Consider the following 72,089-nt stretch of genomic DNA (forward strand, 5'->3'; position numbering starts at 1 on the left):
TGAAGTCCATGCTGTTCTGGAACTGTAGGGATGTTTGCACACAGGGGGGCAGAACACGTGCACCCCTGCATGCACCTACCTGCATGGGGGAAAGAGGGCCCTGTATGGCGCCTTTGTTTCACCACTGCCTGCTTTTACATGGTGGTGCTGTCAGTGATTGCTTTTAACTAAAGCAATCTTTTTTAATAAATGCAGCCCTTTTTCCTTAAAGGAGAACAGGATGTGTTTAAAGAAATGACAAATTACACTAGCCTTTTTTCAGAAGCAGGCAGTGGTCTTATGGACCACTTTTGTGTAAACATTCACAAAGGGAAAAAGTGTTCCATAGGATCCTTTTGAATTTGTGAATGATTTACCACCTCCTTTGAAGAAGCAGTGAAATATTAATTTAATGTGGCTGGATTTTGGTCGCAAAATATAGGTTCAGATTTACTAAATGCTGGTCACAAAATACTTGTCTCAATTTGCCACCAGTATTTTGTGCCCACAGTGCTAATTTGTGAAGTAACCTATGTATTACTTTGTGATTTGCAAATTGCAGATTCCTAGTGGGTTGCAATTTGACCTACCTCATAAATATTAATGAGGTATGTCGCAAATCGCGACCCACTAGTAATCGCAGTCATCACAGGGATAGTGCCCTTTTGAGCTCAGCAGACCCCCCTTGTCTGCCTGCTTTAAAAAATATGTATATTATCTCTTTAAATGCAGCCCTTTTCCTTAAAGTAAAACATGAGTGTGTTTAATCAAAAAATATGAAAAGTTTAACTTTCTTTTTTTAGGAGTAGGCAGTGGTCCATTTGAGGATGTGGAAAAAGATGACTGTTTTACAAATTATATTAGGTCCTAAAATATTTATACATAGCATTTCATTTCAGTATTTGGAAGGAATGAGCTAAACACTCTTGCACATGTTACCAAATCACAGTTTGAGTTTGATACATCTGAAAGAGTCTTTGCAACATAAAGACGCTGCTTACATCTATTCTGTTAATACATCAATAATCGTTTATATCTGGAAGGGATGCCCTTAACACGCCCGTTCCAAATACTGATTTGGTATCTATTCCCAAACACAAACAGCAATTCAGTAAGATTCTTTAACATTTTACCGAATCGCTGTTTGAGTTTTGAGAATAGAAAAATGCCAATTTTGAGGTCAGGAAAGATCTGATTTATTGAATAGGAGCCTTACCTACAACGAAAAAGCTTAGTACATGAAGGAAATGGTTGCCAAAAAATTATTTGTGATTTCGAGCTGTCCTTGCTGAACACTTTGCAAATGATATTACTCTATCACAAAACTGTTGGTTGAGTTAGTATTCCTTACAAAAAACAGAAGACAAGAGGCATGTGGCAAAACAGGAACAGTTAGTTTAATTAAACAGTTGATTTGGGATAAAAGTTACAGGTACTCAGTCTAAGGACTGTCTCCATTTATATTTGGTTGGTGTCCTTCTTATATACAAAATATAACAAGTCATAACAGTTTATGGCAAACCGTAAATAGTGAGCAATGTTGATTGTTGCCTTGGGAGTCAAAAATTAGTGGTAAAAGGGTTACTACAGGTGGGTCTTGACATCGCTTGGCACAGTGTGGCCAATGGTGAATGTGTTCAGATGTCTGGCAGGGGAGTGCATTATCACTGAGTGTGCTTGGTCCTGATTGGCTATGTATTCCCTACTCATGTGGCATCTGACTGTATGGTGTTTTTAGGAGCACGGGTCCCCCCTCTGGCCATGTGTGCTTTATTGGGGCAATCTCCCCTGACCACAGTAATTTCACTGCACTTCTCTGTGGGATTGATCAAGAGTTTTCTTCCTGAGTATTTGCCTGCCAGCTTTGCACCCTCCCACCTGTGACTTATCAATCTGCAATTACCCGGGCCTAGGTCTCAGGGCCTGCCTAACTACATATTTGCAGGTTAAGGTTGATGTAGAGTTCACAACAGGTGATTTCATTTCCATTGATGTATGCCTCGTTTTCCATATTAACACCCCCTAGTTGGTTTTGCTCCCCACCTTTCATGAGCCCTTGAGGGCCCTGGGGACTGCCAACTCCCAAGGCCGGTTCCTGCAGTGTCCTGGGGTGCCTACCCCCGGGATACTGCTGTGTGCTATGGGAGGGCAGGAGTCTTGCGGCTCCTGCCCTCCCATAGCACACTTGGTATGGATTTTGAAAGAGAGAGCAGGGAAATCTGTTCTCTCTTTCAAAATCCAAACCAGATTGCTTTTCCACATGGGGAGTTGCATGTTAACAGCTCCCCATGTGGAAAAGCAATTCTGGCTCCCAAAGGACATGGGGAGCCGGCAGGACCGTGGGGGCATTGGGGCTCCCCCCACAATCCCCTACATTTTTATAAGTCCCGGGGCATGGGGTCCCTGGGGATATTAGAAATTACTGATGGGGCAATTTTTTTATGGTCAAATTAGGAGTCGCGCACCAAGCGCGGTGCTCAGTGCGGCTCCCTGGTGTGCACGCGTTGGATGCATGACTTATAATCTGTAGGGTGCGCGACTCCAGCGCGTTTGGTGCATGACTTCTACGCATTTGGTGCATGACTCTAACACGTTGGGTGCATGACTTCAAGCAAAAAAAATCACAATTTTTCTTTAGATATACATCAAGCTTTTGTGTTAAGTTCTTAGGTGGCTCTAAAAAGAGCCCATGTGTTAATTGAGTGATTTTGGTACCTACAAGTAAGTACCTATGCAGAGTCTAATGTTCAAGTGGAAGACGTTTACCCTCATCTGTAAAATGTACACCATCTCTCCTATAGATGCCATGCATATTGAAATGTAGATTGTTGTGGTAAATGGACCCCATTCTATAATCTCGGAGAAAAGCAGAAACAGATTTATTGACATGTTTCCTAGCTTTCTCAATCTGTGGACAAACTTGATTGGACCAGGTCCATTTCTGCCTTTGGCATATGTTAGCATAGACAAAGGCAGTTTGGGGGAAAAGTGACATCAATTCTGTAAAGATGTCCTTTATAAGCATTTCCAGACCCCAGAGAAAGTGCCTAGGTCATTGCCACTACAGTGCACAATTATGAGGTTAGGGTGTAGGAGATGCACAAAAGGATTTAACCAATGGCATCAATTGGAGCCACTTTAACCCTCTTTATCCAATCCATTTAATGTCTACATTTAATGTCTACATTTGGTAAACCTAGGTCTTTGTCCATGTTTTTGTTTTGTTTTCTGCATACCTTTGGCTCCAGAAAATATAGCTGTGTCCCACAATCCACACTCTAAGCATCTTGAAGGGAGGTCTGGATGCACTGAGATGGTCTCTGTAAATGAAATGGCAGTTGAAAAGGCAGATTCCTCTAAAATGGTGGATAAGATGCAGTTATGAAGAAAGAAAAGAAATGATTGGTTGTTTGATAACATTCAACACTGAAAACTAGGGTGTATGTTTCTGTTTTTTAAAAGCATGATCCTTATTGATTAACAAAAGCTGATTGAAAGGAACTTTACATAGGATAAGCTAATATGTTGAAAAGTCAAGCACACTTGCTGTTTTAATTTTCAACATTGTGTGGTGAACTTGTGACCTGTGTGCTCCGTTAAGTGTTCCATGAACTGTTTCTATCATAACAGGGAGAAGGCAGATTCGGGCAAATTTATGTCACTTGGAAGGGGCTGAAATGTGTAACCAATAGAAATGGGTGTTTGCTTTTGAGTTAATGTGGGAAGCAATGCGCAAGGTGCATTTGTAATGTTAAGTTGTCGAACCTTCATCCATCATGATTGGCTTTTTGGAGCTGCTTTTCTGTTTCCCATGGGTCCTTTGTCATATTCCGTCCACTTCTGCTTCCTCTGTTTGTACCGCTGTCTTTGCTGCTTGTTTTTTCCTGGACTTTTCCTCAGCCCTTTCCTCTCTGTCCCTATCCTCTTCCCAGTGTCTTGGGAGTGAGTGTCACTTGATGTTTGCCTCCCCGTTCGCAGGAGGCGATATTCATCTAAAAAAGTCATATGTCCTTTACCACTGTCTTTGGCTAGTGTTTTCCTTGTTGTGGAACTGGATGGATCTTCGGTATCACTACTTGTTATGGAGTCTGTACCACTTGTGGCAGCTGTCATCTCTTTGTTTCTCCTTGTGCCAATTTCTCATACAAATGGTCGTACTTGTGGCTGTAAGTTAATATTCTGCCCGCCTCATAATCAGTACAGTCTCTATGTAATTTGTACTGTTTTTGCACCTTTATGTCATCTTCATACAACGTCACTTTATGTTTCAAGTCCCCCACATATTTGTTAATCAGTTCTTGTTTTTTTTGTGTTTTCATATCATCCTCCAATGATTTCAACTCTTTCAGAATGTTCTCCCTGTTCTCCCAGACATATTTTATTAGGATCTTTAGCATTGTTTCAGAGCTCCTAGCAGAGTTTCCCAACCACTCTTCAAGCATTTTAGGATTTGGTGATTTATATGAGGGAGTAATATAAATGCTTATTTTCCTTGGGACCATCTGTTTTTCTAAATAGTCCTGGAGGGAGATTGCCTCCCACCATTTTGATGTTTCTGCTTTCTTAACTTTTTCCAATTTTTTTAATTTGTCTTGTACTGTAGTGTCTTTCACCATTGGTTCTCTTTTAGTTTTGTTTTTGTTAGGTGCTCTCGCAAACAGGCTGAGGGCAGCTGCCCCACTTCCCAACTCTTCCTCCAATTTCTAAGAGTTACTTGTGCGCTTCCTAGGTAATATCTAGAACAACGCTGTCGTCTGGTTATGCTTCATGGAACTGAATCCACTTACCTTTGCGTATGGGAAGTTACTGCTGTCTTAGAGGATAATTGTATTCCAGCGTGTCACAACTATGGCACATTCTCAATCACTATACAGGGCTTTAGTGAGCTCTTTGTAGTATTTCTATTTCGCTCTTCTTATTCTTCGCTGATTAAATCAGTGTAACTTGGTCTGACTCGTCAACGTCCTGGAAGTCAGGCTTACGGCATTCCATATGGCGGGAGTAGAACCTGGTCCTGTGATTGTACCATCAATTACCAGTGTTGTTTCTTACATAAAATGCAACACCCATGTGCATATCTGGACCCCGCAGGACAATGGAACAGACCCTGTAATTGTTCATATTATATACACATATTACCTACTGGTGGTCGCCAGTAGGTAGTTATAGTTAGGACCTACTTTCCATTGCAAAGGCATTTTGCCTTGCCTATATTATTGGCGTTGTTTCATAAATCTCAATGAAATTTTCTCAAAAAAGTGTTGAAATAGATTCTATGTGTCATGGAACGTTTGGGGGTTATCTGTGCTGTTGGAACCAAGAAACAGGAGTGCAAAAAAAGGGTGCATTTATAATGTTAAGTTGTCGGACCTACAGCCCAAACGGCTCGACAAAATTACACCAAATTTGGCAGAAAGGTAGATGTTGTTACACAGATTGTGCTTTTTGTTATTTGGTGCAAATCCGTCCAGTAGTTTGTAAAAAACCTAAGCCGAAAATATAGATATGTTTCTGGTCCAGGGATATTTCCAAAATGAATTGCTCCAATGGGAATGCTCTGATTGACTGGATGCAACCTAAACAGAAAGTTCCTGCTGACATTTTATCATTCGGGAATGGTTCACAGGGCTGAAAATATGTGTGAAAGCTAACATAAGGGGTCAGGTCGGGGATATTCTGCCCCCATTTTTTAGAAATGGGTGTGTTAGTGACACAAGTTGTGTCTAAAATATATTTTTGTGATTGCGCGCGATATTTGTGATTACGCTGCGGTCGCGAGTGTTGCCCCATGTGCACCATCACAGGGACATCGCAAATATCACAACAACATTGCCAGTATAGGTGGCAGCATAAAAATATATATGTTTGTACACACTCACTGGTTACTGTCACACACTCATGTACACACTCACAAACTCACTTATACACCCATTCACATACCAACTCACACACTTATACATCCAGTAACATACCCACTCATATACTCATGCACTCACTCACATACCCATTCAGTTATTTATGCACCCACTAACAGACTCACTTGGAGTGTAATTAATCCATGTACAGCTGTCACGATATCCAGGTGCTCCAACGCTTCGCAGAGGCAGTACTGACGAATGTCCCGATCACCCCTCCACCGGTACCCTCGCTTCAAGAGCAAGTCCACCAGCAGCGGGGAAAGGGGAAGTGGACAGAGAAGAGAATACCTGTACTTCGACTGGCACCCTACTTCCAGCGCCTGCTATTCCTCACGCTGCCATTTCTGTAGGTGCCTAATACACAGAAGGGGAAAAGAGAGAGAATATGCCACAACCTTCTTACACTGTGCTGACTATTCGTAAATGATAAAGGAAACTTGTCCTACCAGTTTCTGCCCAGGTATTTGCCTCTCTTCTATATTTAGGAATGTTATCTGACTGAACTTCCTGCAGTGAAGACATATACGAACATTAGTGTTTCTACCCAGATTATTTCTACACTCGCACTCACTCTCTCTATCAACCTGAATTGTACCTGTGAAGTTCTTCGTCAGACTTTGTCCTTGGGGTTCTGTGCAAGATATCCTCGGGTCCAAAGTGCCAACAAGGTTCACTGAATCTCTGAAGCACGCAAAAAGGATAAGGGAAGGTACAAGGGGAAGGAAAGGCAAGGATATGCGCAAGGGGGAATGTCCTGCGGGGAAATGCGAGTGGAAGCAATACAGTTTGTATATTTGCAGACTTGACGAGAAGATGTAACGCCTTACTTGTAGAGTTTAAGTTTCTCTTCAGCGGAATACTCCACTACGTCGCGTCTGATCAAGTCCTCCTCGACACTCGCCTTCTCCTGAAGAACCATAGGATATTGGGATGACAGCTGTCACAGCCCTGAGACAGCGACTGGGAACTTCGTCAGACCAAGGTGCCTCTCTGAGCAGTGAGAGCGCACGACAAGGATTACTCTCATGAAAGGCTCTGAAAACTCTAATTCTATGATACTTAGTACGCCTTTGATAATTGTTGTTATTCTCCCGTCATGAATTATTGACGCGGAGCAACAACCGAAACAAGCTTCTCGAACGGAATCTTAGTTGAAGTGCGCAGTTAGGAGCGCGCGCCTTCCAGACGTCCACTAGAGGGCGCATCTATCGAATACAGTAAATGGAACATTGAGCGGCCATCTTAGGGAGGGGAAATATATACAGACTTAACAGTACTTTCATTCAATGACTCGGATTACCTCTGGAATCTCTCAGTCTGCCAGAGGAACAAGGAAACCACACATTAGATCGTGCCGAACGAGGCCAGGACAGGGAGCTGACCAACCGTCTTGAGGAAGCTACAGTGGCTACTCGGTGAATCCTGACAGTACCCCCTCTCAAGGACCGATTCATCGGTCCTGGTTTGTGTGGAAATCTGGAGTGAAAACGTTTCAACAGTTGTGGAGCGTGAAGGTTGCTAACCGGTTCCCAAGACCTTTCTTCTGGGCCAAACCCTTTCCAATCCACTAAATACTTCAATTTCCCTTTTACATACTTAGAATCTAAAATATCCTTAACCTCATATTCAGGATGCCCTTGAACATTAAGTGGATCTGGAGGATTTGTAAGCCGTATAGGCGATTGAACCTTTTTCAGCAAGGATACATGGAAAACTGGATGTACACCTATCTTGGCCGGGAGTTTCAGTTTTACAGTAACTGGTCCTAACACCTTTTCGATAGTATAAGGACCCACAAATCTGGGTTGGAACTTTCTGTTTCCCTTCAAATGTAAATTTTTAGTGGACAACCACACCTGATCTCCTGCTTGATACTGTGGGGGTTTTTTCCTATGTGAATCTGCAAACTTTTTATAGGACGCCTTAGCTTTCTCTAAATTCTTTTTAGCTGATTGATGCAAAGAACTCAAATCTAAAAGGGCCCTCTTGGCTGCGGGGACATCTAACTCCTCTTGTAACACCATAAAGTTAGGATGTCTACCAAGGTTCAAATAAAACGGAGAGTAACCAGTAGAGGCACTCTTCGCATTATTGCAAGCGAACTCAGCCATCCACAGCTTTTCGGACCATTCCCCACCCTGCTCCAATAGGAATAACCTCAAGTACTGTTCTAATTCTTGATTGGTCCTCTCTGTCTGCCCATCGGATTCTGGGTGGTAACTAGTGGACAGTCTCCCCTCAATCCCCATCCCCTTTAGGAAGGCCTTCCAGAAGTGAGAAATAAATTGGGGACCTCGGTCTGAGACCACTATCTTAGGGATACCATGAATTTTGACAATATTTTCGCTGAATACTCTAGCTAATTGGACTGCCGTGGGAATTCCTGACAAAGGGACGAAATGACTCATCTTTGTGAATGTATCTACCACCACCAGGATGGTATCACATCCCTTGCTCAATGGTAGGTCTACGATGAGATCTAAGGAGATGGTATGCCAAGGAGAAGGGGGAGTGGGCAAAGGCTGTAACAATCCTTGGGGAGCCTGTCTAGTGGGTTTACTCCGAGCACAAGACTCGCAAGACTGAACATACTTTTTGATCTGATCGGACATTCCAGGCCACCAAAAATAACGTTGCACCAATTCTTGAGTCTTGGCTATTCCTTTGTGACCGGCTAAAGGATGGTCATGACAGTTTCGCAAAGCCTTCTCCTGAAGCTCAAGGGTTGGAAGGTATAAGGCTTCTTTGACATATGGTAACTGCTGTCGACACTGACGCTCTTCTCCTAGTAGCACCCACTGTTGAATTTCTTCTGAGGTTAAACTCTTACGGACCTCATCTTTGAAATTGTCCAACGTAAGTGCCCCCACGATCTTTGTCTCTGGAATGATTGGTTTCGCTTCTACGATGTGCTCAGATTCTTCGGTCTGTAATCGAGACAGCGCATCTGCTTTCCCGTTCTTGGGGCCAGGTCGGTATGTAATCACGAAGTCGAAGTCAGCAAAGTAAAGGGACCAGCGCAACTGACGAGGAGTCAAGGTCTTAGCCGTCTTCAAAAACTGCAGGTTCTTGTGATCGGAATAGACGGTGACTGTGTGTCGTGCCCCCAACAGATAGTGCCTCCAGTTCTCAAAAGCATCCTTTACTGCCAATAGCTCTTTCTCTGTGATGGTATAATTTATTTCAGCAGCGTTCAATTTTCTGGAGCGGTACGCCACGGGATGCAACTGTCCAGTCTTTGGATGGCGTTGAGAGAGAACTCCCCCGATGGCCTGATCTGAAGCATCAGCTTCCACGTAAAACGGTTCGGCTGGATCCGCATGCAGTAAGATGGGGGCCGAGGTGAATTGTTTCTTCAGATTCAAGAAAGCGGAGTTTGACTCATCTGTCCACTCAAACTTTACTCCTTTCTTCAGGAGAACTGTGATGGGAGTTATCAATTGCGAAAATCCTTGAATAAATCGCCGATAGAAATTGGCAAACCCCAGAAATCTTTGAATTTCTTTCACATTCTTGGGGGCTGGCCAATCTTCCACTGCTTTTACTTTTCCTGGGTCCATGGTCACTCCTTGAGGTGAAATAACGAATCCCAAAAATTCCACTTGTGACACATGAAAAACACATTTTTCCAATTTAACAAATAGCTGGTTTGCTTGCAATCGTTCTAGAACCAAACGTACATGTTGGGTGTGTTCCTGAGGATTCTGCGAGTAAATCAAAATATCATCCAGGTAGATGATGGCGATCTTATCCATTAAATCGCTCATTATGTCGTTGATAAAGTGTTGAAACACTGCAGGAGCATTACAAAGACCGAATGGCATGACACAATACTCGAAAAGACCAAACTTGGTTCGAAAGGCGGTCTTCCACTCATGCCCTTCTTTCATTCGAACCAAGTGATACGCCCCTCGTAAATCCAGTTTGGTGAAAATTTGTGCTTCTTTGATCTGATCCAAAAGAACAGAAATCAATGGCAATGGGTACCTATTTTTAGTGGTGACTTGATTTAAAGCACGATAGTCTATGCAAGTTCTGAGACTACCTTCTTGCTTCTTCGGTATGAAGAACAGAGGGGAAGAAACTGGGGACTGAGATGGCCGGATAAATCCATTCGCAAGATAACGATCCAGGTATGCTTTTAAATGCACATTTTCAGCTTCCGTCAACGCATAAATTCGACTACAAGGAAGAGCGGCTCCCGGTTCCAAGTCGATGGTGCAATCATAAGCACGGTGGGGAGGCAATACTTCAGCTTCCTGTTCACTGAACACCGTCTTGAGATCTCGGTACTCTGGAGGAATTTCTTCCGTCACTATCGCTCCAATGGACTGTCCGCCAAACGACAACAACATGGAGGGCGTAGGTTCCTTCTCAATATTCTTAGTACCATAACAGTGGGACTGGCAAAACTCTGAATGCAGACTGACTGTCCGGTTTTCCCAATCTATTGTCGGGTTGTGGAGGGTTAACCAAGGCAGTCCCAGGATCAGTTGAAATTGGGGGGCATCGATTAAATTGAACTGCAACACTTCTCGATGTCCCTCTCCCTGAGTAATTTCCAATTCTTCGGTATGACTAGTAATTGGTCCGGAGGTCAAATTGGTCCCATCTACGGCACGTACCGGTTCAGGATGATTTTTTGCGATTGCCTTAATTCCCATCTGTTTAGCATAGCGGATATCACAGAAGTTTCCAGTAGCACCGGAATCGAGCATAATGGCCACTCCACCAATCTGATGTTCACGGAATTGCATGGTTACATGAAGGATTACATGAGGAGTCATGGTCTGCAGCGTATTTAAAATCAAATGGGACTTTGGAGTCGTCTTATCTTCTTTTACCACCAGAGCGACCCCGTCTACTGGCGGTTCACCTCGTTTCCCTTAAACGGAGTCTTGGGACGCTTCAAACAATCTTTTACAAAATGGCCGGCAGTACCACAATACAAACATAACTTCTTTTGTCTCCGTTGTTCTTTTTCTTCGTTGCTTAAAGGGCCTCGAACTGTCCCAATTTGCATGGGTTCCGACTCTGAATTCCCTCCGGGTCCTTTTTCGCTCTTCGCTCTGTCAAAGCGCGGGAAATTTATCTTCCAATCTTTCTTCTTCTCACCTTTGCGCTCTGAGTTCCGAAAATCCAATTCCAAAACCAAATCTACCAACGCAGGCAATTCGGTGGGTCGATTGGGAATCTGAGCCAGGGTGTCCTTAATTTCATCTCTTAAACCACGATAAAACAAGGCCGCTCTCTTTTCTTCTGGCCAGCTAGTCTCCAAAATCAGTTTATTAAACTGTGTGAGGTAAGTAATCAAATCTTTAGATCCTTGACGCAGCTCCAATAATTCGTTATCGGTGGCCTGAGATATCCTTCTCCGATCAAAAATTCTAAGAAACTCAGCCTTGAATTTAGTGAAGTCACTAAGCAAAGGATCATCCTCACTAACTAAAGGCATGGCCCAATTGGCAGCATCTCCACTTAAATATGACAGGATAAATGCTACTCGAAATTGGGCGTCTGGGAACAAGGTGGGTCGGCACATGAAATGAAGGGAACATTGGGTCAAAAAATATTGAGCCTTTTGAGGATCTCCCGAAAACCTTTCAGGAGTTGCCAATGGGATCAACGGGGATACCGAATGAATTACCTGAGCTACCGACTTTGGATCCACAGCGGCCCCACTAGTGACTGGTACCGCTGAACTCTGTACAGGATTCCCCATAACGAACCCATCTACCTTTTGTGCTAACAACCTAGCCTCTTGACGGGAAGCCACTAACTCTGACCTTAAACTTCGGTTTTCATCTCGAACGGCTCCCAAATCTCTCTGAATCCCTACTAAGATTGCGCCTAATTCCTTCAAGTCCATCCCCTCAGCCATACTGCCCGGGCGAAGGTAAAATACGTGGGCACTTCAAACTGTCACGATATCCAGGTGCTCCAACGCTTCGCAGAGGCAGTACTGACGAATGTCCCGATCACCCCTCCACCGGTACCCTCGCTTCAAGAGCAAGTCCACCAGCAGCGGGGAAAGGGGAAGTGGACAGAGAAGAGAATACCTGTACTTCGACTGGCACCCTACTTCCAGCGCCTGCTATTCCTCACGCTGCCATTTCTGTAGGTGCCTAATACACAGAAGGGGAAAAGAGAGAGAATATGCCACAACCTTCTTACACTGTGCTGACTATTCGTAAATGATAAAGGAAACTTGTCCTACCAGTTTCTGCCCAGGTATTTGCCTCTCTTCTATATTTAGGAATGTTATCTGACTGAACTTCCTGCAGTGAAGACATATACGAACATTAGTGTTTCTACCCAGATTATTTCTACACTCGCACTCACTCTCTCTATCAACCTGAATTGTACCTGTGAAGTTCTTCGTCAGACTTTGTCCTTGGGGTTCTGTGCAAGATATCCTCGGGTCCAAAGTGCCAACAAGGTTCACTGAATCTCTGAAGCACGCAAAAAGGATAAGGGAAGGTACAAGGGGAAGGAAAGGCAAGGATATGCGCAAGGGGGAATGTCCTGCGGGGAAATGCGAGTGGAAGCAATACAGTTTGTATATTTGCAGACTTGACGAGAAGATGTAACGCCTTACTTGTAGAGTTTAAGTTTCTCTTCAGCGGAATACTCCACTACGTCGCGTCTGATCAAGTCCTCCTCGACACTCGCCTTCTCCTGAAGAACCATAGGATATTGGGATGACAGCTGTCACAGCCCTGAGACAGCGACTGGGAACTTCGTCAGACCAAGGTGCCTCTCTGAGCAGTGAGAGCGCACGACAAGTATTACTCTCATGAAAGGCTCTGAAAACTCTAATTCTATGATACTTAGTACGCCTTTGATAATTGTTGTTATTCTCCCGTCATGAATTATTGACGCGGAGCAACAACCGAAACAAGCTTCTCGAACGGAATCTTAGTTGAAGTGCGCAGTTAGGAGCGCGCGCCTTCCAGACGTCCACTAGAGGGCGCATCTATCGAATACAGTAAATGGAACATTGAGCGGCCATCTTAGGGAGGGGAAATATATACAGACTTAACAGTACTTTCATTCAATGACTCGGATTACCTCTGGAATCTCTCAGTCTGCCAGAGGAACAAGGAAACCACACATTAGATCGTGCCGAACGAGGCCAGGACAGGGAGCTGACCAACCGTCTTGAGGAAGCTACAGTGGCTACTCGGTGAATCCTGACAACAGCCCCGTCAGAGACTCATACACCTTCTTAAGGACTCAGCCTTAGACTCAAGTGTATAGTTGTATACCTACTTAGAGACTCTAACACCCACTCACAGAACCATCTGGGCACTCATGCACCCACTCACAGACCCTCCCAGATACTCATGTATCTACTTACAGACTCACTCAGAGAGAAACATACCCACTTACAGACCCACTCACACACTCATGTAAGTGCTCACAGGCCCACTGAGATACTCATACACCCACTAATAGATCTTCTCAGATACTCATACACACACTCACATACCTATAAGTTCACTTTCACACTCAGTCACAGACTCTCTCAGAGACTTATGGATTCAGTCACTCACTGATATACTCAGAAAGTCACAAACCCACTCACAAATATACTCAAATATACATGCACCCCCTCACTCACTCAAGGCTCATGCATTCACTCACAGACCCACCCAGGCACTTGTCTTCCCAGTCATAGACCCGCTGAGACACTCATGCATGCACCCATTAACTCCCCCTCTCAGAGACTTATATTCTTAGTCACAGACTCTTTGAGGCACTTGTACTTCCCCTCACAGTCATTCAGACATTCCTAAGCCTACTCTCTGACCCACTCAGACACTGACACACCCTTGCAGTCTCTCACACACCCTCTCACAGACTGACTCAGAGATGTATGCACCCAGTCACTCAAACACTCAGACTACCCATGCACTTGCAATTCCACTCAAAGACCCAACGACACACTCACAGGACCACTCAGACACTCACGCTCCCAGTCATAGACCCACTGAGAGCCTCATGTACTTATGTACTTAGTCACAGACCCACTCAGACACTCATGCACGCACTCACTGACCCACCCAGACATCTACTTAGACACTGAAGTATCCACTCACAGACCCAGGCAGACAGTAACATACTTAATTACAGGTACACAAAGGCACTCATGCCCCTACTCACAGTCTGATTGAGAGTCATGGAATGAAACACCGAGCTATTGAGACACTAATGCACCCACTCATAGATGCACTGAGACAGTCACACTGTTTGTTACAGAAGCATTGATAGACTGATGCACAGTGTTACAGATTCACTGAAATAGTTATACAGCAAATGAGAGACTTACTGATACAGTGATGCATGTAGTTGTAGATTATACTGAAAAAGTTAGAGAGATATGAAGGGGTTGTACATGCTAATATTTAATTATTTAGATGGTAATGTGTTTAGTACGTTGGTTGCAATCCATTTTGCAGCTCTACGTTTTGAATGTGCTGGTGGCTATTAAATGTCTGCTTTTGTTTTACCATTTTGTGACGTATTTTCAGGGATTGCAGCTTCCGATATCATTGCAACGTCTGATGTCACTGCGAAAACGGGAAATTGGTTTAAATGGTTGTTTTCATACAAACTCCAAACAGAAATATGACTTTAAACAGTGCAGTAATAAAACCCTAGTGTCTAAAACACTATAGAATGTGTGCATGAATATATTTTGCACCCCCTGTAAAAGACGCAACTGATGCAGTTACCGGAGTCATCGCTACTATGTGTATTCGAGAAAAGAGGAAGTAGAGTTCAAACACAGTTTTTTAAAAGTTACTATAAAAATGTGTGTACAAACATGTTCTTTAAGTAAGTAATGTGTGTATTGTAATAGTTAGAATGATTTTTTTAATTTAAAATGTTGAAATGTGGTAGTGGTCGTTGAATGCCTTCTTTTGTTTCTTGATTTCTCAGGATGATCGCAGCCATCGCCATGCCATCGCTAATATAAAAAATGTAAAGAAAATTAACTAATAATAATACACTGAGGAAAATACAAGCTTATAAAATGCACCATAAAGAGCCATTGTAAATAGAAAATACAATTTAAAAACCTGAAAAATGTAATAAAAAATCCGAGGTTACTTTGAAATTATAGTCGGGAAATAGAACTTGAAAAACCCTAGAAATTCACTGAAAAAACCAAAGGTTACTGGGAGGTTATAGTTATAAATTAGCATTTAAAAAGCCTTAGAAATTCACTGATAAAAACAAAGGTTACAGGAATGTTATAGTTAGGAAATGGAATAAAGAAACTTTAGAAACTCACAAAAAAAAACAAAGGTTACAGAGACATTATAGTTAGGCTCAAGGTTCACTTATACAAAACCAGAGAATTTCAGCAGTTAAAATTAGCTGAGCTAACTATAACTCTCACCCCCGCAAAGCACTGCTTATGACCTCATATTACATCACTCATGACATGGTCAGTGACATCACTGATGACATCACTGATGACATTTCAAATGACAGCAATAATGACATCACTGATGACATCATCCACAGAATCTCTGACACACCCACTCACACCAGCATATAACCTTTCATACACCCACTCCAACTTTCACACTTTCATTCTCAAAACCATTGACACATCCATACCAGTACTTACATACCCACTCACTGATTTATAGGGCTAAACATACACACATCCACTCAGTCACCCACACAGCCACTCATACACCAACTCTGTAACTAATACAACCACTGATATAACCACTCATACACCCATACAGCCACTCACACACTGTCAGTCACTCATAGAGCTACTCATACACCTACTCACTCACCTCAAGAGTCAATCACACAACCATTTACTCACCTATACCATTCTATACACACTCACTCATTTATTCATGAAGATACTAACACATACTTACTCACATATACAGTCATTGACAAAAGCACCCACTCGCCCATACAGCCACTATCACAATCCCTCACTCACACATACAGTCACTCATATACTCTAATACTCACCTATACTGCCTTTCACCTATCCAGCTACTTACCCACATACCACTGGTATATCCATTTACTCACTAACACAGCCATACATACACTCAGCCACCTATATAGTTCCTCACTTATGCACTCACTAACCCATACAGCAACTGACTCACCCACTCACTCATTCATGCAGGCAGGCAGTCCACACACCTTCTCACCCAGCCACACAGACCATCATACACCCATAAAGGTATTCAGACACCCAAGCAATCACCCATAGGGCCAGTCACATACCCACTCACCAATCCATAAAGCCACTTAGACACTATCTAACAGACTGATACAGACAATCTTAAAACCCAGTCATTAACCCATACATTCAATGAGACTCGTAATCACTCACTTATACAGTCAGTCACACACCCACTGAATCATCAATACAGGGACTCATACAACCAATGATTCATCAATACACCTTGTTATATATATATTCAATATTCATAAACATTTTAAAAACACTCACAACCACTGTGTCTAGTTCATGATATAGAATCAAATTTTGTATATCCAATTTGCAAAACTCACACAACGCTATTCATGTGAATATTTACAGTCTTTATATCCAACCCATACCCATATTTTCAGTGCAAGATCCACTTGGGTTTATCTTATCCTATGGGGCATACTCAACTGTAAATTATATCTCCATAGCCCAATGCTAGGCTCAAAGCTCTGTAATTCTTTTTACTCAGATCACATCTGAATTTGAAAGCAAGTAAGGCTACTCTCTCCAACCTTGAAAAGAAACAGTACCCTGACAAGATCAGTTTTACCTAGACAAGGGCAATGGCAGAGCACATGTGATAAAATATCTTTCAGCAGATACCCAGAGTTCTCTGAAGGCTTTCACAACTGCAATATTGCCTCAATGCAGCCACCAGTGCTAAAGAGTTACAATGGTCACAAGAGAGAGCTTTAACAAGGGAATACGTACTTAATAAATTAAAGCACAATTCCTTGTCACCATTAGTCTGATGATGTGAGTGAGAGCAATGGAGCTGCATTGTGTAGTTAGCTCTGTGTCTCCTTGTCTTTTTTTAATATTTATTTTATTTTTGGCAAATACATGAATCGGTTGGTATGAGTCATTCTAATACAATAAAGATAAAGATTATCACAGAATAGATCATAACATATTAGAATATTACACAAGTTAAAGCAAAGCATTTTAGACCAAACAGAATTTACAAAGTGTATTATGAGCAATCCAGATAAAGAAAGGAGAAAAACAGAAAAAAAGAGCAATAAATAAGACATAACACATTGGTCTATTGAGAAATGAGAATTAAGACATTTAACTTGATTCTACCAGCTGGCACTAAAGGGGAGATATAGCCCTATTTTGTGACTCAAGATACTGTGTGACTAAACCCCATATTTGTTCTCCTGGTTTCTTTTTCCGTGTACCCTTAAGCGCATACAGACTATGTTCCCTATTATGAATTACAAAGAATCTAGACCGCCATTCCACAAATGAAGGTGGTTCCTGTTGTAACCAGTATGATGCAATACACAGTCTGTAGACAGCAGTCGCTACAAATATTAGTTTAGCGTGCTGTTTCGTGGTTCCAATATCCATTGATCCCATTTCTACCCCGAAAAGAATCTGTGTTGCAGATAGTTGAATTAGGTTACCTACAATTTCCGATAAACATCTTTCTATCTGCGATAGGAGGGGAGCCAACGATGGGCACGCAAAAAAGATATGTACATCATTTGCAGAAATGTAACCACAACGAAAACATTTCCCAATCTTATCAGGTGTATAATATAAATTAAATAGTGATTTGAAGTGTTGAGCAGAAAGCTTTGCAGACAGGAATAAATCTTTCGCCATGCCCAACGAGATTTCAATTTGAATATCTTGTCTATCTAATTTAGTCCCCCATTTCAGATTCTGCTGCTTAATATCATTAGCTTTTATGTTTAACATCAAGTTATATAAAATGCCAATCTTTGCCCCTCTTGAGTTAGCCTCGATCAGGGGGTTTGATTGAAAAGAGATGCCGCTGTTCTCTAAAAACTCCCTGATCTGCAGATATTTAGAGAAATTCTCTCTGATACTGTGTCCTTAATTGTTCAAAAGATTTAAAAGAACCATCAGAATACAAATCTCCCACCACTCTTATTCCTCTCCCCCTCCAATTATACACCACTCTATCCCATAGATCAACTGGTAGAAATATTGGCGATGCCAACGGTGTGTAATATGAGATTTTCTCAAAACCAAACATATCTCTAACTGCTCGCCACACCTTATACGCTGCTTCTAAAGTCTTAAACCGCGTTCTCTTGTAATAGCTCCATTCCAGATACAGGAATAGGGATTTTTTTGCTTTTACACCCAGTTGCATTTGATATATCGAAGGGCGCTCTGCCAACGGCTCCAGTGCTAGCCCTATCAGCAAAATGCCCATCCCTTGTAACCTACATGCATAATAATATAATAGAAAATCTGGTACCGAAAATCCTCCTAACTCTTTTGGCAATATCATAAATTGCCTAGCCCGTCGTGCTTTTCGCCCTGACCACATGAAACTCATACAGGTTTCTTGTAGTTGTGCCAAGCTAGCTTTAGGGACCTCCAAGGGTATACAGGGGAACAAATATAAAATTTGTGGAAGTATCATCATTTTTAATAGATTACATCGCCCCCCTAGGGAGAGGTGTAAACATTCAGCACGCTCTAGTTGCTTCTTTGCACTGACCAAGAGCTGATCCCAGTTTGCTTTGACCAAAGTGGTTGTACATGTTCGTAATTTAACTCACAGGTATACCACTTCTTGACAAAGGCTTGGATCAGTATAATTCGGGATATTTGTACTTAGTAGCTGAGTCTTGGCATAATTCAACTTATAACCAGATGACCTACCAAAAGCTGTAGCCAATTGTTCGATTGCTAGCATCGCTGCAACTGGATTCGACGTGACCACAGCCACGTCATCTGCATATGCTAATACCTTAAATTGATAGGACTGTATAAGTAAAGGAGATATATTCGCGCTAGATTCTAGCATCTTTAAAAAAGGTTCGATATATAAAGAAAATAAAAGAGGAGAGCACGGGCAACCTTGCCTAGTACCTCTGTTAATTTCTACCTCAGCCGACTCGAGTCCCATAGTATTAATACGAGCAACAGGTCGGTAATACAATGTCTGCAATGATTTTATGAACTGTGGTCCAAAGCCTCGACTCCTCATCACATCCCATAAAAAACGCCATGTAACGCGGTCGAAAGCCTTCTCGGCATGTAGCAAAATTAAACAAAATTGTTCCCGAGTGACTTTCACATAATCAAGAAAGGTAATCACACGATTAACGTGGTTTGGTGTGCCGCGTTGAGGGATAAACCCATGCTGTGTTATTGATACTAATCTTGAAATAACTACCGAGAGTCTATTGGCTAAAATCTTTGAGTATATTTTCCCATCTGCATTTAAAAGCGAGATAGGCCTATATGATCCAGGAATATTCGCCGGGTTGCCCTTTTTGTGAAACACTACTATAGACGCCTCGTTCCATGTTTTAGGGGCTGCGCCCTTCTGTGCTTCTAACATTGTTAACAAAAGATCAGTCTTTAAAAGAGGGAAGAAGGTTTTATATATTTCCAACGGCAACTTATCCGGCCCTGCCGCCTTCCCTACCGCTATAGTGGAGAAGCGTGGCTCAGTGGTTAGAGGCGGCAGACCCGGAAGCTGAGATCGTCCGTGGACCAGGGTTCGATTCCCCGCCTCGGCGGGTCTCGGGCTAAAAAAAAAAAAATCCACGGACTCGACAATTCTCGCTCCGGTGCCTACTCAACTCACGGGGTCACACTCTGCGACTCTGGGCAATAGCTTGCTTAATCTCCACTACGGCCCCTCGTGGCGGGATGCCTGGCTTTCACCTTGTGGATACCCTGCCGGGGTATCTCACAGGGGAATACCAGGACGGGTTCCCTAAGCAAGCGCTTAGATACCGGGTCGGTGATTTGCGCTATATAAATACATTTACATTTAAACCATTTACTGCCTTTTCAAGTTCTTCTGGTGAGATAGGAGCCTCCATTAATTCCATCTCATCCACCAAGAGATCTCGGGTACAGTATTGAGTGATCAGAGTAGCAGCCGCTACCTCATCATATACATCATTTTGATATAAGATCTCATAAAACTGTCTAAATACCTCCAAAATACCCTGATCATCCTTAACGGAATCACCATTCACATCGAGTACTTCGTCTATACGCTGGGCGGTCTCCCTTGATTTCACTTTTTGGGCGAGGCATCTGCCACTTGCCTCGCCATACTCGTAATGAATTTGCATCTTAATAAAAAACTTTTTTGCTGCCTCTTTAGCCCAAGTCAAATTTAGCTTTGCCTTTAGCTGTGCCACTGCCGTAACCTGATCCGTTAGATCTGTCCCAGCCTGTATACTTTGCATGAGAACTTCCTCAGCTGAAATAAAGCCCTGATATAATTTTTTAGGATTGGCTGCTTGGTTTTTTTGATTATATAAACCGAAGCTCAGTACCTCTCCACGAAAGGCGGCTTTGAAACAGTCCCAAACTCCTCCCACACTGCTACTCCCACGATTAATATTAAAAAAAAATATTATCCATTGTTTCATATGATCAACGAATTGCTGTTCCACTAATAGTTTACGATCAAAAGAGAAGGCTCTTGGCCGAATAATTGATATTATACTTGTAATAGAGAGAACTACTGGCCCATGATACGAGGTGATTCTAGGATATACTTGTATCATTGCCTGATTTAACAATGATTGAGTAGTAAAGAAATAATCTAATCGGACAACCGTCCGATGGGGAAAGGAGAAAACAGTATATCCAGGTGCGCCCCCCCTTAAAAAAGCCCACGCGTCCACAAGCCCATGACAACCCGTTAATGCATGTGATGCTTTAAACACACGTGGCTTCCTGCCAATGTACCTTGACTGTTCTTTGTTTAGAATATTCGGTGCTAAATTTATATTAAAGTCCCCACATAGGATCAATGGTGTAGGCCACGTTGCTAATTCAACATTCAAATACTCCAAAGTCATTGCTTCATCTAAGTTTGCACCATATACTACACAAATCATAAATTTAATATGACCCACAAGACATTCTGCGATTGCCCATCGACCTAACCCATCAGATAATATCCTACCTGTATTGGCTATGTGTTTTTTAGCAAGAATTGCTATTCCTCTTGCAGCACTAGAATATTTAGTACAGGTAATTAAATTAAATCCTAGTTCTTCTAATAATTGTCTCTTTGACCAAACTATATGAGTCTCTTGCAGACATACTATATCACATTGAAGAGCTCATAATTCCTGTGCAACCCGTCGTCTTTTTTCTAATGAGTTCAACCCCCTCACATTCAACGTGCCTATCCTAATCCCCCTGCCTGCCATCTAGCATGATCTGTTTTTTTTCCATTTGTCCCCAATTTAAGCAAAACGAGATTACTGACTGCTCTGTCAAAAAGACTCTTTCCCAACCTTACTTCATGTATTATTTTCTTTTTTCTACCCATTTCCCACCCACTACCCCCCATTCTCGTACCCCCCTACCCTTCACCTTCCCACCACCCAACCACTACCCACAGCGAGGATTAAGGACCATGTCCTCTGCGATGTGGACGTGCCTACACCCATGCCCCTGTGTTTGATCCCCCAGACCCCTACACTCTGACTCTCTCCCTCTCTCCTCCCATACACAAGCCTTCCATCAGGCATTCTATAAATTAGAGACTCTGTTCCACTTTGTATATCTTTGTATAACTTTACATGTCTCGACATCAAATATTCTCCCCAAAACGAAAAGCGTTCCAAAAAGTAAAAGAAAAACATTTTAGAGAAAATAGAGGAATAAATCTATGGGAGAGAGAGAGCCCCTATAGTATATCTATGTCATCACATTACATTCCCGTTGCATATACAACCCAACAATCCAACAATATAATTCCAATATTGCTACAACCAGCTCAGTTTTAACACAAATTCCCATTAACTGTTTTTTGTAGTACTCAAATTTGGACTTTTTGAATGTTCATCCATTTCTTTTAAATAGAGCTGTGTCTCTGAGCTAGAAGTAAAATATCGAGTTTGGCCTTTACAGATCGTCTTCAATTTTGCCAGATTAAGCAGAAAGCATTGAGCGCCCTTTGCTTGAAAGGGTGCAATTAACTTCCGCAACTGCCATCGCTCATGTCGAAGGGCAGAAATCCGGGCGGACAAAAAATTCACATCCAGCACCTTTCCGTTTTCGCTCAGGGCCGGCCAAGTCATATAATTCCTCTGTAAATAGATAGTTATTGAGACAAATTAGGATTGCCCTAGGATATGCTTTTTGATTATTACTACGTTGCCTTATCGCAAATGGGAACCTGTGTGCCCTGATAACTTCAATGTCCCAGTTCCAGGTATTAAGTTCAGGGAAAGCTTCCTTGAATAGCTGGATGATAAATTTACGTGGGTCTGAGCCCTCCTTTCCTTCAGAAATACCTAATACGCGCAGGTTGTTGCGCCTCGCCCGGTTCTCTAAATCTGTAAGCTTCCAGTCCACATCTGACTTAGATTTTTGCAGATTCTCAATATCTGACTGTTGTTTAACTAAGGTATGTTCTGCTGAGGAAATGCGTTCTTCGACTTCTACCACCCGTGTAGTGACCTCCGCACATGTTTTCACCAAGCGTCTAACTGTACTCTGAAGCTTTCTCACTGCTCCTTGTGTGCTCAAGCCCTCAGCTCTGGTTTCGTTCCGGTGCGCCTTTATACTCTTCCAGTTCTTCCCCGTCTTCTTCAGCATTGGTGTCCCCCCAATCACCCGGACTGTCTTCATCATTTTCTTTATCAGATGCCATTGTCAGGTCTGTCATAGAGTAGAACTTACCATCTGAGCCAGCATACTCAGACTCGCTACCAAGATCAGTTGCTGGGCAGTTAGTGGCTTTTGTACTGCCTGGTTCTCCCATTAAAGCTCCATCGTTATCCAGTGAATGTTCACTTAGCGAGTTCTCTCCCGTTACTCCGCCTGCTTGGTCCACTGGAACCGCTTGCATTGGATGTTCAACAGAGGGGCTCACACTTTCAGCTCTCAGCGGCACATGCTGAACGACCGTCGTCACTTCAACGTTTTGAGCATTTTGAGCATTCTGAGGCTCCACATTTACACCGGACTTGGCTCTAGTCCCTTTTTTATTAAATATTGCGGGAACTACTCGTTGTATCAATATAGCATCTTGGGGTGGGAAATTTTGGCCACCCTTCTGAACCTGATACTCGTTCTGCCCTTTTAAGTTCGGGATGTCAGGTAATTGTAATACTTTGCGGCTCCTATTACCAATTACAGTATTATCCGGGGGGACGTTCCCAGAGTTCCCAGAGATGCCACCTACACCACCCCCAGTAGCCTCCTGTTCCACTGGCACAATTATTGCAACCCCCTAAACGGGAGTACTCACGGATGTTGGCACAGTTGTTCCTCCACGATTTCTTGCAGCTTCTCTGCCCCTTGCCATTGTCGATGAATCTAACGGCTGCAAATGGCTGCAAATGTCTCAATTCTAGCTGCGAAATACGAGCAGCAGAGAACAGTCACGTCAAAAACAGCTCACGAACTCTTGATCTCCCCTCAGACACTCCACGAACCACCGCAGCAAAATTCTGATGCTGTTCGGCGTGCTGTGCCGGGCTCTCTCCGTGTAGAACACAGCCGCGTCCCAATAGACTGGAGCCACCGCAGCTTTAGCTATCGCTGTAGAGTATTTGTACCTTTTTATTCAAATGGAAAACTCTTCTTTAATGGCAATTTTTTTTAACCTTCTGACATCATCACCTAGTTAGCAATTCAAAAGGACTGTGAGTAAATCCTGTTCCCAATTTTCTTGGCTTTAGAGAGTTGCTGTGTATACATCTTTGATAGACCAGACATCCTTAAATAGGACTTAGACTAGTCCAACCATGTTTCAATATAAAATTTGCTATAACTGCCACTCTGATAAGCCAACAGTCATCAGTCTCCTAATAGCTGGTGGAAGCACAGATACCCATCTCAATTGCTGTGATAGAAGGTGGGTGCATCCTGTGTCCAGTCAAGCATTATGTCCTGCTGGAGAAGCAAAACAAACATAATGATAATCTCCTTTGAGTTACAGATGCCAAACTCACAAGGTGGAAAGACAGGGCGAGCGGAAACATTGAAAGGAGTGTATGTAAATCTTTTATTGCAGGTCAACTAGACTAACTGGGTAATAAACTAAAAATTTCAAACTTTTATGTGGGATATTACAAATGTGTGTCTGTATTTTTCTATGTATCCCAAACTCCCAAATTGTCAGAGAGCCAACTATATTTGTATATGATATGTTCCTCAATTCAAAGCGATGTTGCTGTGTACCTTTAGTCAGTGATAATTTGTTTTATTTTTATTGAAGTAGAGGTTAGGCCATTTAATATTTAGGTAATGTTTAAAAACCTACCCCTTCGGATGTTTCAATGTTTGTAATATGGTTGATGGAATTCCTATGTCTCTTCAAAGCTCAAGTCAATTTGGGAGCACATAACTGCATTGTTAAAACAATAAAAGGGTTGTCAATTCAAACACAGTGGGTGGACACATCAAAAACAAATTCACCATAATTATAATGATTTCATGAGGATACTTACAGGTCACTGTCAGCAGTGACTTCCCTTCAAACTCACATTTTAAGGGTACAATCCAAAATAACCTCACTTGTTTTCGCCACAGTTTTGTGCCATGAACAGCACAATATTATTATCCGACAGTTCTGACACACATTCTACAACTGCAATCAAACTGGGCCAATTTTATATTTATTTCCAATGCCAAAAAGTGGAATGATTTAGGAATTGCTGAAGCTCAGATCAATATAGGTAATGTATAAATGCAAAGCAGGGAGATCCTACCGTAAGGGGCAAGGCAGGCCAGTAATACAAACAGCGGCATATATATTTGCAGATATCAATATATTTGCTTCTCACAACTTCTCCGATGGGATACTGCAAAAGAGAAAGTTTTTACTTGTTCTGAGACTTAAGCTTAGAAAATGGTTAGCACATTTTGGACTACTGAAACCAGCTAACATGCTAATAAATCACAATGGTTACATACTAGAGTTCTTAGATCCTGATGCTTTAGACATCTACTTACTAGTTGGAAGACCAGATTCCTTCAGACATAGACACAACATGTCTATTGCTGAATATCTTATTATTCTCACCTCTGAAAGACAAGATAGACATAGGGGCACAGACCAAATAGAGTTGTTTGGTCAAAGCAGTCTCACAGAAGTGTGCATCAGAAGATCAACACCAACAAAGACATCACCCAAACCAACAAACAGGCAAGTATTGATCTCCATGTAGAGCTAAAAAAGAAGTAAAAAACACAAAGCTATCTAATATAAATAACAACTGTGTTTGAACTATCATGGCTTCTCAATATGGGGCGCACTGACATATACTTTTTAAGAGGGTGTTCTTCCTGGTGGTACTAATGGATAATTCAGCATATCAATCAGCAGATTTAGCTGTAAGTAGGGTAGGGCAGGCAGGCAGACAGGGGAATGCTGTCAAGACCCTTTGTCAGTCTACGATAAGATCTTGCACTTGTACATCTTGACTGATGGTATAAACATACACCCCCAAAAGAAACATGACTAAACCCCAATAGCCACCATGGTCTCCTGTTATTCCCTCCAGCCTCCCACCCCTTGAACGTACCCCCATTCTTCCCTCAGAATATAACATTTTAATTAGCGATAATCCCATCAGGATGCATGTCTCCGCTGCAAAGCTCCCCTTGGCTTATTGCATGGATTTCTAGTAGCTCATCCAACTATAGGTAAGGTTGAAGTCATATTTCTGACTTATCCACAAACATTTCTTCACTAGAACTCCCCGTTAAGTAACACAGCCTTTTACCTAAATACAGGAATCTGCCCTCAGCGACATTTAGAGGGCAAAAATATACTCTATACTGCAATTTACATTCCCCCTTCATGTGGGGATTACTTCCCAACAGCTATAATTGTCCACTGCCCCTGCAAGACTTGACCATAAGAACTGGCTTTCCCATAAGAACTTAATAATCGTGTCCCTCAATATACCTGGGCTCATTCACTCCATCATAATAAAGAGAACCCTTACAGACCTCAAATATTATTTACAAGCAAAGTGCACAAATCTCAAAAGGCGCAAGCACATTAACAGCTTGTGGTTATGAAGTGCCAGTTATTAAAATATCCAGTACACGTAGAGCACTGAAAGCTCTACCGTTAGACCTGGCATCATTGGTGTGGGTTTCCCCTGTATTTTTTGCCTTAACCTCCTGTCTTTTTGCTGTGTGTTGGACTCCGTTTTGCTGGTCTAGATGCTGTGGGCAATTTCCAACTGCTGTTTAGTGACAAAGTGCAAGTGCCCCCTTTGTAAATTGGTACTATGGATTGGTATTTCCATGTTTTGCTGTTTATATTTACTAGTCAGTCCATAATACAGTGCACTGTGTGCGTCCAGGGCTGCAAATCAGATGCTGCTAGTGGGTTGCAGCACTGACTGTGCCACCCACATAAGCAGCCTGTAAATGTAACTCTGGCCTGCCATTGCAGAGTCTGTGTGAAGTCTGGTACTGCCATGTCGACTTGGCAATTGGACCCCCTTGCCAGGCCATACCCTTCCCTTTTCTTACATGTTAGTCACCCCTGAGGTGGGCCCAGGTACCCCTGTGGGCAGGGTGCTGTGTAAGTGAAAGGTAGGACATGCCCTGCTGTGTGTGGCATGCCCAGATAGTGAAATACTGACAATTTCGTTTTTTCACTATTGCAAAGTTACCTGTTCCCATAGGATAGAATAGGAATTTTGCTTATACCATCTTATAAACATAACAACCCCTGGGAACTAGGTAGGGAAATAACGTTTAGTATGTCTGAACTAGTGAAGGTGATTTTTACATTCTGAGTTTGAAAATACCACTTTTAGAAAGTAAGTATGTTCTTGCTTAGCTAGCCAGTGTGCCTCTGCTAGGTTTGTGTATTGCATGTCTGGCTTTGAATGACATGGGCTGATGATGAGCAGTGGCTCCAGAGAGTCTAATGAGTCAGGGCTGGGCTGAATAGACCTGGGCAGCATTTAGAGTAGGGGAAGGAGATTTCCTTTCACCTGAATGGGCTTGGTCAGCCTTCTACAATGCTGTCTCCACCTACTACCAGGTAGCTGAACCAGAGAGGACAGAACTGGTTTTGACCAAGCATAGGGCTTCTCTGACACCAGAGAACAAATGATTTTGTAGTATAAATATCGGGGCCCAGACCCCAGAACTTTAGATCACTTCTGGGAATCAAGAGGAACCTTTGCCAAGGAGAAGAACCGGAGAAGCAAAGGAGATATACTGGCTCTGCGCTGTTTATTGTCTGGGGTTGGCCTGCAGTGGCTACTTTCTGCCAAGGAAAAGAGAACGGACTTTGCTGTTTGCTGTTTACTGTGTCCCCTGCTTGAGGAAGATCTCCAAGGGCTTGAAACAAACTGAGCTTGCCTCCTGTTCGGAAGTCTCAGATACACAAATACTTCACCACCAGCTCCCCTGAAGTTCCTTGCTGGGAGTTCTGACCTGCAAAGAGGGGCTTGCTGTTGTTTTGGACCTCTAGACTGTTCTCTGCTGGGAGCTGGGAAAATCAACATGACACTTAGAAGCGTGGCGCATCGGTACCTGTATCTAATGCATCGCTGAAGAAACTGTTGCCGTGCCTACCAAGGCTTGCGAACTCGCCGCACGCTGCATCGAATGCAATGATCTCCGAAGTCAGAGTTCACCACACGGATTCTAATGCAAGCCCTGCTGTGCGGCTGCAAGAATCCATGCATTGTCCCGGATCATCACATCTCATCGAGGCGCCAAGTCTGTCGCATTGTTGGGGGAAGCAGTTAGAAACTGACGTATCACCTCCCCATGCCGTAAGAAATTGATGCATCACCTCCTCTCGGGTAATGAACTGACACATCACCTCCCCTGCGCAGCAGTAAGGAACTTACACATCCCCTCCCTTGGACCAAGGAACCAATGTTTCACCTTCCCTGAAGGCAAGGAACTGGTGTATCACCTTCCCTGCAGCATGTTTTGTTTGTTTGCGTGACACATTCAAGGTACCTTGTTTGAAAAGTGTTGCATCTGCAATTTGCTTTGAACTGAACAATTTCTACCATCTGAAAGATATTTTTTTATTACTGTATTGTGGATTTTTGCCATTTGGTATTGTTTGGATTTAGCTCAAGATTACTTTTGTAAACTGGTGTGGTGTCCATTTATAGTGCTTTCACTGCATTACTATATGTGTTCACAAATGCTGAACAAACTGCCTCTGAGATAAGCCTGCTTGCTTGTTCCAAGCTACCAAGGGGTAGAGAAGGGGTTATTTTAGAAGTGTATCCCTCTTACCCTGATTAGGAAGAAGGGTCCCTACATGGACAGAGGTACCTACCATAGGTGGTCAGTTGTGAGGATCTGTTCTTGCATTTGTGTCTTACATACACTGATTGGTGTACACTATTAGTAGAGTGCAAACCATCATGCAACCACATGCAATTGGTAGCATTTTTTCGTGGGACTATTTTTTCTTTGCAACTGAGAACTGCCAATCTCCATCATGTCAAAGCCAGTATCACTTGCATCCATGGATCATGAAGTTGAGGAGGATAAGGTTGAAACCTACACTGCGCCACAATTGAAGGCTATCTGCAAAGAGTTTAAAATCTCATTAAGAGACCTCTCCAGGAAGGAGGAACTCCAAAAGGCGCTGAGGGCCTGGTTGGAGTCAAGGGATGCCAACGAGAATGCTGATTAGCCTATGGAAGAGGTGGGAAAATGAGATGGACAGCATGATGGGCCATGGTGTCTACATGGGGGGAGGATTCCTTCCCCAGGGGCAGCATTGTCTCTTCAAAGGGGTTGTCTCCAGCAGAAGAGCTGGAGGACAGGGAAAAAACAAGGATGTATGAGTTGGAGGCCACAAAACTCAAGCTGGGGAAAGAAGACAGGGAGTTGGCGTTTCAGAGGGAAAAAGTTAGCCGTGGAAGAGAAAAACATGCTCTTGGGTACATGAAAGTGGTTCGAGGGAGCTGGATCTAAATGCAAAGCATTTAGAATCTAATCCTCATGATGGCAGCACATCATCAGTGCCTGGAGAAGGGAGGGTGTACATCCCCAAGGAGGTTATTAAGGATTATATGAAGCATGAGGAAATTGGTCATTTTTTTAAAGCATACGCGGTAGCAATGAGCTTTGTCAGTGAAGGGAGGGACACGTTGCTTGCATTACCCACTGAGGATCAAATGTCTTATGCCCCATGAACGAAGCCTAGGAGGTATAGTTTGACCCCAGAGCTTTATAGGCAGATGTGGAGGGATGTTAAGAAGCTAGAGTCAAGCACTTGGGTGGAGTATGTCTTATTTTTGAAGAGCACTGGTTGGATGGAAAAGGGTAGCCAGGTAAATGATTTTCAGGGACTCCATGATTTGGTTGCATGGGAGCACTTGTCAGATAATTGTTTTCCAGAGCTACACCAGCAATTGATTGACAGTAAGCTGACTGACCCCAGGAAGCTTGCTGTGGAGGCGGACCGCTGGGTCAGTACCAGGGTCCAAAAAGATTGCGTGGGAGACTCCGCCAAGGGTGGGGAGGGTCCCCAGCAGAAGAGTGCGGGGGCAAGGGTAAACAGAAGGAATTCAGAAAAGGGCCTCAAAGTAATTCCCAAGGGAACCAAGGTAAGGGTTCCCAGCCTCCCACTGAGAAAAAGCCATGCATCCCTTCATGTAAGCCTGGTCAGAAGGGCCTCAGGGCTTGTTATGGTTGTGGTCAGGTGGGCCACTTCCAAGGGCATTCTAGGTGTCGCCAGAAGATTACCACTGCACCCACTGGTGCACCGCCCCAGGAAATGGCTAGTGTAGCCTTGGGGTAGGAAATGTCCCATGTCTCTTTAAGATACAGTGAGATGGTGACTAGAGCTCATCTGCCTGATAACACTAATACGTACAGGCAGTGGGTGACCATCAATGGCCATAGTGGGGAGGTTCTGAGAGACACCGGAGCCAGTGAGACAGCTGTCAGTTGTCAGCTGGTGTCTGAGGAGCAGGTGGCCCCCAGCACCTTCTACTAAGTAGTTGTCACTAACAACTCAGAGTGACTCTGCAAAGTGGCAAGTGCTCCCTTTGAGTGGGGGAGGTCTCAGGTACCTTGAGAGTATCTTTGAGGCCAACCATGTCTGTTGACTGTCAGCTAGGCAATGATTTGGAGATCTCCCCATGGGCAAAGATGGAGCGGATGTCTCATTTAGAGATTTTGGGTCTGCCTTAGTGGGCATGTGTGACCACTCAGTCTATGGCAGCTGGTAAGGGCATTCAAGAGGACCTGGAGCCTGAAAGAGTGGCCTAGGTGCCTGCTAGAAAGAGAATAGGCAGGGGCATGGGAAACCGGACCACAAAGTTCCCACAGTCCAGGAGGAGGCAAACCTTGAGCTGGATGCCCTGGAGCCTATAGGGGAACTAGTGAATAAACTGGGGGACCTGCCTGAGCAAACCCATTGGCAGCAGGAAGGAGGCCCCTTCAGGAAGGAATTCTGCCTGGAGAAGCAGAGATGCCCTTTTCGTGTTGGTTTGCAGCAGCAAGCTGCAAACCAGGCAGCAGGTGATAAATCTGGATCAAATTGGATTTCCTGGGAGAACGGTTTCCTGTATAACAAACCTAAGGTTTCAGAGCCTGGGTCAGCCCATGTTCTGGTGGTACCACTGCGCTTCAGATCCTTCCTACTGGGTCTGGCTCATGATGTGCCTTTGGCAGACCTTTGAAAGGCTTGTCACCCACTTGTATTGCCCCATATGCGTAAGAGTTCTGATACTCAGTATAGGTCTTGCCAGGCAAGTGGTAAGAGCGGGAGGAAGTGTAAGGCTTCTCTCCAACCTTTCCCTGTGGTCAGCACCCCCTTTGAGAGGGGGGTATTGACATTGTGGGGCCTCTGGATCCCAAGACAGCCATGGGCAATAAATGTATCCTGGTCTTGGTGGACCATGCCACCCTGTACCCAGAAGCCATGGTCATATGGACATTTGGGTAATTGTTGACATTGCTAAGTTAGCATGAGCTCAGCTGCCATGATGCTGCTTTTGCGCACGTAACTACATGACTTTATTTTGCAAGAGTCTGTTTATGCCTTTCACATGAGAACTATCTGCTTTCTGCGTTCTCTGTCTGATCCTGGAGTTTAGTCTGAACACGGAGTGCAAGTTCGATAAACAATGCCCCATGTTATTATGTTCCGGTCAGTCCTTAGCACTTAGACACAACATGCTAAACAGCTGTGGCTGCTGGAAACTCGTGCTTTGACATTACTGGGTTGCATGATGGTTTAACACACACTTAGGGCCATATGTAGGTAGCTAAATACCGGTCGGCAACGGCCACAATTCGGTAAATTAGCCATTACCGACCGGTATTTAGGCATTTGAGATGTAGGAGGCCAAAAATTAGGAATCAGTAATTATGAATCAGTAAATACCAATTCATCATTACCGAATTCTAAATTATCGGATCGGTATTTACCGAATTCTTATTTACCAATTTGTTAAATAAGAAACAGTAAAAACTAGAAAAGAGATGTAGGTAAATTCTGTAATACCGAATTACATGAAATTTCGTATTTAAGAGTCGGTACCTAACACTGACTGGAAGCAGGTGGTAATCAGCCACATTGTATATAAGCAATCCCAAAATGCAACAGTGTGATCATTATGGCGGCTTTCTATGTGATTGCAAGGCGGCTACGTCAGGAGTCAGAATCTGAAGACGGGAGGAGCGCATTTACAGACAGCGCATCACACTCTTCCAACAGACTGAGGCTGAGATCCATGAAAGGTACAGGCTACACCCCTACACCATCCTGGACTTGATAAGGGACTTGCACCCACTCCTGGAGCACCCAACACCAACGGCGCACACCATACCACCTCATGTGCAGGTGCTCTGTAGCCTACATCTGCTCGCATCTGGCACTTACCAGGGGGTGATAGCTGCGGTAGGCGGGGTATCTCAGAGTTGCCTGCCCCGTTTCTTCAGAAAGTTCCTGTATGCTATGATGCAGAGAATGCATCACTACATCAGGTTCCCACACACACATGCGAACTGCTGAAAACCAAGACAGAATTTTACCAGATGGCACAGTTCCCGCAAGTCATAGGCTGTATTGATGGCACACACATTCCAATCTGCCCACCAGCAGCCACTGAGTATATCTACAGGAACAGAAAGTCCACCCACTCCATAAATGTACAGGTAATCTGGGATGCTGCCAACATAATCACTGACATCGTGGCCACATTTCCTGGGAGCACCCACGATTCATACATCTTCCAGAACAGTGGGATTTACAAACGCCTGGCTGCTGGAGAATTTGAAGAAGGATACCTGCTAGGTAAATCACCGTGACACTCCCTTAAACTTACTGCAGATGAATGTGTATTGATGTATGTGACTAATGGCACTCTCATTTCCACCTAGGCGACAGTGCATATGCCATGCGGTCAATTATCCTCACTCCCTACCTAAACCCATCAACCCTGAGTGAGAGACGATACAGCGTGGCACACAAATCAACACAGAACATTGTGGAGCGCACATTTGGACTGTTGAAAAGCAGGTTCCGCTGCCTCAACAAAAGCAGAGGCGCACGTCATTATACACCCATCATCTGCTGCAAAATCATTGCAACTGGTGCAGCACAACCTTGCCACAAAGAAAGGTACAGAAGTGGAATTAACTGATTATGAGGACCATGATGATGAATTTGCACAGCCAGAGCCCAAAGCAGCAGGAATGCCACCAGCAACAGATGGGAGACAGAGACGGACAGAGATCACATGCAACTATTTTTAAGTAAGTAAGGACATACAGCCAGTTGTTGAATGTAATGATGTAGTTTAATTTGTGGGCACTACGCCACAACAAAAATCTCCTATTTGTGACATCCATGTATAGCAAGTAAAGGGGTACTTCAGCCAATTCTGTCCTGCAAAGTGTGGGCTGCATCAACGTCTGCGGCCACGTACAACAGTGCTGGATGGCATTGACTGATTTTCCTCACTGGCTGTGGAACCAGTGGTGGCCCCATGTCATGTGCTGCTCCTCCGGGTGTCTGTTACAGGGGGGGTAATGCAGCTCTGACTGGTTGTGTCTTCACTGTCCGCAACCTCGACAGCACCAGTAGTGGCAGAGTGACTCGGAAGCAGCATTTCAATAGCAGTGGTCACCTTTACCAGCCCACTAGACACATCAGTGCTGCAGTGCACCAGCCCCTCCTGCATGGCCACGGAGTGCCTGCATGGAAGAGTAGTGGCAGTTGCCAGGTGGTTCACTGCCCTCGTATGGTGTCCCATTTTCTGCCTCTCCCTGCGCCTTTGTACTCTGTCCTCATCCATTTTGCTGCACAGCAGCATCTCAGACTGGGACATGCCCCGCATGCCCGCAGCCATCTCCTTCATGCCCTCTGCCATTGAGTTAATTCCCTTGTCAATGTTGATCATGTTTTCATTGAGGCGCCTCATTTGTCTTTGCACTGACTGAATAGCCTTTTCTTGTAGGCGCTGCACATTTACCATTGTGGCCTCCAGCACTCTGAAGACACCATGGCTCTCATCCTTTGGAGGTGGACCGCTCACACGAGCCCTGCATCAGTGTCTGGCACCTGTGTGTGCTCTCTCAGTCGTGGCCATCAAACCAGCATTGCTGACATCCAGTGGCACAGTAGAAGTCCCCCACCCCCATCGAGTCTTCAGAGGAGGACTCAGAATCCAGCAGTATGGCAACAGCACACCTTCTAGGTCTCACCACTGCAGGTGGTGTTGATGTTGGTGAGGCTGGCTGTGGTGGTGAGGCTGTCTGTTGTGGTGAGGCTGGCTGTGGTGGTGAGGCTGGCTGTGGTGGCAAGGCTGGCTGTGGTGGTGAGGCTGGCTGTGGTAGTGTTGTGTGCCCTGCACTTGTACTGGCCTTCTATGTTGTTTGCCTTCCAGGGTGCCTTTTCTCGCTTTTCCTGCACAGTCCTGCCTGAGGTCTCACCTGTGGACAGAAAGTGTACATTAGCTCAGTGTACCTGCAGCCCTGCATTGTAACAATTAGAATATATTTCTGCCACACTATCTCATTGTCCTCTGCCTGCTTATTGCTGATGTGTGTCACATGCCTTGTTGTTCAGTGCGATTACTGCCATGATAGGGGTTTCACTGACTACATCTCCCATAATGCATTGCTGGTCTGAACTAAAACATGTACTGGAGTGGTATTCACATAGCCCAATTGGGGATTTGGGATAGGGGAAGGGGGGTGCACAATGCTGTGCATGCTTCTTTCCTTGTTTGGAAGCAGCTCTGGCAGAGCTGTCTGCATCCCCAATTCCACAGATGCTCTCTGACTCTATCGTGGACACCATGAGCCTCTAAATTTCAGTCAGGACAGGTGCCCTGTTCCTTCCACCTCCTGTCTGGTTGGCTTCTTTTTGGTTGTCTGCCATCTTCCTCTTAGTGATGATCCTGATGTCATACCACCGCTTCTTCAGAACATCAATGTCCCGGGGAGTCACTCCAATTGCATTCACCTAGGAATGGATTCCAAACCAGATTTTGCATTTTTCTGATTCTGCTACTTGCAGGGACTGCTTTCCAAATAGCTTCTCCACAAGAACCTGCAGTTCCTACTGACTGACTTTGAGTTTCCTCTTCCTTTCCCCTCCTTCTGTGTCCTGGCTGGCCATTGTGCAGGATTTTCAGAGTAAGTTCAGGCAGTGGCTCTGTTGCTCTCCTCTGCACTCCCAACCTCTCCAGAAGGTTCTGATTATGTGCACCTGACTGGGTGTGGCCACTTCGTGGTTGGGAGGGGTTGTGGTTGCACGGGATTGGCTTATTCCTCAATTGCTGTGTATTTGAATTTCCAAATCAGTATTGACCGATTCGGTATTTACTGATCAGGTAATATTTTCTGAATCGGTATTTACCGATTCGGAAAAACGGATCGGTATTGCGGATTCGGTAAATATTTACAGATTTTTACCAATTCGGTAATATTTACCGAATTATTACGTACATCTGAAATACCGATTTCTAAATACCGATTTGGTAAAATTTGGTAATTAGGAATCGGTATTTCCAAATTACCTACATATGGCCCTTGGAGAGGGACCTTGCCTGGGAAAAGGGCTATGCTGTTCCTATGATGTAAAACTACCATCTAGACAATAAGGTATAGGGTCTGCTAACAAAGCCCAGAGATCTTCCTTTATATAATAAAACTTCTTCTTCCCAAGGGGGGCGTAGTTAGGCTGTAGCCCTTTATCCACTGTCTGTATACGATGACATCCCCTTTTATAGTCTATGGACTTGCTACAATGCTAACTGATTTAGGTTTATGCGTTTTGCTGCGGGTAGTGGCTCGTATACTGCTTCATAGAGCACTATATTTAAAATAAACATTTTGAACTATAAATCTGTCTATTCTTATCGTGGACAAGTACGAGTGCGTGAGCAAAAGGGTACATCTTGCTACCGCGATTCCTGAGATAGTCGGAAGTGTTGTATTCTGGGTTGTCTAATCATTTGTAGCTTTTTTATTATGTAGGAGAACGAATGAGATACTATAGCTATTCAGTTCTGGGATTTTGGGTACTGAGGCAGTAGGAAGGCTTAGCCCCTACATACCGAGGTCCTGTTTTCCTTCATTTAGTTCTGTGTATGTGCAGAATCCCTTCAACATGGTGCCACCAACATTTGGTCTGGTACTTATCTGCAAGACTCCTGAGTAGTGTTTGTGGTTCTCCACAATTCCCTCACTTCTGATTCTGGAGACGGATGTGACTCTTCAGTCTCCTATTTAAGAAATATTATAGGTTTTTCAAGCATGAATTTTTAAAGGTCTATCTCTTTCTCTAAGCCCAGTGTTGTGCTGCTGCTCGTAGGTTGTTATAATATTATTTCAATATTGCGGTTGCCATAATGACTCCTAACCGTGCTCCAGTCATTGAGTCCCTAATGCTGTGCTGCCCTTATTGTTGTTGTAGTAGTGGATGCAGCTCACTGCTTTGAGGTATTTTATTCTTGGGTCATCTTTCCGGCAGTGTATGGAAATGATAATTACTTTCACAAATATACTGCCACCGCACTTCAGCGGGATTATTGACCTTGTAGTTCTCTTGAAGTTCCGCTAACAGCTTAGCTACATACCATGTGTTTTAATGGTGCCCTTCCACACCCTGTAACACCGGTCCAGTTAGCCCCTTTTCAATTGATGGGGCCATAGGGTCTGTTTCGGCTGGGTATACCCTGCATCCAAATTATCTTAATGTTCGAGTCTCAAAGCTACACGTATAACATACTTAACACATTAATACATGTACATAGAGCTGTTATACAGTTCATGTCACGCAACATGCAGGTGGAATGACCTGGAGTTGCTGCACAACCACCAGGACCCGGTGGTGTAATGATCAGTCCTGTCATGATTAACTCAGTGATGGGCAAGCATCCCCAAAATAAGGGCAAACTTCCTTATTGGCTTGGTGAAAAATTTGGACAACTCAAAGCTGCTTTTCCAAATACCACACCTGTGGAGAAACACAGGATTCTGATCGTGAGTTTACCTAAAGGCCTTGTTCCCGAGTTAGCTGATTGTAACGCATGTTGTAGAGTTTTTGCAGCAGTGCATTCAATGTGTTTTGGCACTCCCTTCATGACCGTTCTCCCTTCCATGATAAAACGAGTTCAGGATGAGCATGGGGCAGAGGCGGCCCTGGAGTTGGAGATGAGACTGGTGGGAGTGTTTGATATTGTTTGTGATATGGTCCTTGCTAATGTAGAGGGAAATGCAGTAAGCTTGCAAGTTCAGCAATGCTTGGAAGCTTAGGGGGCAATAGTCGTGGAATTAACCCTTTTACTCAACCTCAACAAAAAGCCCAGACTAATAAGGATGGGTGACCGTTCTTTCCTAAAAAGAACTGGAAAAATAAAAAACAGGGACAGCAACAACAGAAGCAAGGTTCGCGTGCTGGTTTACCGACATCTGATTCTTCTGAGTGGACATATGATTTGCACGGTCGCGTGAAAATTAAGACTCCTGATCGATTTCTATCCCTGATCAGCGCTCTCCTCATTCTTGAGTCAGTGAAGGGGAGCGTCAGGATCACCGCAAAGTACAACCACTCAACAGGGACGGGATCAACCTCGCTAGTTTGATGTGAAGGCCAAACAAGAGGGACTGCCTCGCTTTGGACACCTATATCAAAAGAAGAAAGTTGCTGCTTTAATAGCAAAATATGCCTCAGACGGTTAGGACGCTACTCCTAGACTGGCGATGGGCAGTGACTCTGCTCGGCAGCCTAGCGGAGGTTACCATAGTGCGGGAGGCACTCTATCCCTGTCTGGAGGCGAGAGCAACTGATACATTTATTGTAGTAGAAACAGGAGATACTCAAGTTGCTCCCCCGCATAGATCCTATGAAATAGTCCTCCAAGTTGAGGGTGATATACAGCGTACAATTACAGCAGTTTTCTGGGAAAATCTCACTTCTTCATATGACATTTTGTTGGCAGCGGTGGATTGGCCTCCACCATTTGTTTTGGCCGCTACTAGAGGGGAAGACTTGAAACTTCCGAGCTTTTCACCATACGTCCCTGTGGAGGCTAAAAAGGCATATGCATCGGACTGGGCTTTGGCCCTTGCCCCGGCAGTGTACAGTAATCAAGTGGGCTGGGATAGAGATTTGCCAGCACACGATTCCATTACAGTCTATGCCACAACCGCAATATGCAATCAGGCGGGAGGCTAAAGCTCCTGTTTGTGACATTCTGACTCAATTGGATTATCAAAGTGTAATTGAATCCTGTGAATCACCGATGAATAATCCTCTTTTTCCAGTGTCGAAACCAGACGATTCCTATATCATTGCATTAGATTATCGATATTTGAATAGTCATTGTCATACATTTGGAGTACAGAACACTCTCGGCTCTGCGCAATTAAACAGCATTGTTTGTAAAAAATATAAGACCACACTGAATCTATCCAATGGTTTCTAGAGTCACAACTTGCCTCCTGAGAGCATTTACCACCGTCGGAAATCAGAAGAAATGTACACGTCTGTCTATGGGGTATAAGAACAGCCCCAGAGCTTTTGCTGCAAGTGTTATGTCTTTGTTGAACAGCATAGACTCAGATGCATTCTCATACGTAGATGATATTTATCTAACGGACGACAAACTGATACCACGTCTTGTCCGAGTGGACTGAATTATTCTGTCATTGCCAACTATGGAATAAATGTAATTTTGCTAAATCACAAATCACTTGCTTGTTGGTGCTTTTTGTGGGCTACAAGCTCAATAATGAAGGCAGGGGGTTAGCCCCCACTATCGTAGAAATGTGCACAATTGCATCCTCCGTCTACACTGAAGAAACTTTAGTCTTTACTGGGATTTTTGAATTTCGGGAGGACATACATTCCAGATTATGCCCAGCGTATCAAACTGCTCCATGCCTTGATACAACCTTCGTTTACTTCTGCCTGCTGGTTATTGGAACATACCTCTATTATATGATCCTTGCAGTCTGATCTGGTAGAGACTAACTTCTTGTTGACACGTGATAATTCTACGTACCTGGTCATACGAATTGTACCGGGGGTTGTGAGTTCACATACTTAACGTTCAACAAAAGTGATACAGTACCTATTGCATACAAATCACATTTGTACACAGCAGTGGAAATGCGCTTTTCGAATGTTGGAAAGATTTTGACTGTGGTCCAAATGGTGTTTCTGAAAGAACACTCGCTGGTGCAGGGAACGTCAGGGAATGTCCCCATTGGATACAATGGGCTACTTCTTTGACATCGGCTGATGTCACATTTATCTTTGATCCTGCTCTCCAGACACAGGAGTTTTTACAGTGAGAACATGTTCATCCTCCTCCGTTTTCCTTGCTTCCTTTGGATGAGTACAAATGTATCATTTACACCGAGGCAGACAAATCTGTAGTAGCCAAATGTTCCGTTGCAGCAGTTACAAGGACCATGACTTAGCTAGATAATGAAATTCTGGCAGCTATAGCTGCTACAAAGGATGGAACTACTTCCCTTAGGGCTTCCCTTTCAAATATTCTTTTAATTTATCTCCTGAACAAGTTCCTTATGCTACAATTCCATCAGTTGGGGATCGGCTGATTCCCAGCATGGACTGCAGACTTCCTTTGATCATATCAGCACATGAGTGCATGGCTTCTGCAAATGCAGGAGTGTCTGCGACTATGTCTATTTTAGAGCAACTTTATTGGTGGCATGGTTTAAATAAACATACCCATAGTTATGTTCTTTCTTATGACATTTGTCAAACGATCAAACCTTTAACGGTTTCACATCCACCACCGACACAGCTGTGTATATCAAATCAGTCATTTGGTTGTATATATCTTGATCACTGTGGTCCATTGACTTCTGATACTGCATATACATATATTTTTGCTGCAGTTGATTTGTGCACAATATTTCTTTGGGATTTGACCACAATGCAGTACTGACGCTCGAAATGTCATTAGGGATTTGTGTGTCTTTGTCGGGATGTTTCCTGTGGCACCTTCCATTCGGACCAAGGCCCAGCGTTCACCTCTAAGACGTATAAGGATGCAATGAAGTCTTTGGGGTGCTTTTGCAGTTTTCATCCTGAGGGAAATTCTATAGTGTTGCGAATGAACTGTGACTTAAATAAATCTTTGAAGGCTAGAGTCTTAGGTACTGGCAGGAACTGGCTGGCCCATGTGTATGGGGTTTAACGTGCACTTAATAATCTTCCAAGAAGATCTCTGGGTTGGCACAGCCCATACGAAATGCACTTTGGCGTTAAAATGTTTGTGCCTGACCTTGATGGTCTAGACATTGTGGTGGCGGCTGCAACGATTGAGGTAGATAACCATTCTACTATGTTACAGGACCTACATCAGACCCGTGACAGCCATGCAACTGAACATATACCCTTTTCCAATGAGACGGCAATGTTGATTCCTGTTGCCGGCTGGCTTCCTAAGATTGGAGATCTGGTACAAAAAAAGCTGGAGAACAAAAAGGAATTCGGTCCCTCTAATCGTGCACCGGTTCCAGTTCTTGTATTGAAGGATACTCGTGCAGTGCTACTGCCACCTTTGCCTGGTCACAAAGTAAACAGATATATTTCGATTGACCATTTCAAGCTACACCATCTGGCCGATTTTGAATAGTGTGACTTAGAGTGTTTCCTGTAACGCCAATTTCTTTGAATCTGGTGACGTCGGCATCTTCAACTAATCCCTGTGTCATTGAGGGTGAAATGGAGACTACCGCTAGCCTTTTGCCAGCTGTGCCTTTATCCACTGTGCCTTCCATCGTGAACGTTGAGTATCCTGCTGTTTAGTTCCATATTGCAGTAACATCATGATGCTGCACTGCCGCTGTTAATGAACATGGGTGCAAGCAGATATGTTGAGGGCCGTATGAGCTTCTCTTGTGACTCCTCCTCATCTTCCTCTGTGGCACCTCCACCGACAAAAACAAGCATTTTCATCTCTTCGTTCAGAAAGACTTACCTGGTCCATCCCTGGATCTACATTTGATTGGTGCTTATCCTGATTTTCCTCTTCATGTCGATTGGGTTTGTGACATTATTCTTCTTGCTCACCAATGGTCATTATTTGCCAGAATGCTATACTGTACAGTTGGTTGATGGAATTCTGGCTCCCCATACATTGTCCCATGTCATGAAACGTGATCAAGCTCATGTGATCATTTCGGCTTTCCGTGTTGCAGATGGCATAGTTTAGGATAAAGTTGCATTTGAAATCCATGGTCCCACTGAAGTCCTCAAAATACCATACATGTTTCGCGTTTCCTTAGGAGCTGTGGTAACACTGGACATACATTCTGATGACTTGGATGTACAAGCAGTACATTCATTGTTTTCTGATTTGAAGTATTATGCTGATATATTCTGTTATCAACAATATGGACACTATTTCTAGCACAAAACAAACACGTTAAGACCTACTTTTAATTACACAGTTCACATACTTAACGTTCAACAAAAGTGATACAGTACCTATTGCATACAAATCACATTTGTACACAGCAGTGGAAATGCGCTTTTCGAATGTTGGAAAGATTTTGACTGTGGTCCAAATGGTGTTTCTGAAAGAACACTCGCTGGTGCAGGGAAAACGCATTCTGGTGGTTTCGCCTATCCCTGCATTAGAAGCAGTGACTTAGGCAAGTGTACCAAACCCTAAAGCTTTATGTCCCCATTGGATACAATGGGCTACTTCTTTGACATCGGCTGATGTCACATTTATCTTTGATCCTGCTCTCCAGACACAGGAGTTTTTACAGTGAGAACATGTTCATCCTCCTCCGTTTTCCTTGCTTCCTTTGGATGAGTACAAATGTATCATTTACACCGAGGCAGACAAATCTGCAGTAGCCAAATGTTCCGTTGCAGCAGTTACAAGGACCATGACTTAGCTAGATAATGAAATTCTGGCAGCTATAGCTGCTACAAAGGATGGAACTACTTCCCTTAGGGCTTCCCTTTCAAATATTCTTTTAATTTATCTCCTGAACAAGTTCCTTATGCTACAATTCCATCAGTTGGGGATCGGCTGATTCCCAGCATGGACTGCAGACTTCCTTTGATCATATCAGCACATGAGGGCATGGCTTCTGCAAATGCAGGAGTGTCTGCGACTATGTCTATTTTAGAGCAACTTTATTGGTGGCATGGTTTAAATAAACATACCCATAGTTATGTTCTTTCTTATGACATTTGTCAACCGATCAAACCTTTAACGGTTTCACATCCACCACCGACACAGCTGTGTATATCAAATCAGTCATTTGGCTGTATATATCTTGATCACTGTGGTCCATTGACTTCTGATACTGCATATACATATATTTTTGCTGCAGTTGATTTGTGCACAATATTTCTTTGGGATTTGACCACAATGCAGTACTGACGCTCGAAATGTCATTAGGGATTTGTGTGTCTTTGTCGGGATGTTTCCTGTGGCACCTTCCATTCGGACCAAGGCCCAGCGTTCACCTCTAAGACGTATAAGGATGCAATGAAGTCTTTGGGGTGCTTTTGCAGTTTTCATCCTGAGGAAATTCTATAGTGTTGAGGTAGATAACCATTCTACTATGTTACAGGACCTACATCAGACCCGTGACAGCCACGCAACTGAACATATACCCTTTTCCAATGAGACGGCAATGTTGATTCCTATTGCCGGCTGGCTTCCTAAGATTGGAGATCTGGTACAAAAAAAGCTGGAGAACAAAAAGGAATTCGGTCCCTCTAATCGTGCACCGGTTCCAGTTCTTGTATTGAAGGATACTCGTGCAGTGCTACTGCCACCTTTGCCTGGTCACAAAGTAAACAGATATATTTCGATTGACCATTTCAAGCTACACCATCTGGCCGATTTTGAATAGTGTGACTTAGAGTGTTTCCTGTAACGCCAATTTCTTTGAATCTGGTGACGTCGGCATCTTCAACTAATCCCTGTGTCATTGAGGGTGAAATGGAGACTACCGCTAGCCTTTTGCCAGCTGTGCCTTTATCCACTGTGCCTTCCATCGTGAACGTTGAGTATCCTGCTGTTTAGTTCCATATTGCAGTAACATCATGATGCTGCACTGCCGCTGTTAATGAACATGGGTGCAAGCAGATATGTTGAGGGCCGTATGAGCTTCTCTTGTGACTCCTCCTCATCTTCCTCTGTGGCACCTCCACCGACAAAAACAAGCATTTTCATCTCTTCGTTCAGAAAGACTTACCTGGTCCATCCCTGGATCTACATTTGATTGGTGCTTATCCTGATTTTCCTCTTCATGTCGATTGGGTTTGTGACATTATTCTTCTTGCTCACCAATGGTCATTATTTGCCAGAATGCTATACTGTACAGTTGGTTGATGGAATTCTGGCTCCCCATACATTGTCCCATGTCATGAAACGTGATCAAGCTCGTGTGATCATTTCGGCTTTCCGTGTTGCAGATGGCATAGTTTAGGATAAAGTTGCATTTGAAATCCATGGTCCCACTGAAGTCCTCAAAATACCATACATGTTTCGCGTTTCCTTAGGAGCTGTGGTAACACTGGACATACATTCTGATGACTTGGATGTACAAGCAGTACATTCATTGTTTTCTGATTTGAAGTATTATGCTGATATATTCTGTTATCAACAATATGGACACTATTTCTAGCACAAAACAAACACGTTAAGACCTACTTTTAATTACACAGTTCACATACTTAACGTTCAACAAAAGTGATACAGTACCTATTGCATACAAATCACATTTGTACACAGCAGTGGAAATGCGCTTTTCGAATGTTGGAAAGATTTTGACTGTGGTCCAAATGGTGTTTCTGAAAGAACACTCGCTGGTGCAGGGAAAACGCATTCTGGTGGTTTCGCCTATCCCTGCATTAGAAGCAGTGACTTAGGCAAGTGTACCAAACCCTAAAGCTTTATGTCCCCATTGGATACAATGGGCTACTTCTTTGACATCGGCTGATGTCACATTTATCTTTGATCCTGCTCTCCAGACACAGGAGTTTTTACAGTGAGAACATGTTCATCCTCCTCCGTTTTCCTTGCTTCCTTTGGATGAGTACAAATGTATCATTTACACCGAGGCAGACAAATCTGCAGTAGCCAAATGTTCCGTTGCAGCAGTTACAAGGACCATGACTTAGCTAGATAATGAAATTCTGGCAGCTATAGCTGCTACAAAGGATGGAACTACTTCCCTTAGGGCTTCCCTTTCAAATATTCTTTTAATTTATCTCCTGAACAAGTTCCTTATGCTACAATTCCATCAGTTGGGGATCGGCTGATTCCCAGCATGGACTGCAGACTTCCTTTGATCATATCAGCACATGAGGGCATGGCTTCTGCAAATGCAGGAGTGTCTGCGACTATGTCTATTTTAGAGCAACTTTATTGGTGGCATGGTTTAAATAAACATACCCATAGTTATGTTCTTTCTTATGACATTTGTCAACCGATCAAACCTTTAACGGTTTCACATCCACCACCGACACAGCTGTGTATATCAAATCAGTCATTTGGCTGTATATATCTTGATCACTGTGGTCCATTGACTTCTGATACTGCATATACATATATTTTTGCTGCAGTTGATTTGTGCACAATATTTCTTTGGGATTTGACCACAATGCAGTACTGACGCTCGAAATGTCATTAGGGATTTGTGTGTCTTTGTCGGGATGTTTCCTGTGGCACCTTCCATTCGGACCAAGGCCCAGCGTTCACCTCTAAGACGTATAAGGATGCAATGAAGTCTTTGGGGTGCTTTTGCAGTTTTCATCCTGAGGAAATTCTATAGTGTTGAGGTAGATAACCATTCTACTATGTTACAGGACCTACATCAGACCCGTGACAGCCACGCAACTGAACATATACCCTTTTCCAATGAGACGGCAATGTTGATTCCTATTGCCGGCTGGCTTCCTAAGATTGGAGATCTGGTACAAAAAAAGCTGGAGAACAAAAAGGAATTCGGTCCCTCTAATCGTGCACCGGTTCCAGTTCTTGTATTGAAGGATACTCGTGCAGTGCTACTGCCACCTTTGCCTGGTCACAAAGTAAACAGATATATTTCGATTGACCATTTCAAGCTACACCATCTGGCCGATTTTGAATAGTGTGACTTAGAGTGTTTCCTGTAACGCCAATTTCTTTGAATCTGGTGACGTCGGCATCTTCAACTAATCCCTGTGTCATTGAGGGTGAAATGGAGACTACCGCTAGCCTTTTGCCAGCTGTGCCTTTATCCACTGTGCCTTCCATCGTGAACGTTGAGTATCCTGCTGATTAGTTCCCCACCACACATGTCATGATGCTGCACTGCCGCTGTTAATGAACATGGGTGCAAGCAGATATGTTGAGGGCCGTATGAGCTTCTCTTGTGACTCCTCCTCATCTTCCTCTGTGGCACCTCCACCGACAAAAACAAGCATTTTCATCTCTTCGTTCAGAAAGACTTACCTGGTCCATCCCTGGATCTACATTTGGTTGGTGCTTATCCTGATTTTCCTCTTCATGTCGATTGGGTTTGTGACATTATTCTTCTTGCTCACCAATGGTCATTAATTGCCAGAATGCTATACTGTACAGTTGGTTGATGGAATTCTGGCTCCCCATACATTGTCCCATGTCATGAAACGTGATCAAGCTCGTGTGATCATTTCGGCTTTCCGTGTTGCAGATGGCATAGTTTAGGATAAAGTTGCATTTGAAATCCATGGTCCCACTGAAGTCCTCAAAATACCATACATGTTTCGCGTTTCCTTAGGAGCTGTGGTAACACTGGACATACATTCTGATGACTTGGATGTACAAGCAGTACATTCATTGTTTTCTGATTTGAAGTATTATGCTGATATATTCTGTTATCAACAATATGGACACTATTTCTAGCACAAAACAAACACGTTAAGACCTACTTTTAATTACACGCAGTGACTTCCATACAGTGAAGTTCAAAAACCCTGAGAAATAAGTTCAACTATTTCACTGATTACAACACGTCTAAGCCAGATTCCTATTTCTTTAAGTTGAAATTGCCGTCTCAATCTAAATTTATTTTTGACACACACAAAGTTAATATATTCAAATTCTTTTAGAACTGAATTGGCCTTACATGGTTATGATCACTGGAAAGATACCATGATTGGAACACTCCACTCTGTCGTCAGTGAAACAACATCTGTCACTCTTGTCCAACGACATCAATGTGGCTGATTTTCTCTTCAGTCCTAATGCTCCCAGATCAAAAAGATTCATCTTTGCTGCTTATAATGAGATATGGAAATTATCTCAGATGGAAGCAGTATTCCGTTTGTGCCAAACTGACAAAGCAAATTTAGAGAAGGTACTTGCAGTAGTCGACAACAGCATAAATAGACTTTCTTCCCACATTTATACTTTAGACAAATATTGTTTCATCTGTTATTGATGTTGTTCAAAGTGTTGTATCCGTGTTATATCATTGTCAAAATCAGTTAAGAATTGCAATGCAATTTGCAAGGACGTTGCAAACTCTCAAAATGGGAAATGTACCATGGGATTATTTGAACCCTTTTGCTTTGTTTTTACCATTTAATCTAACTGATAAACAGGGATTCATGTCCATGAAAGATGCTACATACATTTTGTTACATATTGAACAGTTAGAACACTTGCCATTTTCTGTAGTGGAGACCGATTCAGCTGTATGTTAATTCATGACGTTATCTCTCTGCTATTTTTACTGTTTCAATTTAAATCTTGCATGAAACATTTCCCAATTGGCCGCTTTGAACCCTTGGGTAGTGCCTTTCTCCATGAATTATCGTCCCTACCATTCACTTACAGATATCAATGGTAGGGTACCGAAGTTTTCCTAACAGGAGAGGACTGGCATTCCACAGTAGGACACTCCCTAGTTTGCAAACAAGTTAAGTTGCACTGCGCTTGTAATGTGTCTGTACCTAATCTGGCTTGTTTTTTTACAGGAACACCTGTCCCAGCAATAATTCCCGCCCTCACATTGCTTTCTAACGGCAGTTATCTTATTTTGAATAACAACGACTGCTGTGTCTTACGGGCAGGCATCCCGTATAGAGTAAAAGTTTCACATTGTGTTACTTGTAGTAGCAATTTGATTTTTCCACCCTCACATGGGACTGTAGATAGTTCTGTTTGGCCTTCCATTCCACCTTTAAAAATGGATTTCAATAAATTAAGCAGACTCAAAACACTATTGTTTCAAGAAGAAGTGGCTCTAACTTCGGCTCGATAGACCTTCGAATTGCAGGTGGCTAGAACATCTGGTGAGATTCAGTCACTGATGAACACGAGACTCCACTTCATTTTGGAGAACTGATACATAGAATATTTAATGCGTCTGATAGAGAAGGCCTTGCAATTTTTTTTAACTTGTGGGTTCCGGCCTTGTGACTTCTTTTCAGATGATTTTTGGATTAATAGTGGCTTTTATACATTCTATTTTTTCCAGTGCCTCTGTAGGATTCCCCTCAATACTAGTGCTGGTGACTGGCATGCTGATACTTCTGCCCCTGTTACACAATGGCTGCCCATCTTGTGGTATTGCACAGACCCAGCCAATTGCAAATGTACTGTGACCAAACTTTTTTGAGGCTTGCCATTAGCAACGCTTAGCGTGAGATACAGATTAACTTTTTGCTTTGCCAAATTCACTTGCGTGCAACCTGTGTTTTACTGCCAGCGATGCCCTTTCCAATGGGCCTTGGATTTATATCTATCCAATACCTCATGCACAGACCCGGATTATGATCTGTTAATGAGTCCCTTAGTGGCCCATGACGAGGCATGTTCTTGGGATGACCATATGGAGCAAGAGGCTTCACTTGCAGAGTTGGCTAAGTGGAATATCTGTGTTGCTGCACAACACCTCTTGCAACAGAGTTTCATCAAATATCACGCAAGTTGCCCAGATATGCTCTTGGAGGCATCAGATTATGAGGAACACATGTGTTCCTTCAAGGGATGGCATCCCTTTTTGCTACGAACCATATGGATGACGTTTTGGAATGGATTGCATTCTTAGATTCACGTACTTTGATGGATTATCCAAGTCCAAATGAATCCTGTTCTCAATGAACGACATTTTTTTTAAGTGCTTTTTGACTGTCTTTCAACTCTGTTTGGTTCTTTTTATCTACATGCTATGACATGATCAAGAGGAGGTTGTCTTATGGCCGTTTGGGTTATTGTCGACATTGCTAAGTTGCATGAGCTCTGCTGCCATGATGCTGCTTTTGTGAACGTAACTATATGACTTTATTTCGCAAAACTCCGATTGTGCCTTTCACATGAGAACTGTCTGCTTTCTGCATTCTCTGCTTGTTCCTGCAGTTTAGTTTGAACACGATCAAGGTCGATAAACAATGCCCCTTGTTATTCTGTTCTGGTCAGTCCCTTGCACTTAGCAAAACATGCTACACAGCTATGGCTGCTGGAAACTCATGTTTTCATATTATGGGGTTGCATGTTGTTTTAACACACACTTGGAGAGGGACCTTTTCCAGGGAGAAGAGCTATGCTGTTCCTATGATGTAAAACTACCATCTAAGCAATAAGGTATGGGGTCTGCTGACAAAACCCAGAGATATTCCTTTTTGTACTAAAAAAACCCAGAGTTATTCCTTTTTGTACTAAAACTTCTTCTTTCCAAGGGGAGGCTGGTTAGGCCTTTAGGGCCCCGATGTAGGTAAAATAGATTTACCGATTTTTAATTACCGAATTTTACCGATTCGGTCATTAAAAATCGGTAAATATGAAGGGTGGACATGTAGGTCCATCCAGATGTGTTTTTTACCGAATCGGTAAATATCTGTATTTACCGATTCGGTAAATACCAACCGGTAATGCTCCATTCATTCCTATGGGCTTTGAAGCCCATAGGAATGAATGGGGCATTACCGGTCGGTATTTACCGAATCGGTAAATACCGATTTTGACAAGGGTTCAGGGGGTGTCACTTTGACACCCTCTAGCACCCCCAAAAAAGGTTTGGGGGCCATCTGGCAGGCATACCTGCCCTAAGGGCAGGTCTGCCTGTCATATGGCACAGGTGTGCATGCACACATGTGCATGCACACCTGAATCGGTATTTTACCATCAAATGTATTTGATGGTAAAATACAGATTCGGTAAGGGATGTGGGACTCAGTCCCACCTACATATCAAAAATATCGATTAGGTAAAAATACAGATTCGGTATTTTACAGATTCGGTAAATTTACTGATCGGTAAATTTACCGAATCTGTAAAATATGTGGCCCTACATACCATTTTGTAAATACCGGTCGGTAACGGCCGAAAATACCGATTTTCTGCCGTTACCGACCGACCTACATCCGGCCCCTAGTCCTTTATCCACTGTCTGTATTTGATGACATTCCCTTTTATAGTCTATGGACTTGCTACAATGCTAACTGTTTTACGTGTATGCATTTTGCTGCTGGTAGTGGCTCGTGTACTGCATTATAGAGCACTACAGTTAAAATAAACATTTTGAACTATAACACTGGCTGTCTATTCTCATTATGAACAAGTACTAGTGAGTGAGCTAAAGGGTACATCTTGCTACCTGGATTCTGAGAGAGTCAGGAGTGTTGTTTGTTGGGTTTTCTAATCATTTGCAGCTTTTTGATTATGTAGGAGAGCAAAAAAGACACTATAGCTAGTGGGCTCTGGATTTTGCATACTGAGACAATACGAAGGCTTAGCCCCTACACACGAGGTCCTGTTTCCTGCGCATAGTTATGTGTATGTGCAGAATCCCTGTAACACCATCCCTCTCTGGACTGTGACGGACCCCATGGTGGGTTGTGCGTTGATGTGGATTTTCTCCCGTGTGGGTTTCCCCAGAGAGGTGTTGTCCGACTGGGGTACCAACTTCATATCTAAGTAAAGGACGTTTTTGTGGCAGGAGTGTGCTGTTACCTACAAGTTCACCACTCCTTACCACCCCCAAGTTAATGGGCTGGTTGAGAGAATCAACTGGACCCTGAAGGGCAAGATTATGCGGCTTGGTGAACCCATGAGGCAAAAGTGGGATGTCCTCTTACCATGCCTTTTGTTTGCTTATAGAGAGGTATCGCAGAAGTCCCTAGGGTTTAGTCCCTTTGAGCTCCTGTATAGGTATCCTGTAAGAGGACCTCTAAGTCGAGTTAAAGAAGGCTAGGAGAAAGTTCCCTGTAAACCTCCCCAGGATGTATATAGGCGCATGCTGGCCTTCAGGAACCAGACTAAGCACTTCAGACAACTCACTCAGGAGAATCTGGAAGCCAGCCAGGAGGATATGAAACGTTGGTATGATCAGAATGTCACTCTGACCAAGTTTCAGCCTTGACAGAAAGTGTGGGTGATGTAAAATTCAAAAAGCTGATTATCACACACAGAGCATGTCATGATAAAGGGCCAGGGAAGATCAAGAAGCTTATTTCGCATATATACCATGTATATACCATGTAGACAGATGCAGTCCAGCACAGCAGACTGTCTAACACAAATAAATGTCAAAAGAGAAAGATGGAGGGGTAGAGCTTTTTGATATCTAGCTTTCAAACTTTGGAACTCTATTCCATCAGAATGTAGAAAACTAGATAATGAACTGCAATTTCAGAAGGGAATCAAACCACCTTCTCTGGTCTTGTAACTGATCAGTTAGCGCTGCGAAGCCTTGGGGCAGCCATGCGCTTTACAAATCCCCCATAATAATAATAATGGACCCAGTGGAGCCTTGTGCGCACCAGGATAAGTAAACCGGACCATTTGAAGTGGTGGAGTGCAAGAGTAAAGTCACCTACTTGGTGGACTTGCAGTCTCCAAGGAACCCTTTGCGGGTTCTGCATGTGAACCGCCTCAAGCCCCACTTGGAGAGGTCTGAAGTATGAATGCTCCTTGCAACAGATGCTGAAATGGAGGAGGAGACTGAGCCTCTGCCTGACCTCCTTTCTGCAAAGGAACATGATGGGTCAGGGGACAGTGTAACTCTCTCCCTCACCCTTACCCCTGAACAGCAGAATGATTGCAGCCAACTGTTGGGGCAGTTTGCTGCTCCATTCTCCCTGACCCCTGGTGTCACTCAGTGGTGTGTCATGATGTGGACACTGGGGACCGTTCTCCTGTGAATCATAAAATGTACAGAGGGACTGACAGGGTCAAGGCTTGCATCAAGGAGGAGGTTTTCAAGGTGTTAGTGCTAGCTGTGATTGAGCCCAGTGGTATTGGTCCCAAGTCTGCCACACCCGGTGCACGTCAGAACTCAGGTTCTGTGTGGACTACCAAGGGCTCAATTTATTATTATTTATATTATTTATTTATTTCGTGAGCTTATATAGTGCAACAGCTACCCGTATGTTTCGTGGCGTTCTGGAGCAACACTATTTTTAGGAGGGATCAGGAGGCAATTATTGATTGAACAACCATGACTTAATGCCTTTATGGAATTTAAAATAGTTCTTTTCCAACCGTAGCTGAATAGGTAGTGAATTCCCCAGGCCAGGGGCCAGCTGAGCAAAATAGCGGCCACTCATCCTCACACGTTTAAATCTAGGGACTGCGAATTTAGCCTGATTTGATGAACGAAGATGACGAGAAGGGATTTATTTTTGGACCACCTTACAGAGATACCTGGGAGCCATTCCTGTGTTCATTCTGAAAATAAAGCAAAGAGCTGTACATTTGGAGCGGTTGCCAATCTTAAGCCAGTGTAGGTCGAGTAGGTAGTCCAAAATATGGGTCCTTTTAGGAAGGCAAAATAGAAGTCTGGCAGTGGCATTCTGGATCACTTGCAGCCCAAGAGTGACCTCTTTAATAATTCCTAAATATAAGATGTTCCCGTTATCCAGTCTGGAAACAATAAGAGCCTGGACTACCGTATTTTGGGCTCCTACTGGTAACTGCCAAAGAATTTTCCTCAGCCATTTTAGAATGGCAAAGCATATCGAGGCTGTCTTTACTGATTGTTGTTGCATAGATAGTTTGTCATCAATCATGATGCCCAAGTGACACACAGCCTGCACTGGTTGAGGGGTAGGACCCGTTTCCATTGGCCAATGCATAGGGCCCCAAATCTCTTTTTGTTTGCCCAGGATCAGAAGCTCTGTTTTGCCGCTGTTGTGCTTCAATTTGTTGGCCTGCATCTAATTTGCAATCCTCTGGATTCCATTAAGAAGGGGCGACACCTCAGCCTTGTCCTCTGCCGATAAAGAGAAGACAAGCTGGGTGTCATCTGCTTAGGAGAATATAGTAAGTCCGGCTTCCTCTGCAATTGTTGCCAAATGACTCATATATATATATATATATATATATATATATATATATATATATATATATATATATATATATATTAAAAAGCAGCAGACTTAAAATAGACCCCTGAGGTACACCATAAGGGGAGACCAAAGTGCTAGAGTTGTCATTCTTAGAGAAAACCCTGAAAGGAACGGTTCGGCAAGAAGCTCACTAACCATTTCAGGGCAGAACCATCCACACCCTTAGATTCTAGATTCTGGACAAGAGTTGCATGAGAGATGGTGTCAAAGGCGGCACTCAAATCCAGTAATATGAGTGCCACTGGGCCGCCCTCATCCAGTCTCTGACAAATCGTTTCTGTCACTCCCAGGAGAGTAGATTCTGTAGAGTGACATACTCTGAACCCGGATTGCGACGGGTGCAAAAGATTGTTGGCATTGACAAATTCCGACAATTGGTTATTCACGTGCTTTTACAAGATTTTGGAAAAAGCCAGTAATAGTGAGAAAACGTCTGGGTACCCATTAGCTTTCTTCAGTAATGGTAGGACCATAGCATGTTTCCATGTGTCCGGTATCACTGCTTCCTCCAGTGAGGCATTCAGTAATTCCCTTATTTGGTCTAATACGCGTGAATCCAGGTGTTTTAGCTTGCGTCCCAGAATAGGATTCATCGGGATCCCGACTTAATGCTCCTTAAAATCTCCAAAAAGGATGTTGGGTCAAGCCGTTGCCAGCTGGTGAGTAGATTCCCGGAAGATTCTGACAGCTCATTGACGTCAATGGAAGTTGTAAGCGTGGGAACCGGGCTCTGTTCTTCAATCGTCCAAAAGTCAGTATACATTTTTTCAATTTTATCATTAAAATATTTCGCCAAATGGTTGCATTGAGTTACCGATAATTTGGGGGGTTCTGGTTGAAGTGCTGCACCCGCCAGATCCTGTACCACCTTAAAGAGGAGTTTAGGGTTATTTTGCACTGCCAAGGTGCTATTTTTTGTAAATTCTGCTTTAGCCTTCTTGCATGCTAGTTAGTAGACCTTAATAGCTTGTTTATATTCCACTTTTTCTATCAGATCATAATGTTTCCTCCATTGCCTCTCCAGCACCTTGAATCTACTTTTTTCGGTTTTAAGTGAGTCAGACAACCAAAGGGCTGGAGGATGGCAATACCTTAGTTTATTCTTGGTTAGTTGGATGATCGTATCTGTTGCATCAGTTAGCCACTTATTAATTATGTTTGTGTCTGCAACTTTAACCACATCTGAGTCAGGCAATGAGTTCAATAATCGAGTATTAAAACTGTCCAGGTTAAGCCTACTCCAATTTCTGGACCAGGTGGCATCGGAATCAGCTAGAACAGCATTCTGCGGCATTGCCAGTTTGATTTTAAAACTAACTAAATAATGGTCTGGCCAGAGAAGGGGCATATTAGGATCACATGTTAAGTTGTTGACATTGGAAAAAACGGGGTCTAGCAAATGTCCTGCTTTATGCGTGGGGCCAATATTACATAGGGCAGGTTAAGAGCTTCAAGGTCTGTAATAAAAGTCGAACTGGTGGAGCAATTGTGGTCCTCCGGATGAAGGTTAATGTCACCTAAAATTGAAAAGTTAGTGGCTTTCAATAAATATGGTGCAATAAAGACTGGGAATGCAGCCACCCAAGCTCCTGCTGCTCCCGGGGACCGGTAAATAAACATTCCTGAGAGCGTGAACTGAGGTGTGAGAATGAGTTTAAATAATCCGGCTTCACAATTATTTAACGGTACTTCCTCCCATTTGCAGGTAAACTCCTTTCTGAAAATAATGCCGTTACCTCCCCCAATTCTATTCTTACGGTCCATTCTGACGATCGTATAGTTTAACGGAATTGCAGTGGCTATATCAGGTCCAGAGCTCTCATTAAGCCAGGTTTCCATCAGGAAAATGACATCAGGTTGGAGGTCATTTATTAGATCATGAATATCCTCTTTATGTTTGGACAACAATCTACAATTTATATTAAAAAATCGATATTCTCTGGACGTAGTGTTTCCTTTATGCTTGCCATGTAAGTTGTTATTGTTCTGCATCAGAGTACTCCCATTCAACCTTTGCAAACACAGGGAGAAGCAGAGGCTGCATCCTGGACAGGAGAACGAAGAATTCTCTAGGTTCTGCAACTTACAGTCCTGATGGCTATTAGGTCGCAATTTAGTAAGATCTCCCTGCGAGTAGCTGAGAGGAGGCATATTTCGAGCAGGGGGGGTAGCCCCTGGTCCCGGTCGGGCACGGACAGGCACAGACGGGCTTGCCTTTGGCCCACATTCGGTGCGCCGTCGGCGCACCCGCTGCGCGCGTCCGCTGTGCGTCACGCTCATGAGCCCTCTAAGTACTGAGGCACAAGTAGTCCCGCCCCCTGTCCTCTAACCCGGAAGAAGACTGTACCACCTTCACTCCCTCCACAACAACCGGGAAGAACCCGTGGTTGACCGGGCAGTTGGCTGAATGAACTACGAGAGTCCAAGGAACAGTATATGGCGGTCAGTGAACAAGAAAATACAATGCTTTCCGTTTCAGTGCAATTTTAAAAGCAAATAAGTAAAAAAATGTAAAAGCATTAATCTAGCAGCAATCAGCGCCCGTACCTAAGGCAAGCGTGCGTCCAGTTCGCGTTATGCTCATGAGCCCTCTAAGTACTGAGGCACAAGTACTCCCGCCCCCTGTCCTCTAACCCAAAAGAAGACTGTACCGCCTTCACTCCCTCCACAACAACCGGGAAAAACCCGGACTAATGCGCACCGCATTCCCAGAGCTTATGAGCTCATAGACGGTTATGAGCTGCCCGGCAACTAAGTACGTTTGACTTAATATCTGGATACTGGTTGATTGCCTTAACTGATGGGGCAAAGGAGAGGTCAGCATTCTCAATGCCAGAATGGCACTACCAATTCTAGGTGATGCCCTTTGGGTTGAAGAATGCCCCTGCCACCTTTCAGAGGTTGGTCAACCAGAGGTAGGCTGGACTAGAGGATTTTAGTGCCGCCTTCCTGGATGACATAGCAGTGTTCAGTGCCACTTGGAACATCTGACCCACCTCTGGGAAGTGTTATAGGCTCTGCAGAGGGCAGGCCTCACAATCAAGTCAAGCAAGTGCCAGATTGGGCATGCTTCTGTGGTGTACTTGGGACAACAGGTGACAAGCAGCCAAGTGGCCCTCCTACAGCCCAAGATTGATACCATTCGGGCTTGGGAACACCCCAAGACCCAGACAGAGGTGGGAGCCTTCTTTGGACTCACCAGGTATTACAGGAGGTTTGTCAAGGGGTGTGGCACCATTGTTGTCCCCTTGACAGAACTGATTACCAGGAAACAGCCCAGCAAGGTGAACTGGACAGACGTATGCCAGAAGGCTTTTGTTGCCCTAAAATCTGCCATGTGCACAGAGCCAGTGCTTCAGGCGCCCAACTTCTCAAGGGAATTTATTGTGCAGACAGATGCTTTAGGGGCTGTGCTCTCACAGATAAAAGAGTAGGGCCTCAACCAACAAGTAGGAGGTTACTTCCAGGGACATCTAAAGGATTTTGGGGGCCCTGGGCCAAACATTTTGGGGGCCCCTTCAGAACATCTTTGAATTTATGATTCAATTTCAGCTTTTTTATGTCTTCTTTGGCCAGGTCACTGACCGTGCACAGACATACTCTCCAAATGCTAAATATGTATCCATCTAATTTTCATGGATAGTATTGATTTCAATATTTTACCGCAGCAGCTCACTAATATTACTGCAAATAATCTCCGTGACACCTCCCATTTCGCATATGTGAGGTTCTGTTTTGATCTAAAAGAAACTTTTTTTATAAATGTTACATGAAACATAAACACACATTTTTACAAATAATCTTTATTCACTAGTTTCTCGAACAAAGCAGTAAATTAATTGAATAAACATTGCTTTTGTACATAATACAATATAAAGACAAGTGTTAATAAAAAACGGTGCAGAAAGAAGCATAGAGGATACCTCTCCACTTTCAACCAAATCCGACAACAGTTGCAGACTGTGATAACATATCAGCCGTTCTTCTCCGACCCTCCTCCCTCAGAACAATCTTGTATTTTGCAGTGATAGCAGCAGGGGACGCTTAGTTTTGAGTTATTCTATCTCCCAATGTGTTCTTTCTGAATGTGGTGTTGCATTGTCGATTTCTGTTGTCTATCAACACACTCCCGTTGGGACTATCCTGCTGTGATGCTTGTAAGGGTTGTGCAGCAGCTATGTAGCTTTTTAATGGGCCCCAAATGTCTTTGGGGAGGGTGGTCCTGGGTAAAGTACTGCTAAACACTGTTGATGTTACAATACATAAGGGTGTTTAACCAAGCTTGTAACTTAGGAACTGCTTTATTCCCCCACTTGAGTGTGATTTCCCTCTTTGCCAAAAGCCGCCCCAGGGCGATACATTTTTGGCACTATTTAGGAAAGTGGACCATGTACCCCAGTAGTGCGACTTCAGGTGTGGGCACGATACCCATGTCTACCATGTTTTTCAGTACTCTAAATATTTCTACCCAATACGTTATGATTTTATCACAATTACATGTGAGATGTACAAAGTCAGCATGCAGTGCACCACATTTCAAACAGAAGTGGGGCCTGGAGTGGTCTCTCTTATGGAGTTTATCTGGAGTGACGTATAGCCTGCGAAATAATTAGAAAGTGTATCAGCTTGTGAGGGAAATTTCCTTTGTCTGTACACAGCACGCCTCCCACCGTCCAAAACATAAACACAACATTACTCTGCAAAATTTCTGTAATAGACTCTCAAATATCACCCACATTAAAAATTAAATTAAAGGAAAACAGTATTTAAAAAGTCTGTTTAAGAACCATTCAAGGTCATCAGGGCAAGAGTGTGCAGACCAGAGCTGGTTCTAAGGTGCCCCTGAAAGGCTGGGGTCCTGGGCCAGAGCCCACTTTGCCCGTGCCTTAAAACATCTCTAGTTACTTTCACTGGAACAGAGGTGGAGTGCGATTGAGTGTGAGGCATTTGCTGTGGTCTGGGCACTGAAGAAGCTGACGCCCTACTTCTATGAAATTCACATCCGGGTTCAGGCCGACCACAAGCCCCTCAGATGGTTGATGCAAATGAGGGGTGAGAATCCAAAGCTGTTGAGGTGGTCCATTTCCCTACAGGGGATGGACTTCACGGTGCAACACCGCTCTGGGACAGAACTCGCCAATGCTGATGGTCAGTCCAGATTTTTCTGCCTAAGTGAAGAGAACTCCCAAGAGGGTGGGTAGTTCTCCACACATTTCAGCTGGAAGGGACCATGTTAGATCTGGCATCATTGGCGTGGATTTCTCCTGTATTTTTTGCCTTGACCTCCTGTATTTTTGCTGTGTGTTGGACTCCGTTTTGCTAGTCTAGATGCTTAGGGCACTTTGCCACTGCTGTTCACTGCCAAAGTGCAAGTGCTTCCTTTGTAAATTGTTGTTATGAATTGGTGTTTCCATGATTGGCTGATTTGATTTACTAGTCAGTCCCTAGTACAGTGTACTGTGTGTGCCCAGGGCCTATAAATCAAATGCTGCTAGTGGTCTGCAGCACTGATTGCGCCACCCACATAAGCAGCCTGTAAATGAAATCAGGCCTGGCATTGCAGAGCCTGTGTGCAATCTGGTACTGTCATGTCGACTTGGCAAGTGCACCCCCTTGTCAGGCCCTACCCTTCCATTTTCTTATATGTTAGTCACCCCTAAGGTAGTCTCAAGGTACCCCAGTGGGCAGGGCGTAGTGTGTGTGAAAGGTAGGACATTCCCTGGTGTATGTGGTATGTCCTATTAGTGAAATACTGACAATTTCATTTTTCACTACTGCAAGGCTACCTGTTCCCATGGGGTCGCATGGAGAGTTTGCTTATACCATCTTTTAAACATAACTACCACTGGGAACAAGGTAGGAAAATAAAGTTTAGTATGCCTGAGCTCTGGATGTTAAAGTGTATCCTTTAGTGAGGGTGATTTTTACATTCTGTGTTTGAAAATACCACTTTTAGAAAGTAAGTATTTTCTTGCTTAGCTACCCAGTTTGACTTTTGAGGAGTAGTGGCTCCAGAGAGTCCGATGAGTCAGGGCTGGGCTGAATAGACTTGGGCTGCATTTAGAGTAGGGGGAGGAGATTTCCTTTCACCTGAATGAGCCTGGTTTGCCATCCACAATGCTGTCTCCACCTCCTGCCTAGGGACCCCCATTTCTAATAGCTACCTAAGGTGCTGTCTGAGTATGTATAGAAAAGGGGGTGAGGGAGGCAAATGTGTGAAGTTTAAGTAATAATGTTTGCAAAGGATTGAATGGATAATGTTCCGTATCTTAAGCAGAGAGATAGGCAGAGTACCATATTGTAATCCTTATTTAAGGCAGCAGTGTTCTGCATATCCTCTCTAAGAGAAATTGTTGAGCTGGTTCTAAGGAGTGTGGTTGTTGAGCACTTTTACATGTGTCTGTAGAAGGTACACCCAGCGTTGTTCCTTGGTGATGAGTCTCTTATGTATCCCAATTTGTTGTGGTAATTTTCCAATGATTGTCCATCTGCGGACATATCTGTGTGTTGTATCTCTATGAAGTGGGCAGTGAGTTTGGTCATGACTCTTTTACATCTGATGCTGCTTCTGTGCTCACTGATGCGTAGTTTTATCTTCCTGGTGGCCATTCCAATATACATCAGATCGCATGAGCAGGTAATCATATAGATGGCGTTATTACCATTGCAATTGGTGTGTACTCTTTACTACCATGGTGTATTCAGATTTGATGTGAAGAAGCGCTAGTGTTTATGACACATTTTATCATGTTAGATGCCGAGTTCTAGGTTGTCATGCATATTAGGGTTTTAGATTCTGGTTTTATTATGTTCCCAAGAAGTGCCTACCCGTGGATGTTGCGTACCCATTTCTTTTGGCTCTGTTAATGAGGTGGACCGGGTATCTTCGGCCTTGGAGTTTTTTACTCAAATTCCCAGCTTCCCTCTTGAAGTCCTCTGTTTTAGTACAGTTGCGTCTGATGCACAGAAATTGGCCCGTGGGTAAGTTCTCTCTCAGCGCTCTTGAGTGCTCACTACCAAAATGCAGTAGACTGTTACTTTCTGTAGGTTTATTGTACAGAGATGCATTGAGTCTCTCGCCCTTTGCGATGATGTTGACTTTGAGGAAGGACACTGGTGTGATGTTGTAGGTCATGGTAAACCATAGAAATGGGTTTCTCTCATTTAGCCAGTTGTCAAAGGACTTAGGTGTGGCGTCACTATTCCGCCATAGTACCCATTATTTCACATTCAAATTGCATGCACACATTATTCACGTCAGTGAAGGAAGTGACTTCTTCGCTACCCACCCTGATGAAAGCCCAGAAGCTCACATAGGCCTAAAGAAAGGGCTGAAACATGTTGGTATTCTAGGGTCATAGGACCATTACTTCCTTTAGCCATACTTACTGTTTTTAACCTTCCCTCCCACCCCAAAGTCACGCCTCCACACACCCATTCTTCATATGTGCTCCCTGGAATATGGTTGAGCCCACCCCGACCTTTAGGAGTTGTGGTGTACCCGGTGATAAGGCATGTCACTACTAGAGTGAGTGAGGATTATATAAAAGAAATGGATCTCTTTCCCTTCCCACCCGCAATAGTGGGTGTGTTGCCACCCAGCGTATTGACCACCCCCTATTTCTCAACTTTTCCAAAGTAGCCATACTGGCTCTAGAGGGGATACTTTTGTGGTTGTGAGTCTATATCAGGGAGGACCTATCCCAGCAATCCTCTTCACTGAGGACCTCACTACCCGCCTAGGGTTCCCACTCAGGATCCCTAACCCAACCACTAGTGCAACATATAATGGCTTCTCATCTCAGGTGATCAGAAGTGGTAGAGGCACAAGACAAGGAGGCCCCCTTTCCCCTTCCCATTCGTACTTGCATTGGAACCACTTGCAATCATAATACGTAATGATGCCCAGATTAAAGGTATTATTAGTGTGGAGGAAGAGCATAAAGATTTGCACTATGTCTATAACAACCTAGTCACGTTATCAGACCCACATAGTGCCATCCCAGTGCTGAACTACTCATACCTTTAAATGCTTAGGAATATGTACAAACCGAGGACTCCAAAAGATAACTAGGCCCCTTAGTGGTGAAAATACAAAGTGATGTCCTCCGATGGCCCCACCTAAGTTTGTCCCTTTGTTCAAAAGTTCAAAAAGATAAAATGAACCTCATGCCCCGCCTGAAGTATTTTTAGATTTCAGATGCAAATCCATTGTATATAATATAGATATTAAAAGAGACTTACATCCTGCCCTTACTTTTCATTTGTTTGTGTTCTTGGCACTTACTTTTTCTCCATTTTTATTGTTTGTAGCTTACTATTTCCTGATGTTCCTTATATGTTTCTCTTATCAGTGTCCCATGGTCCAAGTACTTTTGAGCAAGCATCTTAACACCCCTGCTCGTCTCTCTGTGCAGTTATTACCCCTTACAATTAGGCCTTACTTGCAGTCTCTCAGACCAGTCATACATAGATGCACCACTTAGAGGTATGGTAAGTGCAATAGCCTTGAGTAGCAACGCCACCTTTACTTAAACCTTTGTGCCATGCCTGGCCTTCCGGGTGCAGGTGAATGCAATGTACGGTAGTGGCTGGGTGACTCACTACATCCCTTATACCCCTAAAAAAGAAAAAGAGACCAATGAAAAGATGAGAATAGAACAGAAAGAGAGAGAGAGAGAATCAAGTCTATGTAGGTGTTCAGCAAACAAGGTCTTTGGCTGGGGTGGTGATTGGATCTCAGTTGGTAAGGATGGCCTTCATTGATGGCTTCTCTGGGTGCAGGGCATTCATCATTCTGTTGTAGCATTGAACCCACTCATATTCCACTCCGGTTGTGGTCAGCGGGTTCATTCTCACTGGAATCTCCCTGACTGCCCTCATGAGTGACATCACTCTTCTCATAAGTCAGTTCTTCTCTTGTTGTGAGCATCTCCTGGGGGATTCTCTTAAACCAAGGTACATTTCTTGCTGCTTCCACCCCTTCTCTTTTTGCAGTGACCATCATTTCTTGCACTTCGACAACTTCCCATGTCTCTTTTTCAAAGGGAGTTTGAAATGTCCACCCTGGGTGGGGGTCTTTGGTGACAACATGGTCACTCACTTGAAAGTCAGCTTCAGCTGTTCTCTGCTTTCGGCTGGCTTTTTCATTGTTGGGTCTTCACTTTTGCTAGGCTGCCATTGTATTGATGAGCACTGGTTCCAACCAATGGCCGGCCGGCACAAGATCTCGGGAAGGCCTCCTACATATAAGGTCGCTCAGAGCACATCCAGTAATGCTGTGTGGGGTCTGACAATGTGCTCTCAAGAACTGATATAGATAGCACTCAAGGTCCTCCCCCTGCTCCACTCCAGTTCAAAGTGCCTTGTTCAGCATTTTCATAAATCTTTCCACCTCCCCATTAGCTTGGAGCCCTGAACTCTTGGCCCTGGAAAGGAGGCCTATTGTGCATCTTTATTTCGGGAGGCAGCCCCAATGATGCAAATACAATTTCCAGTGCTGGCTTGACTCACTCAAAGGCAGTCAACCTCAACAACTTAACAGCAGGGAATTTGTATGACTGTCCATTATCACCAATGTGGTCCTGCAGTCTGGAAAATGTCCAAAACCCATGCATACCAATGACCATGGTTTGTAAATGGGCTTTCAGTGCAGTGAAGAGCTATGGGAGATTCAACACTCATAATAATACATGAATGACAACTCTTCACTTTTTTTCTGACCAACCAGTCCTTTACATCAGAGGCGTGCTTTCATATTAGACATGCTTTGATGTCCCAGGTGCACCAGCACCACAGTCTGTGTCCAGAGATTCAGGAGAATCATAATCTGGGTACGCCGCAATATGAGTCTTTTATCTTTTGCTCAATTCATCATGGCACTTCCACAGATGTGTTCTCACTTCATGCTCCTCCTCTGTTAGACCAAGGAGACAATCCAGGAAATTCCACCAGAGATGTTCTTGTAGCGCTTCTATGACCCGCATGAGGCACACATTGGACTTGGTGGATTCTACAATTTCTTCCAAGGATAGTGCATGGGGTTGCCATTTCCATGACCATTCTCATAAACCCTGTACTCCGGGGTTGTCTTCCTGCTGTATACTGGGATCCACTGCGATGGGATGGCATGACAACCAATCTACTGGATTGTTGATCTTGGACTGGTAGATCACCTCAAAAGAGGAGTGCTGCAACTGAACAGCCCACCTTTTGATTATTTGCGGACCATTTGTGCCATACCTCCAATTAGTGGTACTTAGGGCTTGTGATTTGTGATAACTTAAAATTGTTGGCCTCAGAGATACAGGTGAAAGTGTTTACAGGCCCAACTGTTGCTAGTACCTCTCTTTAAATTTTCACCATATTGACTTACCACTTCAGTGAGAGAGCTGCTTTTATAAGCAATAGGTACCTATGAGGATGCCATCTATAATCAGTTCAGGTTTCCTCGTGGACTAAAATATGTTATGTTGGCATCATAATAGAGAGCTTTAATGATGTCACGGAAAGCTTGCACAGCTTTGTTGTTTCATAACCACTAAACATCATTCTTTGTCAGGGTTCGTAAGGTGTCTGAAAGGATAGCCAAATTTGGAACGAATCACCAGCAGTAGTTGGCCATTCCCAGAAAACTGTGTGCATCTGAGGGATTTTGCGGAACCGCTGCTGCCATTATAGCTTTAACTTTCTGGGGATCCAAATGTAGGCCCTCTTTGGAAAGGGTAACTGACAGAATATCGATGTAACAAATATAGAAATAAAAAATTAATGAAAAAAGATAGAATACAAAAATATTCCCCCAAAAATATTGATGTAAAAAATATAGTTTTATATATCGATTTTTATATATATTTATAACATAATAAATATTAAATATGTTATATAATACAATTATTGCAAAACATGTAAAGTAGATTTATTATACATTTATAAAAATGTAACAAATGAACTTAATTAAAATAGTTAAATACACATGCATAATAATTAATGAATATTTACTTTAAAATAATGAATAAACTATCAATTTTAAAAAGTCAAATTGTAAAAAAAAAATTACAAATATAGATGTATATATAGATAGATATATTTTTTCACTGAAAAAAAACCATAGGTTTCAGGGACATTATAGTTAGAAATGAGCATTTAAAAAAACTTATACATTCACTGAAAAAAACACAGGTTTCAGGGATGTTATAGTTAGTTGGACATTTCACTCGTAAAAAAACTGAGAAATTTGGCTGTTATAGTTAGTTCAGCTAACTTTAACTCGCGACCCTTCAGTGTCATTAGGGGATATCACTGACCATCTCAGGAATGATGTAATATGTGAGGTCATCAGCAGTGCATTGCGGTGGTGCAAGTTATGGTTAGCTGAAATAACGAAAACGGCCGAATTTCTCTGGTTTTGTACGAGTGAAATGTCAAACTAACTATAACGTCCCTGAAACCTGTGTTTTTTCAGTGAATTTCTAAGCTTTTTTAAATGCTAATTTCAAACTATAACGTCCCTGCTCTTGCTTGAAGGAAGCAAATTAGATTTTGCTATGGCAGGTGAGAGCTGTGCTCATGCCATGCCATAGCAAACTACAGGGGCCGTCCCTGGGGTGTAGCGGTCCTCAGGGCCATCAAGGGCTCCAGGAGGAGGGTTGCACAGCCCCCCTCCCTACATTTCAAGGTCCCGGGGAGGTGGTGGTCCAGGGGGCACGGGGGTCTGCAACGGATCCCTGTATTTAAATATTTTATGCCACGGGGAGGTGGTGGCCCCCGGGACAGTGTGGGGAGGGACAGGAGCCCGCATACAGTTTATTTCAGCCCCTTGGAGTTGTGGTCCCCGGGGATTAGGGCCCCTCTCATTTTAAATATTGAATGGAAGCGTGGGGGCAGTTTGGGACCCCCATGCATTTTTCAACAAAGCCTCGGGGAGGTGGCGGTCCCCGGGGCTGCAAGGGCCTCTACGGACCCCTGCTACATAAATAATTGCCCCGGGACTTGGCCCACCCGGGGGCATTGAAACGAAGGAAGACCACTATTCGTGTTTTTAACATTTTTGGACTGATTCAAACACCCGGTGCAACTCTGCCAGAATTTTTTTTTAAATGCTTTTTTTGGTCCTGGGGGTCCCTGTGGTACCCGCTGAGAAGATCTGGGGGTCAGGGTGTTTTTACCCTGCCCCCGTTTCTTGTGTTTTTAACTTTCTCTTACCTTTTTCTTTCTCCCTCGGTCCAAGGCACAAGATGGTTGCCAACACTTTCTGGTTTGAAGTGTTGGCAGCCAATCAGAGGCAAGCTCATGCTCGGGAGGAGTTAGGCTTCACCCAGATATCTAAAGTTTTCTTCTTTTTTATACCTCAGGAACTCCTGAACGGATTTACACCATTTAAAAAAAAGTTTGCATTCTGAACCAAGTGCTACCTTTTTGCTAAATATGGTGTAATTCCATTCAGCAGTTGAACTGTATCATTGGCTTAAGTTTCCTATTGAGATTAACATGGCAAAAACGTGTTTTGGGACCCCTCTTTTTTCTCGGCCCCTGCTTGACGAATCACCCTGAAACTATTACGACAGGAGCCCACCTGAGTGAACCTTTTTTGGGGAAATTTTGTGAGGAAACGTCAAACTACGCCACAGATGTTGGCGAATCAAAATATGCTTTTTCTATGGATAATAGGTCCTAACTATAATAGTGGACCGCCATCTATCTATATATAATTATATAGATGGATATATAAAAATTACATATCTTCTAATAACAAAAAACATTCTCCAGTGAGTATAACTGTAAGGAAAATGTTGGATAGCGGAGAGGTAAAAATGACTATTCCCACTCCAGGCAGTATAACAGTAAAGAAAGTGTGTGGATACCGAAGGGATAAAATTTACTATTCCCACTCGAATAATTGTAAAGTAGGGAAAGTGTTGGATAGAGAATGGGTTAAAATTACTATTCCCACTCCAATGAGTGCAACAGTATAGGAAGTGTTGGATTGTGGAGAGGTTACTATTAATATTCTCACTCCAGTGAGTTCAAAATTAAAAACAAACAAAATATTAACAACAAAAATATTTAAAAAATAAATTAAATTAAAACATATATGAATATGTTAAACATTAAAATACAAATATATTTATTATTAAAAAAATAATAAGATCATAATGTGAAATAACATATGAAAAATACCTATAAAATAGTATATTAAATAAAATAAAAACTAATTTCACCAAAAATAAATATTTTTTGTTAGAAATTATTTATAAAACAAATTACATAAATTTACTTTTTTATTTCCTATCCTATAACACCACACAATTCACAACCACATCTAATTTTTATAAACTATGTACTTCCTTAATTAATTAATATAATTAATTACCAATTATATAAATATTAATAATTAAAACTCTTAGACAAATAATTGACTTCCCACCCTTTACCTCTATGAACCCTATCCTCTACACTTAAAAAAAAATTCATAATTACCATAATTAATTACAAACAAATTAGTTATCTTTAATTAACAACAAATTATTAATTATTTGCAAATACATTACTTCCCACGCTTTACTTCTATGAACCCCACAACCGGCACCTAAAACAAATGACAAAATTACCATAATTAAACACCAATTATTTAATTATTTTAATTAACAAACAACTAATAATTCATTACAAATAGATTACTGCCCACAATTAACACTATCAATTCTCAATTAAATATATATTAATACATTAAATATTATCATTAATTTATTATAATTAAATTACTTCCCACACGATTCCACTATAAACCCACAACCCGCTATGGAACTAAAAAACGCAAAATGTACTTTAAATTAAATTATTAACTACTAAAAATGTAATACATATATTAAAACAAAAGCAATACTTATTGAAAAAACATTCATCACATACATTTAAAATATGAATTTAAATACATAAGACTAATCAAAAACCAATATTTTAAACAACCTTGGGTGTCATTAGGATGGCGGGTGGACTTTGTCCGCCAGCCATCCTATCGGGAAATGGGACTGCCCACCATAAGGACGGAAGTCCCGTGGGGACATTTGGATGCTGCATTCCTGTCGTTGTGGCGGGCGGTGCAGTCAGCACCGCCTGCCACAATGCCAGGAAGGCATGTTGTGCACTTCCATGCACAACATGGCAGGCACCGCGCGGTGCCTGTCATGCTGTGTATGGAACTGCAGGGGGGTACCAAAGGTACCCCCCATGTGCACACCCCACCCCCACAAGTTCCTAGGGGCCCGCAATGGGCCCCCACAAGCATTTGCCGCATGTCTTTCCGTGGCAGCATTGCCGCCATGGAAAGGCATGTTTCCGCACCCATGATAATTAAACTCCTGCTGGAGGTGGCTATCCGCCCGAGATCCTAATGGGCTCCCATATTTTTCCACACAATATTAATGACTTGTATATTTTCGAAAAAGTTATATCATACCTCAAATTTGATATTCTTGACCACAATATTCTTGCTGTTGATATTTCTGTAAAACAAAAAACTATAAACATGCCAATACTGCTAACCAATTCAAACTCTTTTAATCTCGAGCAGCAACATTGAAAATCCAACAATTTGTGCCATAGACCGCCTTTTTAGTCTGAAATAAATCTTTTCTTTTATTTAAGTTTTTTACATATCAAAACAATTTAAACAACTCTATACATATTTAAATCTTTACACATTACACATCAAACTTTATCAATACAAAACTTGTCACCATTTTTCATTTTTTCCACTTTCACAGACTCATCATACTACATTCACATTCACTTTCAGCATTCACCCACCAAGCTACACATTTCTTTACATTTCTTTTTTAGATTTTTCAGATACAAGCCATAGAGCAAAATTTCACAACATTTATAATTTTGACAATTTACACTTTGTACAATACTCTTATGGCCAAAACAAAAATGGTCTTCACATTTTGAACTCCTTCCATTTGTGGAGTTCTCCTCAGGACCAAGCTTAACTTGATCAAGCTATTCTTTTCTATTTTTTTGACTAACAAAGGCACATGAAATGTCTCTTCACAACACCCTTCTTTCTTGTAAAGTCAGTTTTCTGCAATTGTGCTTAGGCGATTGTGTTTCGTCGCTCGTTATGTTAGGAATTAATGTGTATCCTTTGGAGGTGAGCCTCCTTATTTCAAATTGAATCCTTGATGTGACCGGACTGCGTTATCATTTTCGGCGTTCCCGGGGGTTTGGTACACAAGAGCGACGAAACACAATCGCCTAAGCCCCATTGCCGAAAACTGACATTCCAAGACAGAAGGGTGTCATGAAGAGACATTTCATGTGCCTTTGTTGGTCAAAAAAATAGAAAAGAATAGCTTGACCTTCACCATGTGTGAAGTGGGTGTACTGGACGTGCTGTGGGAGACAGTAGATTCCATTTCATGGTCCTGGAGTCTGTTAGTTCATGAGATCGAGCCAGGATCAAGATCCCATCCACCGCAATGCTGGGTTGTCTCAAGATTAGTTTTCTGAGGGTAGACGAGCAGCAACTGTGTATTAATTGTGCTCTGATTTTATCTTGCTGGTCTATCCTTATGCAAGTGCTTGCCAATGTATGTAATCTTGCAAAGAATGTGTCGCCAGACTAGTCATCCACCAGGCAGGCATATCGTGGTTTGAATTGTTCATAATCAGGGTTCAATTGGTATCAAAATGACTGTTGAGTGCGACTACGGCCACATCAAAATAAACATCTGCGCTAGTGTTAGGTACTTTTCAAATAACTCATACAGTTTCTCTCCCCCTATGCAACATCATTGACATTTTTACTGTGCCATCATTCTCATACATTGAGCAAAAGTAATGCTGTAACCACCAAATCCATTGGTGCCATCTTAGTATAGCTGTTGCAAGGTCAGCCAACTGGCTAAATGGGGGTAGCGATGTTACTGGAGCATGTGTGCAGCATGGGTGTGCTGGAGCTGCAGTTTGCATTCTGAGGCAGTGCTAACATATTGGTGTATTCTCACTCCTTTCTGTCTTACTTTTTTGTGTGTTTGCATTTACAAAATGGTTACAAAGATATTAACTTCAACTTGGGCACCTGCGGTAACCCTGTAAGTGCTTCCTGAGCGGCGCCTTCAGAGTTGTTGCCTACTTGCAACTATTCTCTGACCTAGCTCTGACCCTCGAAGCAGGGTCAGATAATAGTTACAAGTATGGCACAATGCTCCAGGCTGTCACAAAAATTAAACTGCAATAGGAAGCACTTACAGATAAGGAAGCAGGTGCCGGACTTGAAGTTAAATTCAGTAACACATTAACCAGCCCCGGGTTGAGGCTGGGCAGATGGGCTTTCTCCCCATAATCTACAGTGGTGAACCAGAGGGTGCTGTGATGAACCAGAAGGTGCAGTTGTGAACCAGGGGGTGGCAGTGGTGAACCAGAGGGTGGCAGTGGTGAACCAGAGGGTGCTGTGATGAACCAGAGGGTGGCAGTTATGAACGCAAGGGTGGCAGTGATGAACTAGAGGGTGGCCGTGGTGATCCAGAGGGCAGCAGTGATGAACCAGAGGGTGTCAGTCATGAACCAGAGGGTGGCAGTGGTGAACCAGAGGGTGCTGTGATGAACCAGAGGGTGGGAGTGATGAACCAGAGGGTGACAGTGTTTAACCAGAGGGTGGTAGTGGTGAACCAGTGGGTGGTAGTGATGAACCAGAGGGTGGCAGTGGTGAACCAGAGGGTGACAGTGATGAACCAGAGGGTGGCAGGGGTGAACCAGAGGGTGGCAGTGATGAACCAGAGGGTGGCACTGGTGAACCAGAGGGTGCTGTGATGAACCAGAGGGTGGCAGTGATGAACCAGAGGGTGACAGTGATGATCCAGAAGGTGGCAGTGGCAAACCAGAGGGTCGCAGTGATGAACCAGAGGGTGGCAGTGATGATCCACAGGGTGGCAGTGGGGAACCAGAGGGTGGCAGTAATGAACCAGAGGCTGGCAGTGATGAACCAGAGGGTGGCAGTGATGAACCAGAGGGTGACAGTGATGAACCAGAGGGTGGCAGTGGTGAACCAGAGGGTGGCAGTGATGAACCAGAGGGTGGCAGTGGTGAACCAGAAGGTGGCAGTGATGAACCAGAGGGTGGCAGTGGTGAACCAGAGGGTGGCGTTTACGAACCAGAGGGTGACAGTGATGATCCAGAGGGTGGCAGTGGTGAACCAGAGGGTGCTGTGATGAACCAGAGGGTGGCAGTGATGAACCAGAGGGTGACAGTGATGAACCAGAGGGTGACAGTGGTGAACCAGAGAGTGGCAGTGATGAACCAGAGAGTGGCAGTGATGAACCAGAGGGTGGCAGTGGTGAACCAGAGGGTGGCAGTGATGAACCAGAGGGTGGCAGTGATGAACCAGAGGGTGGCGCTGCTAAACTGCCCGGGAGCCCTGTGGGTGTGAGCCCCTGCGCTGCTGAGCTGCCCAGGGGTTGTGAGCCCACGCGCTACTGAACTGCCCCGGGGCCGGGGGTGTGTGATCCCCCGTGCTGCTGAACTGCCCCGGAGCCCTCTCAGTGTGAAAATCATTTGTGCTCAATTGCCTGGGAGCCCTCTGGGTGTGAGCACACATTGTGCTAAGTGTCCCCCTGCCCCCAGTACACATATACCCGTACCGTACAGCACCATTATGCTCTTGCACCATGAAGTCTGGTGCCTGGATGCTCCTGATCCGTGTAGGTGGTACCACCGTCTGGGGCAGTAAAAATGTAAAGTCATAACTTGCTACACAGCACCGGTATGCGCATGTACCAGGCGTGGAGCACCCGCATGCCACTGCACCCTACTGCCCAGTGCCAGCATATGCCTGTACGGGGAAGTTTAATATGAGATGGGACATTGTCCACCAGCAGCAGCTGCATGCGCCTGAACCCACTGAGCAGGATCAGAATGGCTTTGTACCAACACGCGCAGCAGAGCTATCTTGGACATCTGAAGGATTCTGGGGTCCTGTGCCAAACGTATTTTTGCATCCATGAGTTTCCCGAGCGCCATCCCTGTGTAGCTCCTGTGACCAGGAGGCTGCTTTCTCCTCATCCGCTGCTCTGCTCGGTCTCTGACCCTTTATAAACAAGATGCATGTGAACTCGCATAGAAGCCCCGCCTGTTTGGCCCCACCCACCACACACCAGCGGTATGAAACGTCTTCCCGCCCATCCCCACTATAATGGTCAGCTCACTCAGGGGACCTCGGCGCCTTTTGGCGCGCTGGCAAAGTTACAGGCACACGTGGTCACATATTTGTGCACATGGCACAAAAATCCACGAGTTCGCAGGAAAATTCGCGAACTCGCTGACTTTTTTTGCAATTCTGCACAACTTCGCGGACCGCAAATTTTGCCCATGCTTAAATCACACCTTGAGGAATGTGACACTTGGGGTACAGTCTTTGCTGCAATTTACACAAAAACACATGGTGTACCGTCTATGGCGGTTATACCAGATGTCCTGAAACAGATTCAAAATGAATACGGGGCAGAGCCTGCTTTAAATCTTGGTATGAAGGTACTGAAAGATTCAAACAGGTCTCAGCTTTAATATTAGCACATATTAAAGGTCAAGCAGCATCCGTGGCAATCCGCCAGAACTTGATGCAACTGAGCAACCATATGAACTGGCCAGAATAATAGAAAGATACTATGAAGAACTAGGAAGAGATAGTTTGGGAGGGAAACCAGTAAAGCCTGAACTAACAGAAAATCCTGAAAAAGTTTTTATTAAAAACACTCTCACTACTCCTAAAAAGAAGTGGGAAAATACTAGACAGACACTTCCTAAGGAGAAACGTTCTCAATCAAGAGGAAGGTCTCCTCAAAAGGAGCCCCCTGAAAAGAGGTATAACCTCAGAAACAGGGAAAATTTGAGAAAACGTGATAGACATCAAGATACTGATACACATTCCTCTCGTACCTTTCAGACCTCCTTGCAGAAATCTGAAAGAAGAGGACAATCAGAACACAAGGAAGAATAAGTGAAGTCCAAAGATGATCAACACGTTCCGAAAAATAAGAAAACTCAATTTACCAAAAGAAGGTAGCAAGTCTTAAAATCAGACATGCAGAGGATCTTAAGGACACAACTCAAGAACGGGGAGTGGGCCCAGACAATGCTGGACAGCGCAGCAGAGGTTCCCATAGCTCGCAAGATCCTGAAGTATCATCTGGAGACAGTGGACCTGAATGAATGCATGCAGATTGAAACTGCAGATACCAGGTGTTAGACCTGGCATCATTGGCATGAGTCTTTCCTCCATTTTTTGTCTGTTGGCCTTCTCTGTTTACGATGTTTTGCTGGAATATTGCTTTGGGTACTGTGCCACTGCTGATAAGTGCCACAGTGCAAGTGCTCCCTTTGTTAAAAATATACATTTATTAGTGATTCCATGATTTGGCATATTTGTCTTACTGGTCAGATCCTAGTCTAGTGCACTAGGTGTGCAAGGGCAGGAAAGACAAATGCTGCTAGTGGGCTTGCAGCACTGGTTGTGCCACCCACAGGAGCAGCTTGTAAAATGTGTCTCAGGTCTGCCATCGCAGAGCCTGTGTGCAGTCCCTGATTGCCAGGTTGACTTGGCAAGGAAACCTACTTGCCAGTCTCTAAACCTTCTTGGTGCAACATTTCAGACACCCCTAGGGCTGGGTGAATTGTTGGTAAAAGGTAGATCATGCCCTGATGCCCTGTGTGTGGCATGACCTAATAGTGAAGTACAGTCATTTTCGTTTTTCACTATTGAAGGGCTACCTGCCTTCCATAGGCCAGAATGGCCAGATTGATTATTAACCCCATTATAATCTTATCTGACTCAGGGAGCATGGTAGCGGTTCGAGTTCACTGTCCCTGAACTCAGAATTTAATAACACATCCTTTAGAGTTGATGGTTTTTAGATTCTGTGTTTGAAAATAGCCCTTTTAGGAAATGGCTATTTTCTTCTCCAACTATCTACAGGTCTCTGCTGGTTTGGTGGGACTGACAGAGGGGCTGGGTGGCTCCAGAGGTCTGAATGAGTCAGTGTGGGGCGAATGTGGCATTTACATTTAGAGTGAGGGAAGAGTAGTTCCTGGTAGCCTACCCTGCCTGACACAATGCTGGCTCCACCTCGTGCCGGGTGACTGATGG

The sequence above is a fragment of the Lissotriton helveticus genome, chromosome 5_1 (genome assembly GCF_964261635.1).
Source record: "Lissotriton helveticus chromosome 5_1, aLisHel1.1, whole genome shotgun sequence".
NCBI classification, from domain to species: domain Eukaryota; kingdom Metazoa; phylum Chordata; class Amphibia; order Caudata; family Salamandridae; genus Lissotriton; species Lissotriton helveticus.